Here is a 63,721-nt window from a genome sequence, read left to right as displayed (position 1 = left end):
TGAGTCACATTTGAAGGAACTGTGGTGCAATTATTTCAGCTAACAGAAGGGGGCGCCCTAACCTCAAGGCAAGCATCATATGATAAGTTTTTACAACGTAACGCCAATGAAGCAGTAGACATATATATTCAAATTATTTGAATAACAAACAAGTAATTTGGACTACCGTTACTACATGTTTGCAGTGTGAATAACGTTGCTAAAATCAATTAATTCAGACCTGCTTTAGTTTGAGATGAGAATATGTGTTCTAAAAATACTGCTAACATACAGTAAAGCTATGCACAGCCTATCTTGTTTAACACATTGCAAGGTATGTACTGAAGTTTAAGACAACAACTGAGGACAAAGATCTTTTGTGCAAACTTATTTTCTTTCATTCCAGAGTTTGTTGGCGAATGTTTTCAATCCGATAACATCTGCTGTCCCTGCTGTGCCAGAGACTTTGAGTTGGCCAAACTAAACCACCAGCATGATTCAGCCCTCAAAGCGAAAGGTAAAACTGCACCCATATTGGAATGAGCAACAGGAACAGGCAAGAGAAATGCAGAAAGGCAAGGAGGATGTGACATTATACTTATTTTGGGCGGAGAAATATTTTTACAAGTAATGAATTGTTTCATTCTAAAGAGAACCCACCACTGCAAGACAACTGTTTAGCTGAAATTGTTATGTCAAATACATTAGCAAATGATGCTTTTCCAAAAGCCGACAGTAAAATGCAGAAATAATTGCATATCCCATAAAAATCAGCCTCTTACATTTAATATGAGTTTTCTGTCTAGTGCTTATAGCATATAATAATATTATATATATATTAATAGATTTTTCTTTTACTTTAGTAAAAGCTGCTTTCAACAGCTGGTTTTCTCTACTTGCCTGGTAAAACAGTTTACAGTGGCCTCGCCAGCTCTTCAGCTACCTTCATTGACCTACTAAAAAAATGAGAGAAGAGAATGTTTCACTGGTGTAGATGCCCCTGTCTTAAGTAGTGTGAATAACTTAGCAAGCAGCATGTCGCATGATTCCCAGGGACTGTAAAGCAGTAGCAGACGAGTCTGCTGCCCTATTGAGAAGGAAGCTGATAGAAATGACCTTACAAGATTTGTGCACAAAATAAAAAAATCCCTGGTGCATTGGTGAAGACAAGAGTAGACCTGTGTAATATGCAGTTTCTGACAACTTCAGGGGTTACAAAGTTAAAAACCTAACAGTAAATTAACAGTATTAACTAAGCAAGACCCTTTATAGTGCCACAACCAGTGAGGTTTACTGGTACGTTGCCTACTAGTAGTATTATATCTTACCATTAACCTTTTTGATTTAAATTCTACAGTTTTCACTTTATACCCTAGTATTTTGTCAAGTTTTAATATCACTTCTCCACATTGTCTGGAAGAGGATAATTAGGAAACACTACAGCCCATCTTCTTAGGCTTCTTCTACCACAGCACCTGCCTACTAATACTTTCACAAAGTACATTTTTGTTACTTGCATGCGTTTGTACCCTTCTACAATAAATGTCATTTGCCTTCTTGAATAAGAAGAACAATATTTATGTATTTTTTTAATTGTCTTTGTTGTTGCCTCACAGGAAATTTCACAGGTTAACTATGCCAGAGTCAAGCATATTGATATAAAGTACGAGTAGCAGCTGGCCCGTTCCTTTGAATCCCCAGCAATAATATCATTCTAGTTAGACATTCTAGTTCTCCCCTTATCTCTCTTTCTCAATCCATTTACATGCATTATCTTCAATATCTGTTTTTGATTCAGAATAAACTATTCTTGGTGGAATTTTATCAAATGCTTTCGAAAACTCTAAAAACACCTTTGCTCACATTATCACTCCTGTTGCCTGTTAAACACATTAAACAGAACCTGCTTTTTCTGAACCAATGTTGATGACCTAATGAGATTGTATAAAACTTCCAGTTTAACTCTGGTCTCTCCATAAATTTACATACAACAGAGTGAAGACATACTTTGTGTAGCAGTCTTTGAGTAGCCTAGTTGTCTCCCTATTTCCCCCTGTTCAGAAATAGGTTAAACATTTTTTGTTTTACAAAAAATGGACACAAGCTCTGTTTTGGGAGACCCTGAAAAACCTTGTGGATAGGTTATGCAAAACATCCCCTGTTTTTATGGCAAAAGTTGTAAAATGTCTTCTGGGCCTGATGATCCTATATTTCTCCCCGGAGCATTCAGCGTGACACAAGAAGTATTATTTTAAGAGGCAATTCATTGCAGACATACCCAATATGTGCTTTGGAGGTTTTTGTGCAGCTCGAGGGAAGAAGTTATCATTGTACCACCATTGTCTGATATTTAAATCGAGTTGCATTTCTACGAAAAAGCCACAAGAGGGACCCCTACTCCAACTATTTATTCTTTATATTCTTTAGGGTTTACCAATGGGGCAGATCGTGTTTTGTCAATCGTAATTTTCAAGACTTCATCCTCGTCTACGCTATATAGGTATTCGCCATTACAAAATACAGTGTTTTAGGTTTTTAGATTTTTCCACAGAATTTTTGTTTTGGTCTCATACACCAAATATTTTATCTCCCAAAAACCTCGAGGCTTTAAACCCATGATTTAAAAACGCAGGAAAGACGCGTTACAACCTCAGAACCGCATAATTACCTGCTTTTATCTCTCTTTGTCTCAGACACAACACTTCTTCCCCATCCTCTGAGTTTTATGACTAACCATTTGCAAGCTTCAAAGTTGCAGCTACACAACACGGTTAGGGTAATAGCCAACCTACTCTGATAAATAAGTAATAGGATGTAAATGATATATTAAAGATAACCATAATTATCATCGTCATCTTCTGAACAGATGTGTTGTCACTAAACCGGTTTTGCAAATGAGAAGCTGCTCAGCCAGGTTATGTATTTTAAATGAAGGATCAAAACCGATTGCATTGTTTGTATTTTTAGACCGTTGACTTTCTATATAGCATGACAGGTTGCATGCAGGCTCTTTTGACTGAGTTGCATTCAGCAATGTGATAATGTGTTTGATGGGAAATCGACATAAAGATGAACAGCTGTTCTGTTCTTTTTTCAGCTGTGGGTACATGTTTATGCCTCCTCTGTTTAAAGTCCCCTGTTTCTCTATAAAAGATATGTTTTTAGGTCAACTAAAATACTACTACACTACACATTGCTGGACAAAAAAAATGATATTCAGTAACTTGTATCATTTAAAATCAACGTGTTCCATTACAGTTCTAAGCCATTCTAGTTCTCTCCATTAATAAAACGTTCCTGCCTTAACAAAAATAACCTTACAGTTTATATACAGAATGAGGAAATAATGGGAACTGAGCCATCTATATGTCATTTTTTGAAAAGGCCTGTAAAAAATTTGGTAGAAGGAGAAGCAGAGTTCATTTGTATTTACAGTCTGAAATTAAACTAAATTGTTTTTCTAAAAAAAATGTTACAGATGTTTCAGTACAACATGAAACCTTTGTTCTTATTTTTAAAAGAAAAACTTTACTGTTACCAAAAACTTTACCTATCGCCGTCATTCATTTGCTGAATTGAATTAAAGAGTTTTTTTGGTCGCAAATACCAAACTACTATCAGACCTACTTCAGTCTCAGCAAACATCCAAACTTCAGGGTCTTATATAACTTCAGTTCCAGGTAGATTTGTGAGACACACAACAAACAACAAAACAGAATCCAGAAGTCAGATAGTCAGATGACTAAAATCAATCACTTCGCACTGTGTCTACAAGTCACAGAACAAACAAGAGTGGTTAATGATGTTTCACTGAATCACATGATACATCTTTTCCAGCTGCTGAGAGAAGCAGGTGTGTGCTGTCTAGTGCTTACGGGTGGTGAAATTGGAGACACCTCTGTAGGTTGCTCTAATGAGCCATGCAAATCTGTGGAGATCATCCCCCAGTCAAAGGGGGTGGGCTTTTGGGCCATTGTTTTCCTCATGGTGGCTCTTTGGTGTTGTAGGGCAATCCCTGAGCAGCCTTTTATGTCAGTCCTTCTGAAAGGATAACCGAGCCCCTATTCCTCCCACTGCTGTTGTAAATCCCAAAACTGAGAAAGGATGCCTTGTTTTCTAAATATCAGAAGATGTTAATAAAAATAAAATGTCATCCATAGCTGAACGGCAGCCCCACCTAGATCTGGTAGAGAGGTAATTGCTTTGCCAAATAAATTAAGGAAGAACTCTTAGGTAGGCCAGGCTGTATAAGCCCAGAGTGGGCACTTAAACACAACACTGGGGTTAGCACACCTTCAAAACATTGCTATGGAACCTCTATTGAACAATTTAATTGAACTGTTGTCCTTGGTTTAATATCTTAAGGACAACACCTCCTACATAGTGACCCTTTATGCACCAACAGCTTCACAACACAGTAGATCAGGCTGAGAAGTGAGGAAATGCTTTACCAGTTAAGTTAAGGGGGAATTTCATGCAAGTCCAAAGTGGCATTTAGCCAGGACACTGGGGTTAACACACTCTTTCTTACAAACCCTGTCAAAGTATCTTCATTGACCAAGCAGTCCTTACCTCAGAAACACATCTCACCTCCTACAGCACAGTGTGCCTTAGGTTATCACCACGGCACAGAAGGAAAAGCACCACCTACTGTTCCACCAACACCACTTACAGCAGCACAACAGGTTTTCCTTGGAGTTCTCTCACCCCTGTGCTGAAAAAGCCCAGCCTCGCTTAGCTTGTGAGACTGAAGAAGACCAGGCTATAAAGGTGGTAACACAGTCATAATTTCTTTATTGTTTCAACAACTGCAACAGACAGGAGAGATGTGAAAAAACAAACCCAGGGGTTAAAATGCTCGATCAACTAAATAACATAATTAGCCTTATATGCACAACACATGAACGAGGACAGTCAACTAAAATAAAAGTGACTGCAACTTTAAACTTGATTTCCAGAGTCCCAGTTGCTGTGAGAGGCAATCAGTAATGCTGAAAGCAGGCTGCCTGGTAGAGCTATCTGTAGTACCAAAGCACAGGGCAGGACTTTTCAATTAGCTGCCAAGTGCTCTTGTACTGAGCGAAGGGTAGGTTATCACTTGTGTGGTATTTATGACCAAGGCTAACACTCCAAGATTTCTATCTTACAAGCCAGTGTAAAATTATCAAAGAGTTACTGCCAAACTGAAGGGCTGTCAGTGACACCTTTGGGTTCCTTTGTTGCAGTAGCTAACAATTGACATTAACAACCATATTAAATCCCAATGATGAAGCTATTTTTTGCTATGATAGCTTCCTATCCCTATTCCTATCTTACAGACTGCCTCAGCAGGCCTGATGCAGGAGAGCTTAGAAACACAATGAAGTAAGGGAAGCCAGATTTTAACTTAGAAGAGAAAGAAACATGTGGAGCAGTCATGTCTAGCCCTAGGCCTGGCCAGACAGTGCTGTCATTCTAGGTTCAATGCTTACGAATGCCTGATTTCCAAACATAACTTCACCAAGGCTACCACTGCTCAAGAATATCCTTAAATTGCAATTGACACAAGAGGACATCACAGAAAAGGAAAAAGAACTTAAAAAGTTTAGATTTCTGTGACTGTTTTGAAGCATGGAAAGAACTTCAGTTCTGGATTGTGAATCAAATAAAATTGTCATGCTGCTTTCTTTTTTAATATAAACTATGTGCTCATCATCATCTGCAAAATCCGGAATAAATCTATAGGTTGCTTTGTAGCCATTGTCCTTGATAGAGCTGACAGTTGTAAAATAAAAAAATAAGAGTAATATTTCTGGGGCAATCTCAAACAACAAAAGCTCTTCGTCATTTTTTAAGATCTGGTTTTAAATTCAGTTTCTGGTCCTGGTTTGTGTGGGGCATATCAGATTGCTGTTACAATGATGTGGGTGTCAGTGAAAAAAGAGAATGTGTTTAAACCCACTTAATGACCTCTAATACCTGGCATATTTTCTTAGAAAGCCCAATGCACTGAGATATCCTGGAGGTCATCACAGAGTAGGAGCAGGCCAATATGCAGATGATGCAAAGTGGGACAGCACTCCTACAAAGCCCCTCAGTGGAGACACAGGGGGAGAGAGGACGTGTGCTGTGACTTCATCCAGCATGAGAGCAAACTAACTTGCTCCACTGGCACAACACATGCCTGCTCTCCACTCCAGTGCACTCTGGGAGGTTGCTGACAAGCCCAGACACGCACACTATAGAAAGGAACAAAGAGTTCCCTGGCAAGGAAAACAAATCCGTTGCCCCTTCTTCCTTCTTTCCATTCCTCTCACTTCATTCCTTCTCTAACTCATCTCCTTTCTTTCCTCTCTACTCACATGCCTCTTCTCCCCTAAGAAATTCACCATCCACTGTTCACTGATGAATCATTTTATTAAAAGCTTTTCTTCTTCCTTCATATTATACATTTAAATTCTTCACACTGGGATGTGCGTATCACACAAATCATAGAAATTATTTCACTCATTTAAATGCCTTCTCAATTTAATGCATGCCTCTAATCTAATTTATACCTTATAATGAATAGATTACATCTTATATATACGCAGTGAAATCCAAACAATTTTGCTGGTGAATCGATTTGGAATTGATTTGGATTTGATGGTCAGGGAACAGGTTAGAAGACCCTCATTTGTTTTGTTTCAGTTCCACCGGAACAGAAGTACTAAAGCTCTTTCACTTTTCTATTTAAAAAGTTTGACCTGGGAGGGTTTGGGTGATGAACCCTTTTAAAAAAATGTCCTACAACAACAAGGGTTTGTGAAAAACAGAAGCATCTGTCCACACCTGTTCAGTCTGAAGCCATTTTCCCACACTGCACCGACCCTGAGAATCTCAGTGCTTTTATTACCACAAACAGAAGTCGAGTGTAACAAAAACAACATAAACTTATTTAGTCATGAGGAAAGTGTGTTGAGATCAGTTGTACATCATGCGTGTGTTGCCCCTAGTTTAACTAATTCAGAATACCAATAGATAAAAATCTTAAAAACTCGTTTTCAATGTGTTTCTGAGTGTCACTCCAACATTTACACCAAAGTGCAGGAGGTGGAAAAGAAACAATTTAAAGTGGTTTTCGTGAAGTGGGTGGGGTGATTTCACTGGAGAATTCAGTCCCTCTTCAAGTATCTGACATACAGGGATGTATGATTGTGTTTCTTCTTTATTATACAGTGCACATGATGCAATACAAACTATGCAAACAGACTGCATTATAATATATATTTGACAATTAAAAATATACATATTCTTTAACACCAACTCTTTCCACATTCATTAGGAAGTACACAACCAGTGGTGTTTACATTTGTATTTAAATCTATTTTAAATGTTTAGTGTTAGACAGAGAAGAAGCAGGATTAAGTGACTGTGTAAACAGTTACGTTATAGAACCGGGAAGCTCACATTAATTCCGACACTGAATCAGGGCAGAAGTAACACAATCATGCATTCTTACAAGTGTGTGATGGGAAGGGGAACTGAATTCCTCGTGACAGGGGCTCTTTCTTTTCCCTCTCAGGGTGAGATGGGGATGCAGCAGGACCAGATGAACTGCAGGATTGTGAAAGCTGTGGGGGCTGTGGTTAGCTGCTCTAGAGAGCAAGAATATGCCCCTTGAAGACGAGAGAAGCATTCAAGGGGGACCCCGAAAATGTGAGAGAAATAGAGAGAGACTAGACCCTGACTGCCAGGAGCAGAAGGTGAGATTCAGCTGAAGTCAATTAAAAATCTTGCTCTTTAGGATGGAGTTACTAAAGAGCTATTTCCAATTAACAGGCATGCTTAAGAGAGATTCATGTTTGATAGTAAATCCAGGTCATAGAGAGCATATAAAATATGCTTTCTATGACTGCTGAAGGCATTCAGAGCTCATGATGTTATCTGAGTGAGTAACATTAATTTTTAAATTTTTGTGAATGAGGTTGGGACATTTTGCCTTCTTAAAGACTTTTTTATACTTAAGAGTGTTGAAATGTTAACATGGAAATGTGGAAAATCATCTGACTTAATGGTGACATAAATTCCTAGTTGCACTTGACCCTGATGTGTAGGTGTCTGTTTGTGTGTTAAATCCCCAGACATGTGAACGCTGGGGATGGGTTGCTCTCTAAGTAATAGAGAGTAAGTAGCCATGCAGTGCAGCCTTGATTTGACAACTGCTCACTAGACATACAGGTATGTGTCTTTTTAAGCTCTGAGAAGTGGAAGCCTATGGTGAGGGTAAGGTTTTTTTTTTTTTGCAACTACAGGTGTTCAAAGACCAGGCAGCTGAGCAGCTTTACAGCAGGAAGATACAGTATATCCACCATTACATTTATGACAAAAGTTGGGATTCCGCAGCCTAACAAGCCTGATCTGTTTTTTATGTCTTATGAAGCACTGATGGAATTGAAATTCACTAGATTTCAAGATTGCAGCTGAAATGTTGCTATAACAATTTTTATGTCCACCGTACAAAATGATGCTTCTGACGTGCACCACACGTGTTACAGTGAGATGTTTTTTTATGTTCAGAACTGGCAGTCATGTGCCTAGTGAAACAAAGGCTATACTAACATCTTTTCATGAACAACATCTTGGCTGACACACTCCAAACTTTGTAGGTATCATTTTCATTTCCCCTTAGTTTACTCACAGTTTTACAAACCGTTAAAGTGGGTGATGGCACAGAAGCCTTCAAAACTGCTCATGCCTCTCATGTTTTTTGCTATTTTCTACCTACTGTAAGATTAAACATAATAGTAACACTAATATATAAAATTGTGTTTCTATTTAATTTCCTTTTACTCTTTATCTCCTTGTACGTCCTTAGGCAGAACATTTAAGTATTTTTAGAATTTCTTTCATAGTATTTCTCATTGAAGGCCAGTTAGCAATGGAAGCCCATAACAGGAGTTTAATATGATTTTTCCAAACATGTTTTACTCAGCAATCTATTTTTCCAGATACAATTTATTGTTTTGTAAAGCATTTCCATTGGGAGAAATAACAGTTTAATTGAAAGCAAAGCAAGGAAATGTGCTGATCACTGGCAGTCTTCACTGACCGTGTGTGAAGCAGCCTACCAGATGACAGGAAACAGAAGCTCACTGAACGGATCTTGTTGGATGATCATTCATGTAAGAAAAAGAAATATTACAAAACTCCTATGTGAAGCCTCTTAACAAAACCTATGTAAAACAAAACTTTGCAATCGCCGCAGCTTGCAAAGGAGCCAGAATTTCAAACTTAGACTATATATTTTAATGTAAAGTAAAAATGAATGAATTGCACGTAGTAATGTTGATATTTCAGAAGGAAATCCAAATCAATTTTTATACCTTGTAATCTGATATTTAAATAAAGCGGGAAGTGAGCCATCATACCTAAGAATGACAGAAATGGCAGCAGCATTAACCACTAAAATATCTTTGCTTTTCATGTACTCTTCAGAACACTGTTGTTTATATATGAAATAACAGTTGAAGTACCTGAAATGTCTTCATCACTCTCTCACATCACATCTGGAAATGAAAACAAGCTTTGCATACAAATTTCCTGCGAAGCCTGTTAGTGTCCAGGCTCAGTGCCTCCTCCCCACACGAGTGGCCTGACCTGAATTACCCTGCCACTTGCTTTGTCTCCAGAGCTGTTCCATTGTCCAGGGAGGGCAGTAATGATACTGCCAAAGCTTAAAAACCCCGAGGAGCTGAAACACCAAATGACACTATCTTCACAGTGCAAAACACAGCAAGCGCTCACAAATTGCAGCAGTAGACTAAAGCAAAAGGCAGGTAGAATGTAGGAGGTACAATACGAGGGGACAGGGAGGTTGAGAGAGGCTGCACTCTGATTTGGTATAGAGCAGCATTTGAGTCTGGTTTATCTGCTCTCCGGCAGGCACTGCTCTCAGCCTGCGACTCGGGATCGGAGCAGTGCTGGCTCCTCAGCTATGAACTGTTATCTATTATCACTGTAGTGTCATCAATTACTGTGTACAGAGCCATGTGCCTCCTGTGAAAGCATAGACACAACTGTGTGAAATCAGTTCAATGCAAAACAGTCAAGTCTGCCACGATGGATATATTTTGTTAGGGATTTATGTTTATTAATTGTATTATTATTAATAATAAAACTAGTATTACATAATAATTTACATATAATATAAAATGCATAAATAATAATATACATAAGTAATAATATATCAAATATTTTTCTGAAAACTATGTACTTGCTTTGCATTCTAAAAGATCAAAAGACTGCATGTCTGCACAGTCATTAAATTAGTTAACATTCATTAACCGGCTCTCAAAATGGTAGATCTTATCCACTGTAGCAATCCCCCATACTCTTGATGAGTCAAAGAACTGAAACTTGCTCTCTTAAAAGTTAAGTAATGATTGGTTTCATTTGAATAGTAGCTTGCACTGTTTTTCATACACACTGAGGCATTTTATTCCTCAGCCCAAGGCCTCTGTGCTCTTGCCCAGGTGGATGACATGATTTTACTAATTCTACCACGCTCTAGTTTGTTTTTCACGGGGGGATTTTAACCACAAAGCAAAGCTAAATGATCATTCTGAGACGTACATAGAAAAACGACTGGTTTGAATTTGTGTCAGTTGTTCTCCTCCTTCAGTATGTTAATGTCATGGGCATTAATGTAGAAAACGGGAGAGATAAAAAAGGAACTGGTGTGAAATCTTATTGTACTCCAGAAGACACCGCTGACTTCGCACAGTACCGCACTAAAGGAAATGAATGTTCACAAAAGTATGACTGCTTTGTTTGCCATGTGTCTGATAATATTTCACAGCCTGGGACCACACTGTGCTTTTACCCTGATCCACTTCTATAAACATCGTAAAGGGATTGCACTTTGCATGAAGTTCAGTTTAACTGTCTTTTCACATTAAACACAGCAGCTTTTGTAAGAGTTTTTATAGATGGGAAAGACAGCAAGTAAAATGGGTTTACAGAAGTGGAGTGGAAGAATGCAGCATGCCTTTCCCAGTAAAGTTTAGATAATCACAGCAAAAGCCTTATGAGGTACTGCTGGAAACCCCACCATCTGTGTGTTCCAATTTATGATCATCTACTGACAGTCAGAGCACACTTCCACCAGCTCCCTTCATTCCCCCAGTGTGCTAAAACATCACAGATATAAAGCCTGCCTTCCTGTTTGGATTTTTTAACCTATACTTTTAATTAAAAAAGAATCTATCAATGTAGCAACATCTAATGTTTGTTTCATTGCTTTTATGAGGGCTTTGAAAAAGGACCAACATTTTTACTTAACTTTATTCATGGACCTAATGCAGGATATTGGCACACTGGGGCCCTGGGTTCAATTCTGGACCTGGGGTGCTGTCTGTGTGGAGTTTGGATGTTCTCCCCATGTTTCCCCGTGAGCTCCAGTTTCCTCCCACAGTTCAAAGTCATACTGACAGGTTAACTGGCTTCTAGGAAAATTGGCCCTTTGTCAGCATGCCCTGTGATGGACTGGTGTCTGTCCGATGTGCACCCTGCCTTGGATGGGCTCTGCTTCTGTGAGACCCAGTATGGGTTAAAGCTGTTAGAAATTAGATGGCTGGATTTATGGAGATGATGTGGCCATATTCTCCAGAACAGGAAAATGTTGCTCTGCAACTTTCTATCTCAGAAGTACCTTAAAGACAAAGTGTACAGGAGTAGACCATAGGCAACAGAGAATTGAAATCTAAATATCCAAGAGCATAATGAGTATAGGCTGCAACACGGAGGTGTCTCAAAATAAAACTTTTTATTTTTTATTTTGAGAGTTTGCAAACTGGCATGAGTGCACAAACCAAACATGTTTTGTAAATGTTAGGTAATTCAGAAATTCTGGGATTATATGGTTTTCTGAATATATGCCGAACAAAACTGAGCATCACACTTTAGGATATAATACATGCTACAGCAAGTCTTCTGACTCTTCATTATTAAAAATGTAAAGTTGTTGTACAAATAATTTAATTGATTTTGATAAATGCCTCAGGGGCTCTTTAACCATCTTTTCCAGATTCATGCTATTGGCCTCAAGGTCCTGGAGGAGGATTTCTACAGTCATTGTGTAGACAATGATGTTGAAGATACAAACCAGTAATTAATAAAACAAATAATTGGTCTAATGATTCACAGCTCAGTTGGAATAATGACACTTGGGTCTTCACAGCCCGAGCGATAGAACCTTGTGAATGCAAAACGTTTAGTCAATGTATAATTATGTGCTGATGCCTGTATCTATAATGACCCTCACGAGCTGCAATAAGGAAAAATACAGCACAGTAAATTAAAACCATGCAGACATTAAGTGTTTTTACATACTATAGTACAATACTGAGTTTACTAAGTGTGGGAAAGTATTGAATATCTAGCAAGCAACACAAATATATTACAATATTTGCTGTGAAATGGGACAGCAGAGGAACAACTGTCGATAGGTGAGGATCAGAGCCATGGGAAAACTAAAATGATTGACAAAGAGATCATAGGAGGTGCCCATGCTGTCTGAATAGGTGAGATTGATGTTCACTCTAAGCCAGTTTTACCACAGTGGGATAAAACCAAAAGGGGTTGCAAAAGGGCTTGAGAGATCGGAGAGTATACGGAAAATCACAGCTTCTTGGCCAGCAGAGCAGGACCGAGGAGGGTTCAAGAGGACACAGGGATACACAGCAGACTGGAGGAGCAGAGCGGTAAGGCAGATCTGAGGAACCAGTGGATATGCATGGAGAAGAGCATCGGTGTTCAGATCTGCCTTAGGTCAAGGAGGAAAGATTTGTAAGGATACCACATGTAGTGAAAAATAAAGTGAACATCTGGAAAAACAAACAACTTTCTTTTGACCTGTTTGTAGTCATTTAACTTTTTCTTATGTAAACGACAAGCGAACAGCATTTTTGACATGTGCACACTTGTCTGTTCCTTTTTCCAGCTTGTAGTTTGTCCAATTTAAAACCTTAGTTTTCACCTCTACTTTGCACTCCCCATGTCTTTGCCATCTGTAGCCTCCAGCCCCCTTAGACTTCTGTTCATTTGCATGCCATTTGCCTGGCAGTTGGAGCTATTGTTCATATACCTGCAGATTTGCAGGTGGATGCAAATGGACTTGTTTTCATGTCTGAAATAGTGAGAGGTTTTCTTTCCCCTCAGTGAAAGTGTAGCTTAACTCTTTATGGTTCAGTTCAGACCAGTGCTCCTCCACTCCTCCAATGTTCTGTCAGTTTGAAGAACAACATCACATTCTTGTCATTTGGGCTTTCTTCTCTCCTGAGACACCGAGTTCCTCTCAGATACCATTCTGCACTCTGCTGCCCTGCCCCACTGTGAAATATGACTGCAGCATGCTTCTCAAACTCCTGTGGCATATAAACAAATTTTCCTATCAGCTGAATTACTAAAGCCATGGTATTCTGAAACAGTACAATTCTGGTGTACTTTTATAAAAGCGAATAGAGCACCCCCCCCCCCCCCCAACACACACAGGTCTGTTAATGACCCAACTATAACCTGTCATTGTGGCCTTCCGATGTAGAAAACAAAATTGTATTTCAGTGACAAGGTAATTTTTGAACAGTCTGCTTCCACGATACTCCAGAGCAGCACAATTCTAACAGCAAAAACAGTTAGAAAAAAAAACTAGGCCTCAAAAGCACATTTCTAAAGTAAAAGATGTGAGAAATGTAACACACTGGGAGCAAAACGTAGAGACCTGGATGATAGCAGTAGGGAGGGCCTAGGCTGCCATTGTGATGAGTTCAACCCCTGAAGTAATCACCTGGTACCAGCTGGGCTGCAGTTCCCCAGGTACGAGCAGGTGAGCAGGAGATGATAAAGAAATTTGCCATGGCAACAGTGACAAAGGGCAGCGAAACATTCCATGGAGATTTAAAGGCTGCTTTTGTCAGGTGATAAATCAGCTCTTCATTTTTTTTCCCTCTTTAATACAAGCTGGGGGCATTGAGTTCTCTTACACTATTCTGACCTTTACCTCCATTCTTTGAGGAAGTCACAGCTTATGCCCTTTATTTACTTTGGAATTAATTTGTATTCAATTTTGCATTTAGTTTTTACTCAGATTTCTGGCTCATGTTGAAAGCTTCCTTACAAATGCCTTGCCCAGATGAAAACCCGTTACTACACCGGGGAACTTTGTTCTTTCTACAGATTTTATCAGGGAATGTTGGAGAGCACCAACTGTTAATTGACTAATCAATCACTGTTCCATAAATAACATTCATTTGTGTTTCTACAGTGATTCTGTGTGAGCAATGATCCAATCGTGTTACAACACCACGCTTCAGAGAAAAATATTCAACACTCCCATTTTTGGGGGGTGAAATTCTAATCAGATTCATTTTCAACACCTACCTAAAATTTGCCAGGTTGTTAACCTTCAAATGTTAACACTAACGTCAAATATAACTAAACATACGTATGAACATGTTTAATCTCAAAGTTGATTCTCAAGCTTACCTATTTGATCCTTCCTAACAACACCTCCAGCATTCTGAAGTCAACTGCCTCCCTACGTACCTCCAACACGACAGGAGCCCAGATCTAAGCAGGGCTATGGAGCTCCTCTGGTCACCCTCAGCAGCTTGCTCAGACTACACCTTTGGTTTTGGTAATTGCTGTGTGCGGATTGCAGTGCTTATTACATTACACCGAATTCTTAGCGTTGTTGTTCTAAAGCACTTTCACTCTAAGTAATTTGTGACACCGCGTGCATTTGTGAACTTCAGTAATTGTTGTGAATGGAAAGTGCCTTGGAAGTCTCTAGGTTGAATTAATTAAGCATATAGATCGATTAACAAAACTATTTTTCCTTTTACTTCTGTTTATATCAGGGCCCCACCTGCCTCTCAAATTATGCTCCCTGAGTTTGTCTTAGTCTCTTCAGCAGTGGGTAGCTGCAGATTACACTCAACGGTGGTTTGATAAAGTAATGGAACTGTAACGTTTTTTCTACGTATATTCTTCTAGCTGCAGGACTACTTGGCAAACATTACAATGGTTACGGTTTCCCAGGGCAAGCAGGGAACCGCTTGTGTTTCACAGTATTTGAATTATAAAGTTCAAAGTCATTGGGTAGCACGTCTCTTAGAAGGGCAGCAATCAAAGCAATACTGATAAGCCTGGTATGTATCATATACACTCAAATAGACACAGGCCCACCAAGAAGCCAGAGTGAGCTGTGCACACACACTTACAAGCACAGCCAAGGATCTGCTGTGGGCAAAGAGCCAAAATAAAGAGGGGGATCTGAATTCTACTGCTGGTATTGAAGTCAAAACCTATTTCCAAGGCACCATTTACACAGCAGGACAGGAAAGTGGAGTAGAGTTAGCAAGAACCGGCAGAAGTTTTGGGACATAGTTTGCACACATTGCAGTGATAATTCAGTACTCACATCTGCTAAATCCTATCTCTACAGTTCAACACCGGCAAACAACAATATTCAGTATTTAATACTACTGGGATCTGAGGCAGAATGTATAATGCTTCAAGTACAGTACAAAAGTCTAAAACATCCTTCAACAGAAAATTAGAGCCTTACTAGGCAGCTACTTCATTGTTACTTCATACCCTTTCTCATTATTCCCTTAACCCATTTTGCCTTTGTTAACCAATTGCAAAGAGGTGTTAAGTGCCTCAAATTGGTAGACTATTTAACAATACTGTACTTGTTCCTGGCATTTATATTCATTTATTCATTTTAATATGAAAAAAATCGTATTATTTAGTATGACCATTTTGTAACTGTTGCATTGTTGTCATTCATTTGTAGAATAAACACTGTAATTTACTAAAAGGCTGTACATTCTGAATAAAAAAATATATCTACAGGCATATTTAATGCAAAGAATTAAGAGTGACTGAGCCTGTTGTAGGAGTCTCTGTTAGAGATGTTCCTCTGTGGGCCAGTGTTTCTCCACCCTGTGTTTATCTGCATTCCTGGACTTAGAAAAAAAGCATGTATTTTAATCAAAATAATTTTGAACAGTTGGAGCACAATTTAACAGATGCTCAGAAATCTTAACTAATACATAAAAAGGAATAAATCAAAGTAATATTAAAGCTTTTTTTGCAAGTTCTGCAACATTAGCTGCATGGTTTCCAGAAGATTATTAACTGACACAAACGCAACACCATGATAAATGCAGTCTAAATATAGCTCTCCATTTTTTTCCTTATAAAGTGTTAGTGCAGATTTTACCACAGAAGCCCCAGCCTGGCTCTGCTCTGGGAGTTGAGTGGCCTAAAAGATTGGGAACACAGATTTTTTTTCCGCTTCTTTCGTCTTGCTTTAGAACAACAAACAAACTCCCCAGCCCTCTCGAGCTGAATGACTGCTTGGATGCTGGAGTTTGTATCTACAGTTGTCTGATAAAACACTTTATTTAAAAGACTGCTGTTAATAATTGTCCACACTGAGGTAATGCAGCCTCTAACAGCTATTTATTTGGTTGTTATTTTTAACTAAACAATTTAAATATAAATAATTTACACATACAAGAAAATTATTAAAAAACCGTGTACACATACATATGTGTATTGAGACTTAATACAGATATTAACTGTACTGTGAGTAGATGTAATTAATAACAAAAAAATGAATAATTTATCTCTTGAGACTAACAGCAAAATATATCATCAATATGCTTTATTCATTTAGTATATTCTATGTAGATACTCTTAATAATTACAAATAACATACTATTAACTGGTATTCAAAACGAAAGGAAATATGTTTAAAAATATCTCTTGTAAGTAAAATGTTACTGATTGGCCTAAAATAAAGTAAAAAAATAACAGAAAAAAGCAGACGTAAGTCATTGTCTTACTGTCCTGCTCCTGGTGACCTCTCTACTTTAATCTTCAATTGATCTGGGGGTCAGAGCCAGACACTTATCTAAACACCAGAGCCAGCTTCCTCTGTCAGTTTGTTTAAAAGTGCTGATGTGAATAGCCAGCTGCCTCCCTGGCCTAACCAGAGGCCTCTCCGGATATTATACAGCATAATCTCCACTATGTGTAATCACCCAGATTACACATATGGCAACCCAGGTGCTAGCTACTAATCAAGGGCCACAGTGAATCTGAGAAAATCCAGGCTTTTACAGCTCCGATGACAACCGCCAAAATCCACAAAAGCACTAACTAAAACAGTATCCTATCCAAGTGTCCCTCTACTCTTCAGGGAAGGTTATGAGAACTATTACAGCACCAACAGTGGACTGGTGTCTTCTCATTCAGAAATACTGTTAGCAGGAGACAATGGTGACTTGTTTAGCATTCTAACCTATTTGCTTTAAAGTAATATTACAATAACAAAGGATGCTTTTCTAAAATGCAGGGTTCATATACAGTCTATAGACATAGGGGGAGCAGATTGAACTCTGTAGACCAGATGTTGCCAGTTGAAGTGTTGGTCATTGAGTGAGCATGACTGTGATTTTCCATGTGCCACACAATGACTTGACTTGGCAGTGCCAGGAGAGGCTGGGCCTAAGTCGGTCAGGGTATCCTGAGCAAAGCCATGCTTCAGGACCCCCTGTGACCTGTCAATCGCCTGTAAACTTGCACAGTTATTAGTGATCCTGCATTGGATGGTTTCTCTGCTGTAGGTGTTGTAGGACTCACAGTATAAAAAGAGGCAGATGGCTGAGCACTGTGTGCTTTGGAGGCACAAGCACATTCTTAGCCAGGATAAACTAAACTGACTGGCACTGTCCGTTTGAAATCAGGATGATATAAGAGGAAAATGGCGATCTCATTGTTTTTGACTCCAAGAGAATACTGTTATCAAAACACACTGGATAAGGCAGTTATGTACAAAATAATTATTATTGTAGTGCAGTGGTTTTTATTTTAAGAATAACAACTGCTTTGGCAGTAAGTAAATGAATGGATAAATTATTTTCCAAATCACTCACTCAAATGACTGTAGAGGAGCGATACAGCCCCGGTAGCACCCTGTTCACCTTTCCCAACAAATTTCTGTCAGGGAAAATGTCAAAAAGTCTGTTCTACAGCCAACTCCACCAACTTTAACGCAGTCCCATGAAAACCCCAGGTTCATAGCTGAAAAGGGGATACAAAGACACTGTTGTGTTCCCACATCTGTAACATTACAAATAAAATATTTAAATATATATAGATTAATTTAAATGCACACATATACATAAGAATGCCTTGAGTTTCATTAACTTAAACTGAGAGTTTATCCAAGGTTCTCTACCACAGATGGTCACATTATGCCAATGTTCTTAAAAACAAGCCTTTCTCTGCTGCACAAGCCCATAAAACCTGCTTTGTGATTGTACTTCCTCAACGTAAGATTTAAACAGCGAATTAGCTGTAACTTTTCGGGAACAAAGCTAACCCACTGGGCTGCTCTATCACTACATCACCAAAGATTGACACTCTGCAGCTCTGCCCACAAGGAAGGTTTTACAGTTGTTTAACAGCTCTCTTTAATGACTCCAAATTTCCTCTTCTTAAGTGCCATGGCCTGACAAGCTTACAAGTGAAACCTTATGAACAGAGCCTCCTGTTAACTCCCTGCCCTGTACTCCTGCCACTAACCTGTCTCCTGTAAACAGAGCCAGCCCCAGATCACACTCCCTGTGATCACAGGAACCCTGTGAAGACACAAGCACAAGGGCAGGGTACCCTGGGCTGAATATGTGGTTTCAGAGAAACTCTCCCAATAGCTTACCATAGATAGAAAAGTGCCCACCCAACGCTGCTTGGCTCTGCTAAATGCCTATCCCTGTTAACAAGAGCACAGGCTCTTTAAAGAGAAGTGTGAAATGCTTTTACACAGCTGTCAGGAAAAACACTGCGCAGTGCCTAGCTGCTGTGGCTTCAGTAGGGGAGAAGCTCTTAGGAAGCTAGGGCATTAATCTGAACTTTGGGAAGGAATGGATTTTGGCACGATTTCCTTTACCCACTGTGCTTTCACTGTCATGGCTCCCTGATTTTTCTTTTTAAGGCATGAAGTCCTCAGCAAGGCATTCTTTCCATTTCCTATTATGGGACTGGCAGCAGGGCACATGGGGAACTAGATGACTAGCAGATTGGTCATTTATAAACTCTATATACTATGAGTGCATATATCAAGGGATGCAAATAAGTGAGCTTTGAGAAGTATTCACCAAACACACTTGACAGATGAGGAAGAAGGATTTAGTTTACAGAATGTGTCCCTTGAATATGCAACTGTTTGCAGCCTTTTCACAACGTTTTGGATGCCCTTGTGAAAAAAGCATGTTTATGCCTCTTAGTCTCCCGGACTGCCTCTTGGAACTCATTGTCAACTTGTCAACATGGCTCTGTAGCTTAAGCTCCAACATTGAAAGCGAATTCACTTCACTTGCTAACTTACAGCGCATGTAAATACAGAATGTTCTATATACTGTATAATTGTTCTATACACTGGAAAAGTTTTATGAATGTAAAACGGTTTTCAAGATTTTATTATAGCTGAGATACACTCTAAAGAAATATTTAAGATTTGTATAACTAGCCTTCATCCATCTTCAGTAACCACTTGATCCCTGGTCCAGTAGGTCCTAGCACAATTGCACAATTAGCAGTAATATACATTTTTTTTCTTCAGCCATTAAAATGTAAGATTGCAAGCTTTCTTATTTTAAAACCATTTTTGTTATGTATCCTATCGATGTTGTCAGTGATGTTATGATGACCAATTCTTTTGCAGGCAAGAGTAGTTCTAGAATAACCTTTTTGACTCTGGATCTTTCACTTTGCACATCTTCTTCTGTCTGTGTGTTATTTCTGCACCATGTGCTTGTAAGCCACACTATATCCTCAAAAAAAAAAACCTGATCAAAACCAAGGCATCCCATATGATGATTTGAGATCATACAGTCCTCGACCATTAGAACTCTAAACTGACGCTTGACCTTGGAAGAACCAAAAAACTCATAGTGTGTATGGTTTTATAGTGCCAACAACCCCCACACTGGTTAGAGTATCTCTGAGAATATAATAAAATAACTAAGGTGGGTAGCTGCGTCAGCAAGCGTAGACTACAAAAGAACAAGTAATAGGTTTATTCCAGGCTGAAAAGAGAAGAAACAAAACACAACGTTTTGGCTGTGGAGCCTTCTTCGGGCCCATTCACACCCGAAGAAGGCTCCACAGCCGAAACGTGTTTTCTTCTCTTTTCAGCCTGGAACAAACCTATTACTTGTTCTTTTGCAGCCTACACTTGCTGACGCAGCTACCCACCTGAACTACAGTATATATGTATACATAGACACAATTTAGAAATATAACACTGACATAAGACTTACAAGGCTTACTAAAGAACGAAATGTATTCAAAGACAACTGTATGTGACTGCAATGGAATGTATTGTGAACTCTCCAACATCATAGCCCATGTGATACGAGCAAAGTACCATCGGGATGGGCACCCCCAAAAAGAACTCACCACGTAGTATGACCCCCATGAATACATACAGGTGCAAATGGCACAGCACAAAAAAGCAGAGCTGACATTCAGAGTCTGAAGGAATGATGTTACTCTACTCGTGTAGCACCGCTGTCAGATCCCGCTGGCCAGTGCATGACAGTGTTCAAACTGCAGGTGCATATTTCAGTGGTTGATCGGGGGATCTTGCCACTGTAGGGTTGTCTGCTGAGACGTCACGACTGCTAGAGCAGATCTGACTAATATGTCAGCTGAGACTGAAAGATTTAGAGATGGGGTAAGCTGATAAAAAGCAACAGGAACTGCAGTTCAGCTACTGAACTCTTAGCTACACCTTATGCAGAACTGCTGTTGTCTTAGTGGTCTCTTACATCCATTGGCATCTTTGATCAGTGGAAGTAATGACACAATAGGTTCCAATTGTAATTGTTCTTGGAGGTGTACTTCCCCATTATTAGGGAAATTCTTTAATATTTTGGTAAGGATATATTTTATATTGTTACAGGCTTAATTGTGCTGGGTGTGAGAAACACTGATCAAAAGAGTCTTCTGGTTTACCTCAGTTAATTATGTTCTGGGTAAATGTGTCAATCAACAGTTCTGCAAGACACCATATAAGATCAGATGAAGGCAGAGAAGAGGAAAAAAGGAAAAGAGGGGAAAGAGGAGAGAGGTGAAATAGAAGATCAGACTACAAGAGGGGACTGGAGCAGACAGAACATGAAGCTTGTGCCAGATGAGACTCCCTACTTCAGGATCATCAGAAAAGAACCCAATTAGAGATACGTATCTGAACCTTGTTAAAGAGAGCTTGTTTATTCTGTGGTTTTAGGGAACTTGAATTTCCTAAGTGAAGAATACTAGGTTAGAAACCACCATTCCTGCTTTTGTGTGCAGTTTTAGAATAGGGAGATAGGCTCCCATTTATTTTGTTGGTGTCCGGGTTTGCAGAGAGAGATTAGCTGCAGGTTGTATCGCATTTCTTTACAAGGCAGCTTCTCTCTTATTTTGGCCTCTATAGACATTATGCAAAAGTCAAATACTTGGTAGCAGTCTGAGGTTTTACCTGGCGGTCTAGACTTAGGTCTCTGAAACTCCTTTTTTGTAAACTTGTAAATACAGTGACTTGTGTGCTGCTGTGTATTGTGGTGTGTGTCACTGTCATTTTTAATAAACATTTGTTCAACCAAGTGTGCCTGAATTATTACTCTTTTCACCAGAGCTGTGCCAGACAAGAATTCACGTGCCTCTAATTATACCAACCGCTTGGGTATATTCTTGGAGAAATCCTTACAAGTTGGGGGTTATGATTATTTATTTACTAAGCCGACTAGTCAGTTGCAGATTTGATTTTGTTACAACAATATATTATATACAGTATACACACAGATTCCTCACACTTGTGAAAAGTCTAATGAGTATGCTGCAAGCCAAATTGTAAAATGTAATTGCCTGTAAAGCTTCAGTCTCCTGCTCAGTGTTATTTTTAAGTATCAGAGATACAGAGGCAGGGCACTTGGGGATTCCTATCTACTAATGTGAACCTGCACATCCTGCCTGCCACTTGTCACATCTTCACACAGCTAAGAGGCTTGGCATTTTAATGACATGCTCCAGAATACAGTGACTGTGTACATGTCTGGCTATTGTTTACTGCAAAAAAACAGCATACTCCAAATTATTTTCAGCATGACATTAAAAAGCCATTTTTATTTAGCTGGTGCCTCAGATTAGAGGGAAAGGTCAGAGTCCATTGGTACATTATGAAGAATGTGTTGTACAGCATTGTTAATCTAACATTAATTCAGATTTTACTTCAGGGCATTGCGGTAGCACATAGTAAGAAAATAGACACTATTCTACATACACACAAACCCTGTCGGTTCATTTTTAGTCAAGATTTAGAACCTTCTAGTGCAGGTGCGGCATGAACAATTTCTTTGCATTAACTAAAACTCAAGATACCTGAAAGAGTTAAGCAGCTGCAATGTTAGAGCAAGTGCAAAAGTATGGGAAGGCTGAGACCAAAGTCATTAATCTGTACAAACTGTAGCACCTGAATCACTTAACAATCCTGGTTGCTGTCTGTGTAAAAGCAAACACTTTTGTTTTGATTCATGAATATGTACCGTTACATTCCCTAGGTGATATGATGGCCATCTTGCAAACAGTAACAGAATCTTCTTTTGGTCATTCGCAGAGAACTCTCTGAAGGGCTGAAGTGTGGCTTTGCTGTGGGAATAAATAAATATCAGCACTGTTTGACAAACAGCAGGGAGCCCAGTAGTCACCTGTGTATATAGAGGTGAGTCTAAAACTCTACAGTGTTAAGGCTCATCAGGCAGGCTGCTACATGTCTCACACAAAGAGAACACTCCTGCATCAGGCCTTTATTTACCTTTCTTTCTTCAAAAAATACCCATCTATATTCACCCCTGCAAAACCTCCAGTTTATTGCAGGTGGCTAATTCCACAAGGTACAGGCAGTGCACATTGGACTCTGGGATTAACTTGTTTGTTTAAGTCTCTTTCATGCCTCAGTTTCAGACTGGTCTGGTTCAGTCAATTCATCAATCGGTCCAATCACCTACACATTCAGTCAACATTATTATGATGTCATCAGTGGAGGAAGATAAAGAAGGATAGGTGCTTTAGGACACTAAAAAAGACCAGGCTGAAAAAGACATTAAATGAAAATGCATCTTAACACTGCTCGTCATAGTCCCTGTAACAGAAACGGACCACTTCAGCTGTCGGCTCGTATTCTCCTTCAATACACATGGTTCTGTGGTCTGCCTGCCATTTCCCATACTGTCTAGGTCTAAGTGGCAGCTGACGAGTTCGATCCAGTAAGAGACAACCACATGTGTACACATCATAGTGCCTCACAGGCAGACAGCTGCAGCACTGAGTCACAGCGAGAAGAGGACTTGTCAAGTGCAACTCCTGCTTCAGCTTTGTATTGGTTCACAACCAAAACTGAACATAACGTGCATTTCACGCAAGTGTCAAATGTATCCCCCCATAAACATTTGCAACAACTATAAGATATACAATGTTTTACAAATTCTTCACGACAGAAAACCCAATTTGTTTGTCTCAAATGATTTTTCCGGCAGTTGTGCAGCGTGTCTAGTCCAGGTGATGTGTGGAACCCTGCAAGAGGTGAAATCCAGAAGACAAGCGTTTCAACCTGTTTTGCTGTTTGGTCATACACTGCAAAGATAAAATATGCAGATTCTGAATATTGAATAAATGCCCTGACATCATGGCTGCTCCATGAGACATCAATTCTTCACGACCGTGCTACACTTCAGTCATTGGGATTGTTCCATCTGAAATAAATCACCTTGTGAGTGAGAGAGGTGATTGGGCACAGGTGACAAAGTGCTTTAACTGCTGAATGTCGAGCCATGTGAAAGTCAAGAAGGACCAAAAAAAAACAGAAAGGAACAGACATGCCTTACTTATCAAGAGAGCAACACCTTGGGTGAACTTACCAGCAGTAGAAGCAAGTGGCCTTTAGCAGTCAATTAAAGTCTTACACAAATCACCCTCATCAGGGCCTGTACCACAAACGCGCAGAACAATACTGCAATTGTTGTGCTCAACAGACCATTCGATGAGAAGGTCGCAGAGTCCTGTTCTGGGCAGGAGTGTCTAGTTGCTACAGAACTGCTCCTGTAATGATTGATGATAACCTGGCTGAACAGCTCTGCACTGAAAAAGTCCAGGGATCTCACTGCTGCCTTTTCTGGGCGCTCCTCCCCGTGTTTCAACATTCCCAGAAGGACAACTGCATCCTCACCCTGCTTGGGCTAAGGCGGATTCCTTGCGAGATGAAAATGTCACAGTTCTGATGTTGATGCCCTGCCTATCAAACCTGGGCCCTGTTATGCATTGATGGGATGAACAAAGATGGTGGGACATGTTTATCCAGTTACAGTGTCCCCACCACTATACTGGGGTATTAGGACCCACACAGACCACAGGGTGAGCACCCCCTACTGGTCCCACTAACACCTCTTCCAACAACAACCTTCCAGGTACTAGCCGGGCTCACACCTGCATACCTTCAGTGGGTTGCCAGTTGTGGGTTGCAGAGTGATATAGAGCGATTCTGCCAATTTGGGAATTAATACAAATACAGTAAATACACCTTAACACCTTATAAGGAACGCCTTTCAGTGTTATGGTCTTTTAAGAGTGGTCCCCATAAATTAAGAGAATGTGAACATTAATTAGCCTTGGCCATTTCACACTAGAAAACAGAACCATCTAGGCAGACCTCTAATTCTGCTGTGTGTATAGAAAGAGTTACGGCTTTATAAACACAAAGTGGAATTATAAATCTATTTACACAGGCGGGCAGTGAAATGGCCAGAGTTAATTAATACTTACATTCCTACAACATATACAGTATGTATATAATATTCTTTCTAGTGATCTCACAGTATAAAGTTTTATAACTTTAAAAAGTGCTAAAGACCGCAAGGTCTTTTTGCAATACTGAGACACACTGGTAGGCACAAAAAGAAAAAGACTGCAAAAAACTCTCCACTTGTCACTTGTTGAACTTTGCACATAGAACAAATGTGTCTCTTAACGAGAAGAGCTGTAACTAGATTGAAAACTGCTTTCCAATCAGACACTTTAAGAGGAAGTCAATACACAACCCTTCAGCTACATTAACGACTATTTTGGTGTATTGTGACAAAGAGAACTGAATTGAATAGAAGTGAAAGCAGCTATCATCATATCAAAGCAGTTTAATTTAGCTATATTTGTTTTTTGTTCCATCTACGCAAAGCTGACATGAATAATTTAGGATGTTTATATTTGTGGGGAGTTACGTGCTAAATTCTGATAGCATCTTGTTCTGAAAATGCGAGTTCACAGAAAGCTCTTTGCAACAGTATAGTAGTACTTTAATTACCAAACATACAGGGATTTAATACCAAGGAGAAGTTTTTAAGCTGTACTACTTAAGGAAAATGCATTAACTGGACGGTATGTATGTAGTGACGGTGGTTTTACACTTTAAAAACCTCATGAACATGTCTTATGACTTTGTACTGAGATTCGCTGTCTAGTTGATTAAATAGCAAACTGTTTAAAGGCTCAGTGGCATGAATTCCACACTCTGTAATACTCAAAACTTTACCAAGATGAAAAAATAAAACAGTATCACATCAGACCAAGTTATAATACGCATCCAGGCCAGTGAGCGTGTGAGGACTGCAGCGTTTTGGTTCGTGGATACGCAACGCTCGCACAGCACTATAGCCTACAAACATGTGGATGAACAGTTTCTACATGTATGTGCGTATGTGTCACGTCGGGAGAGCAAGCCCACGGAGAAGATAGGGGCTCTGTCAGGGGGCAAGAGGAGGGTGGGTGGGACTCTGGGCTAAGTGCAGAGGGGAGATAAGGAAATCAGGAAAAGAATCAACCCAGAAGAACCCCCCCAGTGGCACTGCAGGGAGTGAGTCGTGAACTGGACAAGTTGTTTTTCCACTTACATGGGGGAGGGAGACTGGAGCAATGTTTATCAGGGCTCTGCAGCTCTTCTTCAAGACTAACTGCTGGAGCCTCCCCCCTCCCACATTACCTCCAAAGACTCCAATAAAGTTTTAAAACGGGCTTTCTCCGTTTATTAGACTCTTGCTTGAAACCATTGTTCGACCCCTAACAGATTATCATCATCATCTTGAGCATCTGAACAATCTTGCATGTTTTGTCCAGAGAGGGTTACAGCCATCCTACACAGTGTAATGAGAACATTGCACATTGAATGCCTCGCAGAATGATTTTAATAAACAAAGAGCACCACATACATGCTAAAAGAAATGATTGGTAGTGATCATTTCAAGTTGTAGTTTATTCCGATACAGATGTATCCACACAGAAAAACTATTTTAAGAAGTATAGTGCACAAAAAATAAAACATACTGCTTATTCCCATAGCTGCCGATTATGGTTCACTGCCTTGGCCCCCAGACACTAATTGTTGCAGACACAGAGAGATCAAATAACAGATCTCCAGACTCCGGGCACTCTTGCAATATAGTATGAAGCTAAAGAGTAACACAACGCTTACATACTGACTGTTAAAAACAAAAGCAAATAGTGGACTTGTTTTTAGGAAGCTGAAATACTTAAGGAAAATTATCCACAAATTACCATCTTAACAGCACATCAAAGTGTACTTATTCATAATACAAGGCAATGTATATATGGTAGGACATTCAGTCATACTGCTTTATTATAAGTCAATGCGATGTCCAGTTATCTTACACTTTCATTTAGATGCAGTAAAAGTAATATTAGAGTGAATCTACATGGGACAAATTCACTAAAAACAGTTTGATAATCTGCTTTTCCGTCAATTCTATCTACAATAACTTAAAAAATGTCCTGTTTAATCCATGTCGGATTTCTCCAAGCAACACAGAACCGAAAATTCTCACAAGTCCTTCAACAGCTAGGACTAGTACTTCTGGCCCTGGCATCTAAATATAGAGCCTGCAGAAACAGATAGAATCCAGCCCACTGACATTATCCAGCCCTGGGGGTGTCAGGAGCAAACTGTCGAAGAGACAGCACTGTGACACGAAGGGCTGCAAATAGCCAAAGCTCGTGAGGAGTGAGAGAGAGGCCCTGTTGGGCACACACAGACAACACCACCTCCACACACTTCCCCCACTGAAACAGAGTTCTTGTTTTTCTTTTTCTTTGTGACAGCTGGAAAAAGGGAGGGGTTGATGTGAGATTTAGCTTGCCACATTGCAACACAATTACGGGGACTGCAGACATACTCTAGGGCCCTATTGTCACCAGTAACCCCTATGAAAGCACACGGTATTTTACAAGGCAGCTGCTGAAGCCCATCTCATCTCCTTTGTGAAAGCACTTGTGTTTTTTGCTCCAAAATACTGCCACTCCTCCATGCAGAACCAGTTCCTGTACAGCAGAAGAACAAATTAGCTTCAGTCTTCCTTCAGTGTGACCCGTTTCCACCCCCTTATTGTGGAATACATAAATAAAAGTAGAGTACATGCGATTTTCAATAACTCTAAACGGATGGTTATATGCAATTAGCAGGTTAAATAAAAAGTAATCTCTCAAAATAACAGCCATTAAGCATTTAATTCTAAAATGCAATACTGAATAAATGTTCCTCGTTTTCCATACATACTTGGTCGCTTGCGGAATTTACTCCTGTAGAAAACAATTTACAATTTCTTTCACAATGTCCAGAGCAAACAGTGCAAAACCTTTCATAGTGGCCTTTAAAAGCTTTTACTTCTGAGCACAATTAGGTGTAAGTAGGTACCAGTGTATACTATAAATCAAGTGTACACTATAAATACTTGAAATGTGCAACAGTAGCTGTCTCTTTTGTATCCTATGGAAACTATGAATGTCACAAAGGAAAATGACTCAAACGCAAGAGAAAGAAAGAACCTCAAGATGAGACAGGCCCTGCATACTGCAAAACCACCAATGGTGTTTACTCATAAGTGTTAGCTGCTGACTCAGCAGAATCCTCTTGGGACTAGAAGACCCTCCTGCTCATCAAGGGTCTCCAACGCCGTTAATTCAAGCTGCAGAATATGGGGGAAAACTCATCATAAAAGGCACTAAAACAGACAGCAGTGAACAAACATTTCACACCTTCTTCTGAAAGGACCAAAAAAAAAGTCAAAACCTCAAAGCATTTACTTTAGGAGCTCTGCTGTACTTCATCTCTTCCTGACATTGCCTCAGATACTCGGTGTCGTGTCTCCACACCACGCTGGTGTCATTCCTAGGCCAACATTTAACATCCCAAGATGTTCTAAACATAGAATAAATGAATGCCACTTAAGATTAATGTTCTGAACAATACTGACCTAAGTCCTAGTCACACAGTAGACTGATTGTAGAACATTACTTTTGTCATCTTGCAGCTGAAAGAAACCTTAAGGACAGTGATCTTTCAGCAAAAAAAAGTCTCAAGAAACAGCAAGAAGTATTTACAACACTCAAACATTGACAATGCTTATAGTCATCTTGCATGATTTTCTTCAGATGGAAGGGAACCTAACCGAGCTCTTCTGTGCAACCCTGATCCTTCCTGCTGTGGTATACAGCGTTGTCACACACATGATCTCTGGTGAGAGCCACAGACGTCTGCTGACTTTGCTCTGAGAAACACACATGGCTTTGGCTCATAGTACAGCTGCCTGCACATTCTGATAAACCAGGGCCCCCCCCAGCATCCCATACCCCTCTGCCTGCACAAGACCCAGCGCGATAAGTGCACAGCTCGGGGCAACCGAAACGCATCACAAGCAAGGTCTTCAAACCCACATGAGCAGGGCAATGTCTGCATCCAAGAACGACGTGATGTACTTCACGTACTCCGTTATGCTCTTACCTGTTTCTTTTCCAACAGAGAAAACTAAAAGGTATGAAACACTGACTTTAAAGGAAGGGACGTAGACATAAGTGACCAAAAGTCTTATGACAGTAAATTACAAAAGTAAGAATCAATTTTAAGACCTCTACATAAACCAGAAAAACAAGTCCTGGAAAAATATTTTAAAAACAAAATCAGACAACTGGTCCTGGCACATAATACAGTATTTAAAAAGTGGACAGTCACCACTTATCCAGAAGAAAGCCAAAAGCAGCAAGGAGCCTTCCTCCATCTGTAAACCAATATCAAGAGCCTTTGAGGCCTGTTTGTTGAATGATATTGCAGAGCTGAAGTGATTTCACCACAAGTCAGAGATGTGAGTACAGTTGTCTGCACAGCATACAGACTAGACCTGAAGATTTGTTTGGGGATGCACATACAGACAAGGAATATAGCTTAATGTTACAGAATTCAGATTAAAAAGTGTTAGTGCACAGCTAATAATCACCAGCTCTATAAACATGCATTTGAAGTTGTTCTATAACCCCACATGTAGACTCTTCAGTCAAACGGCCTCATTCACTGAAAGATGGAATATTCCCTTTGAACCACCTGGTAGGTACTCCATAACTCGTGGAAAAAAAAAATAACTAGGCTGCAACTGCTTACCTAATGATGTACAGAATCAAAAAGGTATAATGAATAAGTCGCATATATCCACTACTGAAGACAAAGGGAATAACCAGGATGCAACTACATGTAATGTACTCATTATATAATTAGAATCAAGGAAGGAAAATTAAACTTCATGTACTTGATTATGCTTTTGCCATTTTCTTTTCCAACAGAGAAAACTGAAAGAAACAATGACAAGAGACCAAAAGTCATATTTATAGTAAATTATGAACATAAGAATCAAATCTGAAGGCATCCATATAAACCCAAAAAACAGTCATAAACCAGAAGCCCAGAGCATTAAAGACTTGAGAACTGGTACTGTATGTAGCACCAAAACACCCTCAAAAAACAGCTCTCCTGTTACTTACACACCACCTTGCATGTTCCCTTCAACATCAAGCTATGGTGACTCATAATACCCACTGTATAGGGACTCTCTATTTTAAACAAATTCAAACAAATTGATTCAGTATTTCTCAGGCCCAGATTGTAGCCATTTTATAATCCCTTTTGCATATACTGAATATAGAACATGGCCCATTGCAGAAATAGGGAAGCAACCTGGAACACTACTTTGAACAGGGGTTTCACATACTGTTGTAGGACTTCCAACTGCATTCAGATCACTTCTCTTGTAATGTGCTCTTTTCAGTGTCAGGCTCTACCAAAATGTTTGAAGCAAAAGCAAGCAAACCACTTTGTGTATTTTCCAATATTTACAATTTATTTTTATTTGTATGGCTTCATTGTACATAAATAACATGGTACTGAAAACGCTCCAAAACCTCCGTGTCAGCAAATTGCGGTTATGGAACAAAAAACTAATATCATTCCTTCTGAAACTTGTCCCGTTAACTGTACACTGTTCTTTAACAGTCTGCAAAAAGCTCATTGTTCATGTTTCAAAAGTTTTAATCTGTGAACCAATAGAAGCAAATAATCCAGAACGAGTCTGTAAATTTTAAATATTTCAACATAAATACTGTAGATTTATCTTAAAGATGCAGCAATCTTCTTTTAAAAAAAGTGGACACGAGCATGATTTTTAAAAGCATAATTTGACATGACCTTAGATTAACAGTTATATATAAAATACATAGGTTTTACAGTGTCAACTACCTTATAAATATTAACCCAGGACTCCCTTACCCCCCTCCCCCCTGTTACCATTGCATATTGAAATCAGTTACCCTAACTGGATCTAGAATAATTTAATAAGAACAAGTGAACATGAGCGTTAAAGACAGAAAAAAAAAATCTACTTTAAAGGTTTCGTTCTTTAAAAAAATGGCCTATGATATTCACAGTGGGAAAAGAGCATTAGTATAGCAGTCTTAAGGCCTCATAAAAAAGTATTCCTGCCTTTTTTTTTTGGACAATTATAATTTCAAAAAGATTGAAGTCTCACCTCGTACCTCTCAGACTGAATGAAAGCAGTCTGCTGTCCCTTTTAGGAGACGGTAAACTTGTAAATTCACGGCCTGACTGAACGGAAGCCACGCGCAGCGCCTTGATGACACCGAAATGCTCGACCCCTCCTCGGCGGACGGGGGGGGTCTCTTCACCCGCCCGCGCTGGAGCGGCCTGTACAGCCCAGTCTAGCTGGTCCTGAGCCGGACCACCCCTCCCTCCCCCCGGCGCGGTGAAAGGAGGTTCAGGTTCTCCTCTTTTGCAAAATCATCAGCAACTCGGGACGCTCGTCGCTCAGATCAGGACCGCGTTTGGCAACAGACACGGGTCAGGTTTCCATTGTTTGCAAAAACAGAAACGACAAGGACAGTGGCAATCAAATGTCCAAAATGTGTTTGTGGAAGCCCTTGATGCGATCGTGTCCTTCAGTCACAGAACTTCATCCTGGTGTGTGGTGTTGCATCATGTCATAGTGCAATTGACTGAGTCACCAGTCCCCCCCCTCCCCCCCCAGGACCAGCAGCGCACGGCCCCCCCTTCTTAACCCCCCCCACAGCATCTCACTGCATGCGGTCGGGGTGCACCTGCTGGGGGGGGTACTGGATGAAGGCAGCAGAGGGGGCAGCTGCCGTGGAGAGGGGCTGCTGGACTGCGGCAGGGGTCGAGGCTGGGGTGGGGGGATACCCGTACCCCAGGAAGCTGGGCGAGGCGGCGTAGGGATACTGCTCGAAGGCAGCCGAGGCATACTGGGTGTAGGCGGCGCTGTAGTCCAGGTAGGGCGAACCTACAGAAGACACCTGGGTAGGGATCACCAGCCCTGGCTGAACGAAGGCCTGGGGGTACATGTATTGTTGGGTCAGCCTGCAAACAAGATATAGGACCGTTAGTCACATGAAGGAAAGGGGGGGAATGCATCTGTTGAATCGGAGAATGACTGCTATTCATAATCAAACTGTTTTTCGGTAATTCTCCAAGCACGTCACAATAAGTGACCACCCATGTCTTCAAGCTCAGATGGAGGTGTACTTGTTTTTCATGCCACTAAACAGAGGATATATTAACAATATTAAAAAATCAGAGTGCATTTCACAGCAACTACCTTCAGTGATATGAAGTTAAGCAAATACTTCAGACCTGGTTGCGTTTTCAAGAGAGCAAATTTGTTTGGGTAATTAACTGTTGGACTATCCTTGGTTTCCCCCCAATAAAGAGCAAGTCTACATCCACCTGAGCACATTATGATTGAAGATTTCTGCTTCTGTAACATTTACAGCGATTGGTTGGCTTTTTCAAGGCTGAGTATTTTAGGAACATGCTTCTCATCGATGCTTACATTCATGACTTTCATTAAAAAGTTTCATTGGTAGTTCTGAAACACTAGAATTAAGTCTTGGTCCACTTTTATCAGGTATTACAAAACCAGTGCTAAACCAATGTGTGGAAAAACAAGAGTTCAAGCAAGTCTAGGTCTGGTTTCCACACACTTCCACAACAGGATTCATTTTACCTGTTAGAAAAGGTGCAAAGCAAATGGAACAAGTCAACTTAATCCACCTGTGTGAAGCAGCACAAACTGACAGCACAGAAACAGGTGATAAAAATGATTGTTCCACTTTGCAATTTAGTGATCAGGCCAAACATTAAACCACAGTCTTTGACTTGTGCTGGGAGCAATTCAGAAGAGATGTAGAGGACTAGGCCAGAGGGCTGCTTGCTTTAAAACTGGAAATTTGTTGTATCTGTTTAGCCTACAGATACAAGACTGATAGCATTGCCTGTGTTCAGGCCCATGGTAAGGCTGTTCATCTTGATCAGGATTGCCCAGGATCTGGAATCTGTGTTGGGGCCAGCTATTTTTAACTCGGCCTTGGAGCCTGACAGCCAGCACTGCAAGTCTCCCTGCACAGCTCCTCTGAAGACTATGGGGACTGACAACCAGCCAAAGCCAGACAACAAACATGCCATGTAGAGCAACCCAGCGCCGTTACAAAGGAAGCAACCGGCTGGCTGAGAGAGAGAACGCACAGCTACTGTAACAGCACAAGAAATCAAATACATAATCAAAGTTGATCCTAATTTCTTATTTTGAATGCTTCAAATTCGCAATGCCAACTCCAACAAAATAGTGATACTAAAATATTACTTTTGTGCCTGTCTCCTGAAGTGGGGGGAAAAAAAAAAGAATGAGCATTTTATCAATGTTACACCTGGCTACAAATGGTTGGTTAGTGGGGATCCATCTGCTACAGTAGGGCTGTAAAAATCAGATCCAGGCACACTGCTATATGAAGTGAGCTTCATTTCACACTTTAACCAGCAAGGAGTGCAATCAGTCAGGTGATAACATGTGGTTTCCTCACTCAGAAAAGATGAACTGGTGGAAGTACATCCGCCCCACACACCCAGAAACCCCTTCAATAGGGGGTGGGGGGAGGTATAGGTACATCCATCCTCTGCAGCCCTGCCCCAATCTCCAATGATGCACAGAAGTCCAAGTGATCACACTTCAAACTATAAATCGCCACCGTCACTGCAAACCAAAGCCATGCTAGAAAACGGACGATCGCTCTCAGGTGTCATAAAATAAATCACAGCCAGTTCAATACACACAGGGTAAAGCACTCGATTGCACACCACAGCACTGCAGAGCACACACTTTTCAGACCCACAGCCAGAGCCGCAGGGGATGACAGCGATGGTGCTCCTAAGGGAAAGAGCCTCCAGTCAGGGAAAGACCAGGTCCAAACCTCAGAGGCTACCTGAGCCATGCTCCTTCCAAGCAGACTGCTTCAAACTGCCACCAGAGCACCAGAAAGAAGGAGTTAGAGACAGTTCAACATTGCTCATCACTTTAAAAAAAAAAGAAGAGACAGAACAAGCAAAACAATGACATGCAGCCGTGTTGAGAATTTACTGGTATAGGAATGGGGATAAGGTCATGGCCTTTTCATAACAACGGAAGCACATCAGATCCAATTCATAAATCTGGGGCAATATCTTTCAAACGACTTTTTGAACATGTTTATTTGTTGCACCATCTTGCAGTGTGGAGTTATTGCATCTTGTTTCTTTTTCTATATTCCATATACTGTATATCAACGCTTTCACCCCATGCAGAGTTTCAAGGGAGAGAAGCAAGGACAAGCTGTAAACCGACTGAGCTTTAAGAGCTACTGAAATCTTAGTGAAGTCTGCGAATGAAGTCTGGACAACCAACAGGAAATATTTAAACAGATCCTGAAATGGAAGTCCTCTCCCTGCACATGACTTGGTCGCTCAGTTTGCATTTAAGAAAATGTTTTCTCATCGCAACACCCACTGATAAAGTACCATGAACATACACAATAGCCAAACTATCAATTATGAATGTTAGTTTGTAGTGCTTTGCGCACAAGACTGGATTAACAAACAATGCTTCATTCAGTTCCAAACCGACGCACAGAACATTCTGCGATTTAGGATTTGGCACTCTAGTGTAAGACAAGGAGAAACAAAATGATGGTCAAGATCATTAAGTGATGAGGGATATTTAATGGTTAACCCAAATATAATACTAATTACATAGTGTATGTTTATTTTAGATTTTTGTACTTGGCTAAAAGGGTGAAAGAGGGCAACCTCAACCTAGATTAACATTTCAGTCTGCTTTTCCTTTTCCCCCCCTCAGCCCGTCTCTGTTTATACCCATCATCAATGAAGAGACAGTCCCCCATGCATAGCTGGGAGCATCTGGGCACACTGGAGCTCTTGGAGAGCTGAGAGAAGTGTTCAGCACCCCATTACTCCTCATTTTAAATAGGAATGCAAAACACAGAGGGAAAGAAGCAGTGCATTTAAGAGCTTGTGACATACTGTGAACATTAGCTGTTCTACTGGAGAGGAAAAAAAAACAAGCGCTTTCCCCAGTTTAAAATGAAGAAAACCGGTTCAATTTCTCCCTCTTGTCCCGTGGGGCATAGAAGGCCCTTCTCCCTAGCAGATATGTCCCAAGTGAGGGATAAGTCTGATCCTCACAACACTGGTGTTGAGGTGCATGTGCTTTTGAAAAAGCAAATAACTTGACAATCTCAAAGGTAAATGGGAAAAACAGAGGAAGAACAATACCACTGCTGAGCTTTGTGGTTTAAATCCTTGCACAACAGACAATCCAGCACTACGAAGCCACATCTGGTGGCAAACGCTTTATCATGGGTTTTAGAAATCTCCTGGCAGGATAATGCAATGCCTATTACCAGTCAGCTTCCTTCAGCATGACTGAAGATCAGTGGTCATTTGGGTAATATCCCTTAAGTGTTGAAGGGATATTTCAACGCATTTATTCAGTTCCACAGCCATATTAAGGAACACCAAGTGGAGACTACAGAGAAACCAACTTAAAGGCGTTTCTGCCAGCTGGCCAAACAAAACCTCAACTATATATGACTCAAATACTGTGCTTAATAAAATGGGAAAGAAGATGCAATTTTCAAAAATTGTAGGTATTATTAGGTATTTTCATCCTTCGATTTATATGATTTCAACAAAAGCAAGTTCATCCAAATCTCGATACTTTAAAAGTAGCAGTGGAGGAAGGGCGGGGCCAGTCTCTTCAGCATTCAGCCCCTCTTGCACATTTTCTTTGTCTTAATCCCCAGGCTCCTCTGTCTGAACAGGAAATGTGTCAAGTTTTCACTGCCTTTTCCCCTCCCTATTGTGTAAAAGAAAAAACTCACGTCTGTCTCAGCCCCCTCCCCCCCACCTCATCAGATAGAAGATGGGCGAGTAGCTTCCCACACAAGCAGACAAGTGCCTGAGCACGAGCACAGCCTCCCACCTGCCTGCACTTCACCCCAGTGCTAGTGCCCCACGCCCCCGGGCCAAGACTGTGTGCAGAGGACGGTACCCAACTGCTGGCTCCAGTACAGTACTCAAAACAAGGTTCTGGTCACCCTCAGGAATTTCTTCACCTCCAGCAGCACCTTTAACCTTCAAGGGCCACAGAGCAGCTGTGCTGCTGGAGGGGCCATCTGCTGTTGACATTACAGATAAGGACACTTGTCTGGTAGCACAAACAGGACAGGTGCTGTCCATATCACTACACGGGGACAAACAGGTATGAAGCAGCCTTCTTCTCTTTTAAGGGAGTAAACTATTAGCACTCTGTGCTAATTTCAGTTTTTTCTTATTGCCTCAGAAGCAGTGTTTCTATTTTATTTTCTTAAGACAGATCCTTGCCTGTTTTTGAAGAGGGCACGTATTGCCTATTGTTTTCACTTTGTTTTCCCTAACATATGCTTTTGCAATTGATTAGTTTCACATTTCCACAGAGGTTTCAAAGCTTCAGAATACTAAACTTTTAAAGGAATAGATACCATACGACTTATTTAACCAAGACACATTACTCCTTCCTGCGTTTTGTATTCTAAAGAGTTTCTGAACACCCAGTGGGATTAGAAACTACAGTTTTTTACCTGCCCCCTCTAAAAAAAAAAGAGAATTGGCATTTGGTTTTCCATCAAGTAGTTAGAGATCTGTTCTTGATGCAATGTTAAAAAAAATTAACAGCTCAGGTACAGAACAATTCCTTTGAGGAGTTTTACCCCAAAACATTAAATACAACCGTGGGAACATTTCACAGTTGAGTTAAATCCACGCTATTAAAGCACAACAAATTGTATACCTCTTCAATCAGAATCACTTGTTGAACGATGGAGTAGAACATACTCCTTCAAATTCACTCCACTTCAGTGAGCCTGACCTTGAACTTGGTGAGGCAATGAGGCCCTGTATATCTGACTCCACAACAGAAGCTAGCAGCACAAGACTTCTGAGGTCTTAGTTATCATTGAAGTCCAAACATTAGCTTTTGCAAAGCTCTATCACAAGATATGAACCAATTACTAATTTATAAATGCTTCGGGCCACAGTTTGCCCTGCTCCTTGAAAGCCATTTGGATCAATAATTAAGACAAATGTTTAAAATTTAAAGTGCTGATTACCTAAAACATGGTCTTCTGCTATCCTAATCTCAGACAAGATCTGAATCTTACACCTTTATATGCTATATTTACACATTTTAAAAGTCTTATTAGAATGGTGTTATCCCTCTTACATTTGATTCTCTGACCAGGTCTGGAGTCATTTTTGCTTCTACCAAAAATAAAAACTGACAGTTTTAGTGTTTTTTTATATACAGGAGCATGGATTCTGAACAAGAGAATCTGAAATCTCCTAATTTCTCCTTTAGAAGCTGGGCGGATGCGGAGAGAGGTGACAGACATGCAGATGGAATGAATGTTTGTCACCTACGTCAGCCCTGGCTGACAATCTTGGAAAGTACGGAGTGAATCCAGACACTTCCCATCCTATAGACTTTCTAAGACCTTACCCTACAGCTCTAGAAGCTTTACAAACCTTTGCACTAACCTCTACCATTGAACACGTTTATTGTAATCTCTAGCCCATGACAGGATAAACTCTTTGCCTCTCTTGCCTGTTTACAAAACAAGCCATTTTCTTCAGGCAGCCCAATTGAGGGCTCTCAGATTTTGAAGATTAACAGAGACCACCAAGCTGGAAGGATGTTATCCAATATTAGCCATGTACTTTAAAAAAAACACCCCCATTTCCATTTACTAGCAAGAATTAATTAAACGTGGGTAAAACAGGCAAGTAAACAGGTTTGTAAAAAAGGCAAATAATACTAAGTGATCAGAAGTGGACAATATTCAATGAACTAAAGACAGACCCTGGCATCAGCGTAGATCTAACACGACTTTCCCCAGATTGAGCCTATCCTAGGGCGAGTGCTCAATTTACTCTCCTTTTCTACACTTATCAGCCTCTCGCCACTTACATTTTAACTAATGGGGTGCACATGCACTAAACTGTGATGCCTATTTTAAGGGATCTAATGCAATTGTAGTATGAAGTATAGCAAATAAACTGAATTAAGCCTTTAAATTAAATGCGGAAACTATAATCTACACAAGGCAAGGAACCGTGTACAGCAGGTCTGACTAAGCTCTAAGCAGGGTTAGCATCTGAAAATGACAAACAGGCATGCAAGGAGTCCCACTTCCCTCTTCCCCTCACTTACCCATACTGTCGCTGGATTAGAGATGGGTGGATCTGCTGAACACCGATGGTAAAACCTAAGACACAACAGGGCAAGAAAACACGGGTCAGGAGAGCCCAGTGGTGAGCAAAGCCAAACAGGTCTCCACAGGGCATGCTGGTCTTGGTCCTCTGGCCTCATAGTCAACTCAGGTTCCAGTTCTCTATGCTCCTGTGGTTTACAGTCCATCCATGGAACCAGCTCACAAATCACTGCTTAGATCATAGTGCCTGTAACCCAAGTGTCCCAGGAAACTATGAATCGCATCTGGAACAAGGACAGCCAGAAACTTCACTCATGCCATGCCAGATTCATACACACACAATGCTTTTAAACTACAGACCTCCAGGACGTTATATAACTTATGCTCATGACTAAACTGAGAAATGTGGGCAGATATGCTTTATCTGACTAAAACTCCTAAACATAGAAGCTTTTCTAAGGGTTTTATCAGCTGTTAACTGATGAACAATGAGACAAGAAACTGTAATAAAAGTGGTGGGGATTCCCCAGAACAGTCATGGACCTCACTTGCACAGTATTTATATTTAGGCATGTTCAGGACCAACATGGCTGGCTTACCCATTGTTCTGTGTAACCATGGTGAATTGTAAGCCAATATTTGATAAATTAGTAATCCAAGAAATCACTTGAATAACAATAGGTAAAGAAAAAAAAACTAAAATGAGCCAATATTCTGGACACCTTTTCCATTAAAAAGTTTTTCCAAACTAGGATTCTTGCAGCTCACACTTAACAGAAAAGGAGTTCTAGGTTTATAGAGGCTTCAAGGTCTACTTTTTTCATCACCTAAGCTCTTATCTGAGTAAGTGACCCAATTCAACTCTAAGGTTTTCCATCATGACCTGCCTATAACTCCTGCAGATCTCTAACCCCCCACAAACTAGAGCTGCAGAACTGAAGCCAGTTGCAAAAACAGCTCGAGCCGGTGTCCCTACAGGACCCGACACAAAGCATGTCAAATTTAATGACTGCAGTTGCCGAATCTCGCTGCCATTTCTGTCCTAAAAGGTGTCAAATTATACGACTAGGAACCACAGGGGGCGACTACACGACTCCCTCGCGACTTTTCAGCACGGTTCCAAATCTCGTATTGCGCCGCGAAAGTACCGCGAGGTGGCCTCATTTTGGCGACCTATCAACACGGAGCACCCTGTAATAAAGTAAACATGGAGAACAAGCAGGTAGTTTTCGCTTTCGCTGTGGTCTGTGCTCTTCTTTGTGACCAAGAAAAAAAGAGGATAGGCTGAAAAAGTTGGAGCAGATCACATTTGTTTTGTCATGGTACTCCCGGTTGAGCGCTCATTGGCTCATTCTGACTGTCACAGACACAAGAGCCCACCCATACGACTTGCGACTCGCCACGAGAAATCAAACCAGTTTGCTTGTCGTAGCAAGTTGCAGAGAGTCATAAGGGCTGTTAAGAGCGCTATGACCGAGTCGCTGGAGGTGTCACACTACACAACTGATGGTAACGGGCACAAGCTGTGACTCTACAACTCGCTGTGATTTTCTTACCATTATGTAAATGAAGGCTATGACTGAAAACTAGGAAGTCATGTAGTGTGACAAAGGAATTAAATTTACCTCAGGTGTTTGCTGACTTTTCACGGTGTTTCACACAGCAGCTGAAAAGTTAAACATGTAACCTAAACGTGACCAGATTTAACTGCCTCATTTGCTCAGTGGCAGCAATCCATTTATAAGAAGTTACTTTTTGAACTAATCCTAATGAGATGTCCAGTACTGGTCAGGGAGAGCCCTGCTCCTGTGGGTTTTATAGCCTGCCTTAAATTAGCAGAGGTTAAACACAAAGCATTGAGAGAATGAGAATGATTGATCCAATTAAGTCACCCAGGCAAGCGTTGGACTGAAAACCTTGAGACTAATGAAGACACTCCTGCCACAGGGCAAAAAGGTTAACCACTGGGCTTACCCAGCAGGTAAAGGATGATCATTATTAACCCAAGAAGGAATTCTAATGCTTTTTTCCCCACTTGCCTTACTTTAAATAAGATCACTTTACTGGCCATATAAAATTTCTTGTATGCGGAATTTGTCGTTTCACATACCCCAACTTGCTCTCCACGAGACGCACAGGGAGAGAAGCTTGGGGTCAGAGCGCAGGATCAGCCATTTATACAGCACCCCTGGAGCAGCTCAGGGGCCCAGTGGATTAGGATTCCTCTGCCAGGCCACGGGACACAAAACCACAACCTTCCAGCCACAGATCCTTAGCCACAGAGCCACCGCACCGCCAGAGCCCACTGCGACATCCAGTGCTTCCAGAGATCCTACCTCACACACTGAACGGCGACTGCAAGTCCTGGCCATTCCTCTGGCCTACTCACCTGCCTGCAGGCTGCGAGGCTTGGCCCCCAGGTAGGCCAGGTTGACATTAGCCTTTCGGCCATCGATGATGGGGTTGGGGTCTTTGCAGGCTCGCTCGGCAGCTCCCCGCTCCGTCATCGTCACCTAGCAGAGACGATAAAAGCGCACACTTCTCAGAATACGCACTCCCACACAGCTTACGAGCCCTGTTTAATATCATGCTCTACATGAGGGCCACAAGCATCAATACCAAGCCCAAAGGACCCTGAAGGGCCTTTTAAAAAAAAGTTACAGGTGCTTTAAAAAATATAACATCAGTTGGGCGTTTTCCACCTCAATGGTGTGTAACCAGTGAACGAGACCAATGAAGAGACCCGTTTCAACTGCACAGAACTTGTATTTGTTGCTTGGGCAGAAGTAGCTCTGCATCTCGGCAAGCAAGTTTCTTCACTTAATTTATTCTCCGATCGAGTAGGAATACTATAAGAGCTACAAGACCCACATATCTGCAACTCATGGGATACAATGGCAGTGTGTCGCCAAACTACAAACTCACAAATAACCGGTAAAACCAGTAATTCATGATTAAGGTTTAAACCGTTAATGAAGGGATTCCCGGGTTCTTGTTTTTGTTTATGTAAACATACTTTCGGTTAGGAGCTGCAGGAAATTCTCTCTCACAAACATACACAGCTGCAAACGGGTCAAAATCCTGCCTGAATGTCAGAACTACACCTGACGAAGGGTACAAGAAACCAAAAGGTGCCACTTCATGAGGGAGGAAGTTGCGAACGTGCAATATTAACACGTAGCACCCCCTTCCAAACTTGTTCTCTGTACAATTAGTATGACTGTTTCAAGGTATCACATTTGTAGGTGGCCATCTGATGGGGGGAGGGGGGAAAAAAATCAATGTTTTCATCCGAGAAGAACACAGTATAATTCATTCTTGGGTGGAGTTCCACATCCTTAAATACAACCCCTCCCACCCAAAAAAACATAGCAAAAAAGAGCTTCATATGAGTCTGGTCTGTAAAAAAAAAACCCAACAACCTATAAATGAGGGGTTACAGGCAGCAGTGTGTAGTTGTTGGAGGTCTGGATTCCAGATCATTGGGTCGTCTTGTGGTTCACCTCTTCGGCTGTAACCATAAGCACGCAAAAAGTTCACCAGTAACTTGCTCTGGGTCCCCAGGTTAATTCGCCACCGACTCATCAGGTAAACTAATGAATTAGGTTTAAAATCATGGCACAAACTGTGATAAATTGGAATTGGAGAGTCCATAAGTCACCCTCCAATACTGAGGAGTGTGGACATGTAGGGCACATTGTGACTTGTACTGCCCATTTAAAAAAAAAATCCCTACCAAGGCCTGAATGTGTTACAACTGAAGTTGTGGTCAGATAACTCCTCAAGGTCAGAGTGTGGAAAAGTAGTGTAAAAGAAATCGTAGAGAGATGCAGTCATACTGGTTGTTCAGGTTTTCAAAGTTGTACCAGCCATTTGAACAGTGGAAGTGACTCACACTTACAAACTTGAAAAGATAAGGACAGGTTTACACACAGACAGAATATAAGCACACTTTCTGGTACACTCAGTATGGCACAGAAAAGGGAAGTCAAATCAACAAGTTTCATGCCAAGCGCAAAAAAACGTAGAGGCGAAGTCTGTGAAGTGATCTACACGTCTTGCACGGGGGGAATACCGAGAACAGAGCTCTTTCACACAAGAAATCTCGTTTAGGAAAAAAGTTTTCCTGCTCCTCTGAGAACAAGAATAAAACAAGTGAGGACAGCCCAAACTTGCCCTTGCCTTGCCATAGGGATGATGACATCTAATTAGAGCGTTAGGCTCATTTACACAACGCGCTGAAATATCATGTCCTTCAAACGCAAGAGCAGGTGAAGTTTAAATCTCGTTCTGTCAATACGCACACATTTGCCAAATGGACTGGCAATACATGACGTAACCGCTTAAACTCCTTGCCCAGATAAAAATCACTATTCATCTCTAGCTTTAGTAATAGCTTTTGATGTCGTTTGCACCCCTCGTTTTTTAATAAAATATGCAATATATTGAAACATTTAAAAAAAATAGTCCTTACGTAATATTAATGCAACCAAATCACATTTGCTGTGAAGTGGGTGGTTATTAAAATCAACAGGGGGAAATTCATCACAATACCATGGGGAACAATCAGTGCTGGAAGTGAGCCCTAAAATAAAACCGCCTTGCATTCCTTCAAAATGAATCTCGCGAAAACCAAGAAACCTTCCGTGAGACTGCACTGCAAGGACGGTGATGTTATGTGCACATTTCTTGAACTTCTCGCAAACAAAGAGCTCCACGCACACATAGCAACGCGACGTGGGCACACAAACACGCCACCCGGAATGCGAGCTCAAGACCTGTTCCGTTAGAACAATAACTTGGTGTTCCGGAAGGAAGCGTTCGGCGAGTTCACCTTGAAGAGCGGGGGATGTTTTTCTTAAAAATTCAACTTTTGGAAATCCAAGCCGAAACCTTATTTACCATGCCGTGTCCTTCCGCATTCTCCCCCAACTTTTGGTACCATAGCCAGCGAAAACCAGTTCTGGACAGCGGGTAGACGTTCGCTGGCGAACAGCTCGCCCTTGTCGCCGCTCCTCGCCCGGGCTGTGAGACCGCATAGCGAACTTTGTTCCGCTCCAGTTCAGACCGCGAACTGCATTTCATTTCCCTCCCCACTCACAAATAATAAAAAACACTTTCTCTGGGCGCTTTTGTTGTTTTTTTTGCGGAACCTTTCTGCCCGTTGTAACCCCAGGCTCTTCGGTTTCGCATCTGGATAACACGGTGTTCCGCTATCCAGGAACGGGATGCGCATTTCAGTACTCGATTTCAGGGAGAACAATAAAAAAAAAAACTGGTCAACGCTTAAAAACGGGCATCGTCTTTGACATGCCTTTTTAAACAATAGTGTGCCGTCCCATGGCTTCTAAACAAACGCCAAGCGTATTTTCAAGGGTATTACTCATACACCGACACGTCCATGTACATACAGTATATAGCCGAGGGCAATGTGCCCCATGCCAAACGCGTGTTGACAAATCATGAGCAAGCAAAATTGAAGTTATTGCCACCCTCCACCATTCGAATGGCAGAAGTCACAAACGGATACAAGCCCATCTTGCAACATAAACCAGAACGCAATCGACCTATGGATGAGCATAACGCAGTAAAAAACATTATTAATACTAATTTTGCCCAGCTGTCAACAGTCTAGCTAAAGCGCCTAAATGAAAGCGAAATAAAAACGCGTTTCGCAATACTTACAAAGCCGTAACCCCGCGATTTCCCCGTCTGTCTGTCCGTTATGACCACAGCTTCTTCAATGTCCCCAAACACCTCGAAGTATTTTCTCAGAGAAGCGTCGTTGGTGTGATACGGTAAGCCGCCCACGAAGATCTTTGTAAAAGTAGTGTCCTTTTGAATTGTTGGATGCATAGCTTCCAGAGACCCGTTCACGAACTGGTGCAAAAGCATTAAATAAATATGAAGATATTAACGACACTTAGGACGATGATTCCTAGTAGCACAAGAAATGCAACACATATAAGCAACGGGGGTTGCACTTTAAAACATTAAAAAATAAGAGGAAGAATCCAGAGGTAGAGTAGAATATTTTTAGACTCCGTGTCCGGTCTGTGTCTTCCCTGTATAGGTTTTTATTCCGTGTATATTTTTATCTTTCTTTGAGAGGGTAAGACGCTGCCGCCTTAATGTAAGTTTACACTTCGCAGGTGGCTTCCTTCATTTACCACTTGACAAACCTCCCGGAAAGGCTTTTATATGGGCCTGTGGTGACCCCGCCCACGGACCTTCTGATCCAATCACCGGACAGAGTCTTTGGTCTCTCCCGCCCCTTCACACCGCGTACCTCCGCTGTGGATGGCTTGTGACGTCACTCCAGCCCGGATCATGCCCCACCCCCCACGCTTTCGGCTTGCACCTGCTTTTGTCTTGAACACAAAGAAAGTCTGAGCGGAGCTGGGCAGTGCAGCGCCAGCGGGCATGGTGCTGTCGAAACACTTTCATTTACCAGCACCCGGATTAATAGCAATTCATATTAAAGTCCAAGTCATCACCCCCCAGTTATGCACTTATTGTTTTTTAAATATCTACAATTTATTTACGTGTTCACACACCCTTGGCGGTGTGTATTTGATTTAATTTCAAGGCATTGCTTTCATGTTTCAAAGAGTGTTTAAAGAATGATTTGTTGTAAATTACAAGGTACACACGCTGACAAAAGGGTTATTTGTGCTACGAGCAGCGGGCCTGTGGGGAAAAAAAAAACATTGGCTTGGTTTCGACTTTCAGTTTAAACAAGAGGCAGCTGCTGAGCACACGCCGCTTTTCGCGCCCGTCGCCTAGGCTCGGGAGTACAGTATTTGCTCAGCAAATACTCTGCATTTAAAACCCACGCTGACCCAGCTCATATCCGCGAAACGCCAGAAGAAAAATGACAGATACGGTTTTACAGAGCAAACAACAAAAAACCGCCCCAAAAAGCCGCCTTTAAATATGAATGAATCAGAACTGTACATTTACCACATACAACGGCACCTGAAAACCGGTGGTATCGGCGTTATCCACCGTTTCTATTTACTTATTTTACAGTCGAGCTGTGTTGTATCAGTGGTCGTTTTAGTAGTTAGAAAATTGACCGTCCTCTTTATTACTGTTTACCGAGTCTCAAACTCATGTGCATGACAACGTAACAGCAACGACCGTTAATTACAATACTGACACCTAGCGGATGCAAACCCGCGGCCTCCGTTTCCCAGCTGCTGGTGTTCATCACCCGTGGCCCCTCGAGATACCCCAGATATTATGTGACGACAACTGTGTAGGCCATGATGCAGATTACCCTTACGGAATGAAGACGGTTCCCTGCTGTTCCTGGAACTAGAGCTCCGCTTTCCTTTTCTCACTTAAGTGCCTCTAGAAAACAAAATACCCATACACACTTAGTCCTTGCTCTGTTCTGAACATGTAAACCTCGTACAAATATAAAACAAACCTGAATGGCCCATCTTCAGGTCTAACATGAATCCCTGCCCCAGGACATAAAATGTAACTCCAGTTATGTCAATTTTATTGTAAACAGGTAAATTTGTAGCTCCTCATATCCACCTTTTTTTGGCCATTAATTAATGACCTAATTGGGGGTGACCTGTGATGCACTGGTGACCCCCCTTGTGCCCTGTGTGCTCCTGAGACAGGCTCCAGGTTGCCGTGACCAGATGCCATATTATCTTTGCTGACTGCCCTATCTTTCTTACACCCGAAGAAGGCTCCACAGCCGAAACGTGGTGTGTTTTCTTCTCTTTTCAGCGTGGGATAAACCTATTAGTTGTTCCTTCGTGACCAGATATGAGCAGCTTTCTGGTAAAGAACACAGAGATGGATGGATTCCTGCAGCTGAAATATTAATGGGTACGTGCCAGGGGCAGTGAGCGAGTGTGCCTACAGCATTTGTTCTTAACCAATGTCCCATGTGCCCTGGAGCAGTGGAGAATACACTGGAGAAAAGGGGGGGGGGGGGGGCAGCAGCAGACAGTGTCTGGAGGCTTCAGGTCTGTCTGATCCTTTGAAAAATACGAATATCAACAGGCACTGGAAGCATCCATCAATCTCATACTTCACACTGACAAGGACAGAAGCCAATAAGAGCAACTGATCATTTTTAATTTGTTTCAGTTTAGTGGCAGCATAGGTGCCCTTATTTTGGCAGCATAACAATCTTACAAATAACAACTGCATTGTTTATAATGATCTAAAAGTAATCCATTTAGCAATTCTGCTTTTTTTAAAGAAAAAAGGGCAGTGAAGCTGAAGTTCATGGTTTATTTATTTTTTAATCCTCAGCTCTGCGCAGTGTTTTGCTGTATTGAGGATTTAAACTTTTGTTCAGCTTTACCATAAAGGTGAGTCTAATTTCTCCATACAGTTTCTAAGGGGAACAAATGATCTATCAGAAAAAAAGCAGTTTGTCATCTGAAGTAACCATGGAAGTAATATGGTAGGGGATTTGAAAAATCTTGTCAAATCTTTCAGCAGGGAACATATTTCTTTCTGTTTTCTCCACATGAAAGAAACTGCCAAAGAATTAGGCCTTGAAGCTGTGTTTATGTAAAGCACCCATTTCTCACCAACTGAGAAGAGTCACAGGGAAGTAGTTTAACAATAGGCTCAATAAACTAGATGCTTCTCACCTTGAAACATTTTTATTTTCTGTGAGAGCCTCCGGAGTTTCACACGTGCCATCGTTTACCTCCTCATTGTCACATCGCTGTCAGGAACCTGATTCCCTCTCACCGTCTCCCTCACAAATTTACCTGAGCATCATTGCTTTGATCCTGTGTTTCTTAACCCACCCAAACACGCTTTCATTTTTATAACTCTCCATTTTAAACCTTTAAAAATATTCTCCTAAATAATACTTCCATATCTTTTAAACTAACCAAGATAAGAGGACACTGTTTTGGATGGGATAGTATCGTCCGATAAGTGATTATTTTTATTCAGAAATAAAAAAGAGTAAAAATGTTTATTTGGACTTTATAGAACAAGAAAATGGATACATTTGCCAATTTAGCAAGCAGTTAGCATACTCCTTGCCTCTAATGACAACAAAATGCTCTCAGGTTAGATTACTTGCTTCCATTACTTATCAGTTATAATAACTGAATTGGCTATACTGTAAAGATAAATTCCTTGATTTGTCCAATCTAAAACGCACTGAAATCTATTGAGTTTAAATGAGTGCTGCATCTAAAAAGCACATGGAATCACAAAGTAAAAAAGCCAACGACCCATAAAATGTATTCTTTTTTTTAAAAGTCAGTTGGCAAGAAAAATATCGGATGCACTAACAAAAAGCCTCCAATCACTTATAAATTAGGGGTTTGAACTCTATTACATTAAACTACAACACCACTCATTCCTTTGTATCCATATGAAAATCCAACATCTGTATCCTAAGGAGTTACTGTACCATTGGTCATACTTCACTCAGCATTCAGAGATACACAGCAATCTAGGGCACATTAGCCTTTAGTTCCAAATGCTAACTATTTAGATTGAAAACATCTAGACCTGTAAATGCAATGACAGAATCAGTAATACAAACTGGGTCTGAGGTGCCAAGTGGTCATTCAAGTGAATACCCATTTGGTAAGTAAGCTGCAAGGCTGCTGTATAATGTCTGTCTTATCTATTGCCTCAATTGTTTTGTTAAAAAAAAAGTACACCTTAAGATGTGCTCATCTTTTTCACCTTTGTTTTTGATTCTTCACTTCATCCAGTCAGACCCTGGTGGTTTTCAGGATTGTCCTCACAGACGTTTGTAATGAGCTTCACTGTTATTTTTGCATCATAATCATAAAGAGCTAAATTAGGTAAAGCACAGAATTTGCAAATTAAAAAGAAAACAAATGCAACAATTCTGACCAATCAAATCAGAACTGTAATTTCTATGCGCACACATTTATGACACCTTAAACACAGTGATTGTGTGAAGGTGAGATTGTGTGGTTTGAAAGATTCAAATGTGCCCCATTAAACCTAATTGTATTTACACTTCAAGATCAAATGAATTCTCTATATAGCCATGCTTACATTGATAATTGCCGCAAAACATACAAATACATTCATGTATTCACTGCAATAATTACTAACCAGATCTCTGCCGACCATTAAAAGGATAAAGAATGAAAAGCATCAAAAATCCCCTGTGGAAAATGTAAACATTTGTGAAAAGAGAAACAAGGCACGCCCCCTGGTGGAAAGCTAACACAAGGAAAAAACAACGAGTATTGTTAAGGCACAAAAAAAGACTATTGAAAGCTCAAAACCTAAAAACAAACACTGGATATGACCTCTGCTGCAAACAGGTATGCTGGATGTCCCTTTATTATTGATCTTTAAATATTTCTAAAGTGTTTCATTATTTATACCTGAACACTATGAATATGAACACATAGCAGAATCATTTGCAGACCACAAAGCATTACTGTATCAAGACAAAGTGAGGTGATGATTTGAAAAATGAAAACGTCTTGGTCGCTCATCATAAACCCATGGTACCATTCAGACAGAATATAGTGTATTTGAACTTCACTAATGTCCAATCAAAAGCTAAATCAAACTCATTGCATATAATGCTCTTTAAAAATAAAACATGCAAGGATAAAACTTTTAAGTCCTCGCGTAACAAAATTTGAAGGTCAGGATCCCAGTGGTATGTGAAATGAGGGATTGCAAAGAAAAAACAGGCTGCTGCTATGGTGTTGGTAAGACTAGTAGGTGGAACTGTTCCCTGTGAACCAGAAAATCCAAATCAATGCCCTGGAATGGTGACAAGTGACTGCTGTAGAAGCTGCGGTCCTTCAGATGAGACGTTAAACCAGGAACGAGTACTTGGACATGAGAGTTATTTTGCCAGTACCAAGAAGAGTAGATTTTGAACTCGGCGCCCAGGCTAAACTTCACTGTTGACTTGCACGATGCAGCCACCCTTCCTTACCCCATTTCATTCAATTCTCCAATATCTAGTGCAGCTGCTGCGTGACACGCATTGAAATGGGGTTCCCCTCCAACTGTATGTATGTGAAGGGCTCTAGAATTCTGTGGGATGAAAAGCATGATACAAATCAGAGCAATCCCAATTACTAGTATATTTATGCATGATAGATGAGCTGCGTTTTTATAACATTAAACTTACTTAACTTGAAAGGTTTAAGTGCAAATTGATCAACTTCCTATTGACAACACTTAAGTAGATGGACTGGGTATCTTCCCCTCCTCAAAAAGATTTGAGTTGCTTAAGACATTGGCTGTCTCTTATCTTATAATAAACTGAGGACAGTATAATGGAGTATTTGGTTGCTCTGATCATGAAGGTTTCAAAATGCTTCTGTGCAAGAAAGATGGACAGAGTAAGGGTGTTTCTTCATGCCATGTTCACACTCCATATGGAGATTCTCCCCATTAAAAAAATGGACACCGTATTGGAAAAATAGTGAAGTGTGGAACATCCTTTTATTTCTTTTTAAATCTGCACCTTAAACATGACTAAATCACAAATGAACAGCAAAACTGGAATCCAAAGTGAATTAAGATAACTTGCAGACAAAAACAAATCCCCCCTGCTCTCCTGGTCCTCATGTGACCAAAGTAGTCACGCCCATGGCTTCAATGTGAGCAGAAGAGTTCTGCCAATTGGTCCGTTTATACACAATGCCCCACCCCTGGTCCAGGTGTAAGCCAATAGAGGTTTTCTTCTATATACATATTAAGGCAGGTCTTCCGTTTTCCAACCCTCTGGTGTTGCAGAATAGAAGTGACATAGCTGAAGAATCTGAAGACAGGAGGGGGAGCAATGAGTCATTAGAGTATCCTGGTTTTTACAACAGATTTTATTTTGTGTATTCATAAGAGGGGAGGGAACATTCACACATCTGAAATCTATTTCTAAGGGTGTTAATATGATAAAACCTGTTCAAGCTATAAACATGATCATGGATACATCATTTTAAAGTTTTATCTCAAGTTAAGAATTCTTGGGCAGAATCAGAGCTAAAGCTCATCTATCAACTTGTGTTGATAGATGTAAGTTTCTCACTTTCTATAAGTAAGAATTCCACTGTACCAGTACATGTACCAGTTACATATGGCAATAAAGTTCAAGTTCAAATGAGAAAGATAGATTCTTATTTGACAAATGACTTATGTCCCCTTTTCAAGAAATGTACTCCCTTGAGGTACACATCTATAAAAATGAACCCTTTTCAAAGAGTTCTTTAGCAAAAACAGCAATCGAGGCAAAGTCTCAGTAGGTAGCTTTCACTATTTGTTGCAACACAGAATTGGCACAGAATGACTGTGCACCGCCTTGCACATTCCTACATACAAACGGTGCTCTGTAGCATTTCATTTGCCACTAAGTTTCTACAACAACAAAGGGCCTCCCTGGGAGAAAAACCCCCTTCCTCTCTATCGGGCCTGCAGGGCCGCATCACAGCACCTTGAAAGAAACAGACAGGGAAGGGCAGCCGACACAACAACCCTCACGGCTCCAGCCTATTCTCACCATTTCTTGTTCCGGGGTTTCAGCTCCTCAGCTGCATTGCGCAGGAAGATGTAGTTCTTTTTCTGAGAATTGTAGTACTCGTGCCCCTGGGGAACAAATAAAATTCATTCTCCGTCAGCATGGGCACAATGCGCCTGCTTCCTCCCATCTGTGCTTGTAATCATTTTTTAAAAATTCTCGGACAATAGCAACAAACTGTTCAACAAAAATCTCAAATGCATAATGCACATTATGCTAAGTCAGCAACATATTACATAGGAACAAGTAATAGGTTTATTCCATGCTGAAAAAAAGAAGAGAGAAAACACAACGTTTCGGCCGTGGAGCCTTCTTCAGCTGACACCTTGTTCCTTTGCAGCCTTGACAACTTGTTCCTTTGCAGCCTACGCATTCTGACGCAGCTACCCACCTGAACTACTACATATTACATACATTTTAGAAAATATCTTTAGCCCTGTTTAAAATGGAAACCAATTACTTGAATTCCTTTAAAAGACTTCAGTCTTCTTTGAACTGTTTTTAAACCATCAACGAGGTGGCCAGTACCTTGGCATAAAAAAAAAGACTTGAGTTTGTACTTGAGGGACTTCTTGATTTTGCACCTTCAAGACTTGTTTCTACACTTCTGAATTGCCCTCTGGGGGTTCTTGCCCTGCAGGCCCTGCCATTACCTTAGACCAGTCATAGCTGGAGGCATAAGCGAAGATGTTGCCGTTGCTGTTGAAGCAGCAGGCCGTGATGGGCTGGTCCAGCTGCTCTGAGGTCTTCAGTTTGGTCCGGGCGTCTTTGTCCCAGAAACTGAAGCGCCCATCAGACCCAACTGTAGCCAAAGTCCCATGCACAGGGTGGAAGGAGATCGCGTTAACCTGTTGAAGAAAAACGCCTCTATAGAAAAACAGGCCAGAACTATTTTAAGGATAAAGACACCTTGTTTGTTTTTGTGGTGTTATCTGTTGCCACAGGGAGTGGGAAAATGTAGACAACATTAAATTTATCATATATCTTAAGCTGTTTCCTCGACCCCTCTTTGTCCTTGCACCCACAGAGAACATTGTTGGCTTTTATTTTTAAAATATATTATTGCTTATTTCAAGCTCTTTGCACTGTAAAATGCCCTTTGGGGAATATTTCCCATTTTATTAACATCCACATATAAATGGATATAAGTAAAGGAAGGGTCAATTCTTTGTCGTACGGAACGATTTACTGACTACAATTTTCAAATTAAAATTTGATAACTATAACGGGGGTAAGCTCAGTATTTTCCAATGCAAGATAAACACCATCCACTGAAATCTAGTTCTCTTCTCCTGAAAAACCCATTACCACAAAGCTTTGATATCATCTGTCACTTTTGTCTGAAACGTCACTCTGCACTCAAATACGGTTAAATATTTTCTTGCTCTTGGGAAAGCTCAGACATACTTACAGCATAAATATCTTGTGGTGTAGAGGTGTTAGTTCCATTGGACCTGTGACACTTGAAGGTAAAGTTGTCCTTGGCTCTACAACACAGGAAAATCTTACATCCTTTCAGGTCTTAAACACCCAACCACTAGTTTCACATTACTACTGATAGTCAAGTGTAGTGACTTGATTTTGAAACACTACACAAAGTCGGGTGTGCTACATTGAGCCTACTGCATATGAGCAATATAAAGCATAAGATTGACAGTTTCAGTCTTTTACTTCATTGTCACTAAAGTGCTTTAACAAGATACTGAAAGCAAATCCAATGCAAACTTTTAAGCAATGTATAGGTATGTTCTATAGTAATATTTAAGACAAGCAAAATACTGTATCAACACCTTCATGCACTGAAGACAAACTAATGAAATATTAAACTCCCACCTCCACCTAATGAAAGCAGCCTAATGGGCTGAGCAAAGCCAGTTTCAAACAAGAAAATGTAACCAGACTCTTAACCTCCCTTTAGATTAAGAAAATATCGAAGACCAATGCAATACAGACGGTCCTTATACTGAACAAGGAACTGCAGAGATTTCTTAACTTTAACTTATGTCCATCCATATCTATAGGCTATTATTTTACATGCACTGCATTGTGCGTCATATGCAAGAAAAAAAAGCAAAAAAAACAGGCCATTTGCATTTAAAAACATCGTTGCCACACTGGTTCCAGCTAAACCGAGTGGGATACCTACGGGTTCGGGGGGTTGATGTAGTGAATAGCCACTCTCCCCTCGATACTCCCTAAAGCAAATCCAGTGGGCTTATTCTGCTTGTCCTTAAAAATGGCAACACAGCGATGCTGGGGAAGAACAGCAAAAGACAAGTCATGATTCACCAGGGCTTCAGAGAATGAGCAGTGTTCCAGGGTATTAATCCTCTTTAATTAAGAAAGCAATGTAAATCAACCAAGGAGAAGTGCCAAATTGCTGGTGTGCTTCTACAGCGATCAATTGGAATGAGCTGAGGAGCTGAGATAATGCAGTTACTCAGCTATAATCACCAGGAGAATAACTTCTTTTCATGGCGATCAAGGAAAACAATTATTTAACCAGGGTGAAATAGTTTGACAAAAAATTGGAAATTATTTTCAGGACTAATAACTTAACTGCTGCTTTACACCTATAAACAGTTTAAAAAGCCAAGACACGCCTTTGAAGTTGCAGTTTTGCTCTCCATAGAGAAAGCAGGTTACCTGATGCTTCAGCGGAGATTCTATCCTGCGGAATTCCGAGGGCTGGTTCTCTAGCTGGTAGACAATCAGTCCTCGCTCGGCTGTGGCTACCACTGCCATCGGATAAGTCTACATGGGACAAAAAGGAATCTCCTAAAACCCCATCACCCCAGCTCGAACATCAGTTATTCATTAAGCTTAAGGAGTTGTAACAGGACTATCAGTATTCCCCAAATAATTAGCCCACAGCATCTAATTTTTAAATTTCCATGATACGATACTCTGGTACTAAAGAACTGTAATCATTATTATGTTTATACTGTACACAATCTATGATATTACTATAGACACATTTAATAGTGTTGGGTAAATGCTGTGAGCATCAGCAGGAACATATGTAATGCAGTCGACTCAAAGGTTTATTTTGAAGGTCCTCACCACATCAGCACAGTAGCATCTCTCTGGCAGCTGCAGAGACATCACTGGGTTTGGAGAGCGGGTGTCCCAGAACTGACAGAGGGAATGGTAACAATATAATCTTTAAAAAAAAATCAATACAAGACTGCACAGGTATGTTCAAATGAAGTCATTATTTAAAAAAAAACAAAAACAATTTTGAGGTTGCTAGTGATAACAAAAAGTACTGCATTTTATAATTACATTCAATCTGCAGAAGTCATAAAGGAACAACTGTAATTATCTAGTTATATACAATAAATGCATGGTGACTAAATCTTACAATACATAGAGGAGAAAATTAACAGCAGAGCACAAGTTAAAGATGTTATCATAACTTAATTTTTCAACCACTTAATTACACTATTATACACTATACGAGATGAAAATGATTATTAAGTACATGTTAAAAACAAATCAACTTTTGCTACTAATGTTGTTACCTTTAAAGTCTTGTCCCAGCTTCCGGTCATGACACAACTGTAGTTTGGAGCTTTTATCCAATGGACAGTTCTGATTGGGGCATCGTGCTGAAATAGTCATGTAGCAAGTTTTACGGATAAGAAACTTTGCTTAAAAGTTATAGATTAAGCAAACCTGAACAATGCTTAATTATTTCAGTGTTTTAAAACAAAATCAGAATTTGTGATGCAGAATTTTTCAGCAAACTATTTCCTTTAATGAAAAAAGAAACATTTATGAAAGTTAAACTTTGCACACACAACATTTTTTTAAAAAGTGAGTATTTATCTATATTCTAAATGTACCATTTATACATGTTTATATTTATGAGCCTCAAACAGTACATCAAAAAATGAATCAGTACTTACCTGGGCTATTTGCATTGCCTGGTTGCTGTTAAGATCCCACATTTTAGCAGTTTTGTCACATGAAGCAGTGAAAACTTTGCTCCCATCCTAAAACACACAAAGCCATATAAACTTCTGAGGGCAAAAGACTTCAGTGTGCTAACAACCGAGATGGATCTAGACCTGCTCATTCCTGTAATGACTCAATAAAGTTGTGCTCTCTAAAGTACTATAAATATCAGTGTTTGGCATACAAACTCTTTCACAAGGATGAGAGAAAAACACAGAAAAGACAAAAAGGTGCAATGACTTAGTGAAGCCCCTTTGTGCAGTTACCTGGCCCCTGAAAGTTTAAAGATAGACATCTGATTGGGATTTTCAAACTGCTCTACAAAATTAAAATAAGCTACGCACCAAAGCATCTCTAACAGAAACCCAGAAAATGCATCAAGACGTACATCACTCCAGCAAATGTCCAGCACTGGGCCTGTGTGCGTCTGCTGTGCCTTTGGGACAGTCTGTCCATTATCCTGCACCTCCCAGCAGCGCACCTGTGGAACACAAGGTACGGGTCAGGAGCATAAAAGGCGACATTAAATCAGGTAAATGACTCCAAACCAAACAGAAGCAGGTACACATTTCAAAGTGTCTCCCGCAAAAGATGGGAAACGAAATTCATTTCAATCAATGGATATCAAACGAGAAACGTCACATACTTCATAACACGGGGGTGGACAGTCCTTGTTGTGGTGGGTCAGTGTATCAGCAGGTGTGCATTCCGTGTCGGCTCTTAACGCCAAGCTAGCTGGTTACAGGATTAAATGGACCATTTTACAGCTTCTCCCAGCTCACCAGGTGCTCTTGCTTTAAAGAGGCCTTGAAAGCCTGCAGACGCCTGGCCCCTCCAAGCCCAGAACTGCCTTCATGTGGTCACTTAATTGCCCACCATTTCCCATTACTGGACTCCCAACACCACCTGTTACTCACATCATTGGCCCAGGATCCTCCAATCAGGAAGTTTCCCGGCATGGTAGGCGGGCTGAAGGCCAGGCAGCTGATGCTGTCATCAGGAGGAGACGTCACTTCAACATCCTGAAACCAATAGCATTTCAATTACTTCTAACCTAACAGCCTTTCAGCTGCTGTCAGTTTTTTTTTTTAAAGCAAGGTAGGTCTTGCCTTTTAAAATTCGCAAAATGTAACGATTCTGGTATTGCGGTTTTGAAAGCAGAAACATGGTTTCACGCCAACAATGACCCTTCCTCCTCCATCCGCTCAGATCGAGAGGCATCTACTTCTAAGCACAAAGCTGCTGATTTTAACTCCAGCTCTTACCTTCATGGGGTTGTGGCTGTCGGTAGTGGCGCTGCCAAACACGCTGGTGCCCCCTGATCCGAAACTAGAACTTGTCCCGAACAGACTCATTGTAGTTCTAAACAGGAAAAGATTGAACAATTTCCACAAACAGGTCTTTGCTTATTACCTCTTGTACATTGGCACTGGACAAGCAAGCTATTACTTGTTCATCTGAAAACAGATACGCTTAGGCACTGGAAGAGGGACTTTCTAGAAACTGAACTGCATATCCGGTCAGCGGTCTTACAGTCATGCTCTGCAACCTAGGTCGAACGATTCCATTTCATTTTCTTCCTTATTTTTAAACGTTGTATACTATCACTTTACTTTCTGAAAATCAGCATAATGACATAATCAGTTTAATACGAACATAACCCTTTATGTACTGAGCCATAAATATGAGCCATTTTATTTTACACCATTACTCCAGCTACTATTCTCCATAACAAAGGTCTCAAACCGTAGAACGTCTTAAAGTTTGAGATACGTTATCGAGATTGTAAATACTTTGCAATCGTTCTTGCTTTCCCTAATATCAGAACACGCAGGCTACCTTCTCCATCCACTACTACACACTAGGAAGCTCCATCACAAACGGATTTCCTATAAACCTCTTTAATTAACATATTAACTACTAGCTACAAGCTCTTTACCTGTTTCAGTAAAAACAAAAATATCGTATTTATCACAGCCCTAAAAAAGCAATTGTAAACCGACCTAGACTGGGGAATTCGCCGCCACTCCACTGCCTTTCGCTGCTTCAGCGCACTGTAATTACGTCACCGGCCTACGGAAACGTAAGTGGGACAAACTACACGTTATTGCGGTAATTATATCGTTCACATGACGCCTTACACCTTACATTCAGCTCAATCAATGGTCTTAATGTATTGATCTGAATTGAAACTAGTGGAACTAAAATTAGTTTTGTCTAATAGGTAATTATATTTTAACAGATATGACTGAGTATGGTAAAATATAATATTTTATCATATAGTGGATATAAACATTGTATTTGGTGAAACCAGAAGCTTTTCTGTTATTGTGAAACAGGTACACTAATGGTATGCGCTTTATTGTAAATATATTGTGTAAACTTGCCGAATCCCTCATGTTATTTTTTAAAGAACATAATAAAGTGTTTCAAATAGTGACATTCAATCACGAAACTACACCACTCTTGTGGTATATTGATCTACTCTCACATAACGTATTTCTGCATTTTTATAATGATGTTTTCTTGAACAATGACAGCGCACAATTTGTTTGCGTTTGCATTTATTTCCATGTCAATAACATCGATCTTAAATTCCCGGAATGGGAACTGGTTGGTTACAAAATATCCATTCTACAGTAAAACTAGTAAAACTATAGGGGCAGTTGCAACCAGTATTTAAAATTAGTTACAAATACTGTTTTATACTGTGCTCGTTACCTTTCGACAATAGGAAGGAATTCATATTTGTTCCAGACTTCTGAGCTCTTCAAATCCACTGTCTTCTTCTCTTTTATTGACTTTTTATGGTGTAACAAACTGCTTTATCAGATCTATAAAATCAACTACCACACTTTCTGTCAGCTTTGACAGACTGTGCATTATACCCATGAATAGTATATTTCATGACTTGATATATTACTGTTCTGATAAATGGAATTTTATAATGAAATTATAAGCATACATTATGTTAATTTAATTAAGATGTTAATCTCAGAAATGTCATTTGAATATTTGCATAGATACATTTCATTTATTGTTGACACTATACTTCATCACATTCAGTTTTGTGATACGATGTCATGGAAATGGTTTGTTTGTATATTGTGATAACTGAAGAACATCTTAAATAGGTACTAAACCTGAGGATCATCTCATCCCCAGCTCCAAAGTTCAATATAACTGGAATTTAATGAGTTCACACCCATGGATTATGCCTTTTTAGGAACCATTGAGACTAGTTTGGACGTACTCTCAAAGCATATTAACGTTGAAAGTTTGCAGCAATTGAACCATTGTCTATAAAGGCATGAATAAAAAAAAACAGTATTTAAAACAACTGGTCACAGATTTCTGCTTCTTCCAATGCATACAACAGAAAAACACTTCCCTGAAAGGGTTAAAACTACAATTTATCTGGATGTTGACTGCAATGCTGAGCAAGTCCAGAGGGCGGCAGTTAGAGATCATATCCATCCTCCATAGCGCAGTTTATTTGGCAGGTACACACGAGTAAGGTAATCTGGAGCAATTGATGTCAAACACTGGATTTCTGCTTTCTGTTGCCATTTCAGCATCAGTTCTATCTGCAAGAGAACAAGTTATATCCCATGATACATCAGAGTGGAATTCAGAAATTATACAAAAAGAAATCTAGTCAAATGTTATGTTCTTTATTCTCTCTGTCATTGCTTTACATGCTATATGCCAATATGAAGAATTTTTCAATCTGTTCCTCATTTCAACATTAAGTTTTTGTTTTCATTCCTTCTTATAACTTCTCATCTGCAGCCCATTATGTTGATTAGTACCAGGTACATTTAACTTGCCAGTGCTTCACTGTTAGAGATATCCAGACAGTGTTTAACTATTTCTATAGCCTTACCTCTTTTTTCCAAAGGGGTTGAGAGTTAAAGTAGGGTCGTTTCTGAAGACTTTGAAGTTTGCTATGGTCCCGTTTTGTAAAAGGAATTAAAGCATCTTTGGGAACATTCAGTCTGCAACAGATATGGAATGATATTTTATCCATCTTTAGCAGTATTAGTCATGTTAATAACAGTAATAGTTAAGATGCTGTACAACTGGGGAAAACATTAGGAGTTTTTCATATTCCACAAATAAATTGTATCAAAATAATTCAAGGTAATGCCAAAAATGTTAACATAGACCTAGATAACCTTTCAATATCAGATGGAAGGAGGCCCAGCCACATCACTGCAGGAACAGTCAGATTGTGTGCGTCGAATGACATAGACTAGTGAATAAAAGTCACACACACAAATACACCATAATTAGAAAGCAATCAGTATTTCACTTTCACTTAAAACATTTTTAGCAAGAAAATATAATATACATTACAGTGTGAAGTAGTTTTTTGAAGGATAAACAGTGACTATTAAATGCATTGAAATAAGCTTACCACTGATCCATATTTATAAATGCACATGATTTCAATACCTAGAAGAATCAGATATTAAAATCTGTATTATTAACTTTTTATTGTCTGTAAACTCTACTGAATACTTTCCACTAAATATATTAACATCTGTCCAGTATCAGGACATATCCATATATGTAACTATAACAATATCTTAAAGCTGTAAGCATTGTTCGGGTGACTGAAATTGTATATCTGTTAAACATAAACCAGACTGCCTGTGGACTCAATAGTTCCTAAACAATTCTAAACAGCAATTCTGCATATAAGGTACTTTACAATAGCCTCATTCTGTTTTCTATGGTGTAATAAATCAATACATACCATTAGCAACTACTAGTTTAGGCAATTCTTTTTATCAGTTTTAAATACTTCTTGTTAAGTTGGTGACAAAAACATGATAAACCAACTGTAACTTTATGCAATATAATTATATATTTATATAACTTTCAACACTTCTATAACGTCAGTTCATACTAGTAAATTGGTCAACTCTGTTTTGAAATAAGCTGGAAACTGATTTCTTCCAATCTTGATTTTTGGTTCTTTGGAGGTACCGAAGAAGCCACAATTACACAAAGGAAGTGATAGAGTACCATGTGGATCTGCATCCACCAGTGCAAATATAGGAATGCACAGAGAATCCCACAGCCTCCTCACCATCAGCCTGCTATTTACATCTGGGACTCCTTTACCCTGAAAGTGTGACAACAGTCAGGAAAAGCATCTTTCAACATATCTGCACATTACAAATAACATGGGGTTATTTTCAGCATAAGGCATTCATATAATTAAAATCGTAGTTTACTTTTCCAATACTTTTTGTTTCCACATTTGTAAAATGTATCACCCAATTTCTTTCCCAACTTTCTATGCTGGCAATTACATTATTTTTTTAAGATAGAGACTCACTGTGATCATGATACATGGAGCCAGTTTGGTACAGAACTCATCATCCAGAAGCCTTTGGAAAGTTGCGTCTTTTTCCACAATCAAGACAAATTTTGCAGTGGAGACAAAATCTGATTATTAAGGTTAGCTGCATGTGCTTTTAAGAGATAGCTGTTTTTTGATCTAATATTACATTATTATTTTCAAATAATTTGACCACTTCAAATTATATAATCAAAATAAAAATTATATACATACTATTAACAAATTATAAAATTGTTTTATAAACAGTAACAGATATGCACAAAGATTACAAACATTTTTCTCTAAAGTTTTGCAAAAGTAAAGGATACTTTTTATACCACAAACATTGGAGGAAACCAGGACTGCCTAAACAAACAGAGACAGAAATCAGTTTTTAAGACAATATCATGCATAAAGCTTTATTTCAATATTCACACAAAATGTAACTGAAAAGTAATAAAATCTGAATACAAAATCTTGCAGTTTTTTACTTTTAAAATATTACACAATATCATTTGTTGTGAGTTGAGCGTGGAATTAATTAAAAATTAGTCCAAGTATTTAGAATTAGTTCAAATACATTGCATAAAATGCTGCCTAAAAGTTCAGAGATCTTTACATCTGTTCACTGTAACATTTATCATTACTGAATAATCTGAATTATTTTTTATGATACCAACGGTAGTCACGGATAAAGCTCAGTGCTATAAATGTGGTACTGTACCTGCCTGCTGTCTCACATACCATGGAGCCAGAGTCACAATTCACCTTAGTGCCATCTTCCTCTGTGTAGCACAAATCACCTGCAATGAACCCTTTGGAAGATGCAAGCTAGAAATGATTTACAAAGAAAAACCAAGGCCAAAAAACAGTTAGGCTATTGTAAGTAGTATCACTTTCAGATTTATTTTAGCACTTTTTAGGGCTGGTTTCATACACTCAGATTATCCCTACTCCCAGACCAGCTTGCTTATATTACCATTAAATAGTACATGGTTAGTCCTAATAACGTTTTGTGAAATCAGTCCAAACTTTTTATCTTAAAAAAGTGCAGAAATAGAGACTTTGTTTAAATAAAGGACAATTGTTTATGTTTTGTTAGTAAAAAACACGTGAAAATTTAATGTCCATTTGCTTTATCACTAGAACATGTCTTAAGGAGTACGAGAAGCAAATTTTAAACAGAACTTGCACTGTTCATTTGTTTCAAATCTATCTGGAAGGTAATCTAAATGGTTTTCAATGAAAATGAAGGGTTTACATTTTATATACTGTTTCTTAATGATCCAACTTCACGTAACAAAAGGATTAAAACAATTAAGAAAGATAAAGATAAAGTACTGTTAGCAATTAAGAAACAAAAATATACATGAAAGATTAATCAATATGTTTCTGCCACAGAATTAACTTTTCCATTCAACAGCAAGGGATATTAGCAGTGTCTTTGTTGTATGAATTGAAAAGCATGTGACATCATCAAAATCACTCACCACGTGTAGATTCCTGCGTGGAACCCTGAGCATACAGGAAATGTCATCCACTATGAGGTCCACAGTCCTCTGACTTCCAAACAGCTGGGTGTCATTGTAATAGATGTCCCTAAGTAAATGAGGCAGACATTGTTTGCAATATTAATTTTAAAATATTTAAAAGGAGACACCTTTTATCAAGAGTTCTTTCTTTCAAAACTGTGATGAGATGTCAAACTGATAATGCTTCAAACTGCTGTGACAACACACAGAGTGATAGTCACTTACAGGATTAGAAGAGAATGGGAACAAACAGGAAGAAGAAAGATATGATGTATATTACTGAAATGTTAATTCATTAGTCAGTATTAAACTGGAATACAATAGATGAAGGGCTGTAAGCAACATGAAAAATTGCATCACCTTTTCGTAGCATATGAATTGCTTTGTACCATCTTGTAGATTACAGACAGTACCTTCAGGGTTGTAGCTACAAAACAGTAAAATTGATTATTTGTTTGTAATATTTTTAATACTTTTCTTTTAGTAACATAGGTCACTGAAAAATATTTTGAAATGGAGTTTGATTGAATAAAGAATACGTTTTTAAATCTTAGCAAATGTGATTTAATAAACTCTACTCAGACTCTTATAATCATCTGAATAGCAGTTAAATATATTTATGACATTTAACTTTAAATTTATTTATGTCAAAGTTTAAATCTTAAACTTGACATGTTACATACACACTGCAACTCTTTTAAATATAAAAACAAGAAATAAAAAAGAAAATAAGCACACTGCAGTACTGATTAGTTGCAGTGCAAATACATATCTAAATAAGCATAGTTACCAAATCTGGTCACCGATCTTGAGCAATCACTTCTGATTGTACTGACAGTGTAGTCTGAAGCTGCATGCAGACCAATATCATCTTCAAACCTTCATCAACACAGGAAAGACCACCAATCAGATGTTTGAAACCAGAAAACATCATTGTAATAATGTAATGTGAGTCAGTAAGAATGAAGCCAAACACATCGATGCCACTAGTAACTCCAATCCATAAATTCTTAATTTTTAAGAACTCTTTAAATCTATTCCTTCTCAAACAGAATATTGCAAAAGCAGAACAGAATGTTTGATGTGGATTTATCCTTAGGAATAGAGAGTCTTATCATAATAGATCTTCACAGGATGCACAACACAAAGCATTTTATAGCTTTGATTTTCTTTTATGTCCATCATCAAAACTGCACCTTTCTAGAACGGAATTTATTTCATCTTCAAGGCTTAGGGCTATGTACTTCAATTCCAATAAGCTGTTTTATGTATTTCTTTAAAACCTTTTATGTCTGTTATTGTCTAGCTCAAGATATTCTTTTCAAACTATATATATATATCAGTTAAGAGCTCAAAAGAAGTATTAAAAATATTTTTTTAATGATTTGCATTCTGTGCAAAGTGATGATATGAATAGTCTACCACCAAACATTTAAAGATAATACGGGTCTTCTACAAATGTAAAGACCATTTTTATCTTAACCTATGCACTTGATGTATTTTCATTTTACCCACTGTACAGAAACCTTCCATCTACAAAATAATAATCAGCTATATAATAATTACTTGGTTAATTGACTAAGTATAAGAATATATTGAATAAACTTGATTTATTTAATCATATAGACTTGATATGGGATAAAAATATTTGCCTTTTTAATATGTTAAGGATTTGGCCTTGCAAACAAATAAAAAACTCATAAAAACCATCGTGATTTTCTCTAAGCAATTAAACCTTGAATATTACATACAACTCATACCTGATGTTGGACCAGCAGGATCTGTTCAGAACAGTCAAGGTTGGTGCCTCACTTTTAGACAGACTGATTAGTATTGCCTCTATCACATTTTCAATCCGGGACAGAACAATTTCACTAGGAACAAAAAATGATGTCTTCCTGAAATGTACATTGGTGAAGATAAAGAAGCAGGCGACAGTTTAAATGTTATATTTTTAAAAGATGTTGAATTGAAGTGGTTTCATGTACCTTGTAAACTCCTCATCTCCATCACGTAGCAAGGAATCACTGGGTCCGTGATTTTGTACTAATAAGGCCCGAAGCCTGTCAACCTCAATAAACTGTTCAGACATTCACACGTCCAAAATGTGCACATAAACTAGAAAAAATTAGTGCAATGCAGAATTAAACTCAGTCAACAGAGAATACAACCAGTGGGGCTTGCACATACATCTGTAATTGTGTTTTCAACTCTTAAAAAGTGAAAATGGAAATTGGTGTCAACCCTGCACCAACTTATGAGTTTTAGAACTGTACTCATTCAGGCATGTTGCCTGCATGTTGAAAT

At 39.8% G+C, this 63,721-nt stretch overlaps 3 protein-coding genes across 5 annotated transcripts; all 3 read right to left on the bottom strand.

Annotated features, from left to right (window-relative positions):
• Positions 1-30,257: 30,257 nt before the first annotated feature.
• On the bottom strand, positions 30,258-44,216 carry rbm38 (RNA binding motif protein 38). The gene is made up of 4 exons (XM_088937223.1): positions 43,729-44,216; positions 40,433-40,556; positions 38,043-38,097; positions 30,258-31,825 (listed from the first exon to the last, which is right to left on the bottom strand). The coding sequence occupies exons 1-4, from the start codon at positions 43,936-43,938 to the stop codon at positions 31,525-31,527; spliced, it is 690 nt and encodes a 229-aa protein (XP_088793349.1). The 5' UTR covers positions 43,939-44,216; the 3' UTR covers positions 30,258-31,524.
• Positions 44,217-49,484: 5,268 nt separating this feature from the next.
• On the bottom strand, positions 49,485-56,589 carry rae1 (ribonucleic acid export 1). 3 transcript variants are annotated; one of them, XM_088937489.1, is made up of 13 exons: positions 56,533-56,589; positions 55,795-55,891; positions 55,447-55,551; positions 54,918-55,010; positions 54,481-54,567; positions 54,094-54,180; positions 53,633-53,704; positions 53,216-53,323; positions 52,716-52,822; positions 51,981-52,056; positions 51,223-51,417; positions 50,552-50,637; positions 49,485-49,819 (listed from the first exon to the last, which is right to left on the bottom strand). In XM_088937489.1, coding segments are annotated over exons 2-13 (1,107 nt in total). In that variant the 5' UTR covers positions 55,885-55,891; positions 56,533-56,589; the 3' UTR covers positions 49,485-49,818. The 3 variants fall into 3 exon arrangements, with proteins under 3 accessions (XP_088793615.1, XP_088793613.1, XP_088793614.1); XM_088937487.1 differs by lacking the exon at positions 49,485-49,819 and having other exon boundaries at positions 50,548-50,637; XM_088937488.1 differs by lacking the exon at positions 49,485-49,819 and having other exon boundaries at positions 50,548-50,637; positions 56,469-56,561.
• A 1,407-nt stretch (positions 56,590-57,996) lies between these two features.
• On the bottom strand, positions 57,997-63,506 carry spo11 (SPO11 initiator of meiotic double stranded breaks). The gene is given in 13 exon segments (XM_088937244.1): positions 57,997-58,116; positions 58,416-58,527; positions 58,708-58,784; positions 58,950-58,987; positions 59,564-59,663; positions 59,880-59,989; positions 60,212-60,248; positions 60,627-60,713; positions 61,373-61,484; positions 61,748-61,841; positions 62,205-62,293; positions 63,175-63,288; positions 63,403-63,506. Coding segments are annotated over 13 exon segments (1,194 nt in total).
• Positions 63,507-63,721: the final 215 nt, after the last annotated feature.

This window comes from Atractosteus spatula, chromosome 19 (assembly GCF_055471065.1).
Source record: "Atractosteus spatula isolate fAtrSpa1 chromosome 19, fAtrSpa1.hap1, whole genome shotgun sequence".
Classification (NCBI taxonomy): Eukaryota; Metazoa; Chordata; class Actinopteri; order Semionotiformes; family Lepisosteidae; genus Atractosteus; species Atractosteus spatula.
Note: the sequence above shows the minus strand (reverse complement) of the source record. Positions and strands in the feature narration are given on the sequence as shown.

Bases quoted from the DNA above. Each gene is read 5' to 3' on its own strand.
- rbm38 (XM_088937223.1), bottom strand. From the start codon at position 43,938: ATGCTTTTGCACCAGTTCGTGAACGGGTCTCTGGAAGCTATGCATCCA. The intron at 40,557-43,728 runs GTAAGTATTGCG...CGTCTCTGCTAG, and splicing joins AATCGCGGGGTTACGGCTTT to GTGACGATGACGGAGCGGGG. The intron at 31,826-38,042 runs GTAAGTGAGGGG...TCTTGTTTGCAG, and splicing joins CTAATCCAGCGACAGTATGG to GCTGACCCAACAATACATGT.
- rae1 (XM_088937487.1), bottom strand. From the start codon at position 55,884: ATGAGTCTGTTCGGGACAAGTTCTAGTTTCGGATCAGGGGGCACCAGC. The intron at 54,181-54,480 runs GTAAGTACTGAT...TGACTATTTCAG, and splicing joins AGGCAATGCAAATAGCCCAG to CACGATGCCCCAATCAGAAC. The intron at 53,705-54,093 runs GTAACAACATTA...TCCCTCTGTCAG, and splicing joins GCTGGGACAAGACTTTAAAG to TTCTGGGACACCCGCTCTCC.